The 72,089-nt window shown below is 41.9% G+C and overlaps 5 protein-coding genes across 5 annotated transcripts; all 5 read left to right on the forward strand.

Moving 5' to 3' along the window:
* Window positions 1-11,818: 11,818 nt before the first annotated feature.
* On the forward strand, window positions 11,819-21,238 carry LOC308166875 (sodium-dependent neutral amino acid transporter B(0)AT1-like; the record flags this gene model as incomplete). The annotated part of the gene is made up of 12 exons (XM_080541199.1): window positions 11,819-12,017; window positions 15,758-15,898; window positions 16,215-16,352; window positions 16,514-16,695; window positions 18,414-18,528; window positions 18,646-18,754; window positions 18,874-19,002; window positions 19,119-19,275; window positions 20,054-20,258; window positions 20,361-20,520; window positions 20,642-20,804; window positions 21,026-21,238. The coding sequence occupies 12 exons, from the start codon at window positions 11,819-11,821 to the stop codon at window positions 21,236-21,238; spliced, it is 1,911 nt and encodes a 636-aa protein (XP_080397325.1).
* Window positions 21,239-22,315: 1,077 nt separating this feature from the next.
* Window positions 22,316-32,435, forward strand: LOC308166876 (sodium-dependent neutral amino acid transporter B(0)AT1-like; the record flags this gene model as incomplete). The annotated part of the gene is made up of 12 exons (XM_080541200.1): window positions 22,316-22,514; window positions 27,538-27,678; window positions 27,796-27,933; window positions 28,098-28,279; window positions 30,201-30,315; window positions 30,402-30,510; window positions 30,630-30,758; window positions 30,875-31,031; window positions 31,257-31,461; window positions 31,563-31,722; window positions 31,844-32,006; window positions 32,223-32,435. 12 exons carry the CDS (start codon window positions 22,316-22,318, stop codon window positions 32,433-32,435), a joined length of 1,911 nt encoding a protein of 636 aa, XP_080397326.1.
* Window positions 32,436-36,399: 3,964 nt separating this feature from the next.
* Window positions 36,400-45,723, forward strand: LOC308166877 (sodium-dependent neutral amino acid transporter B(0)AT1-like; the record flags this gene model as incomplete). Its single annotated transcript, XM_080541201.1, has 12 exons — window positions 36,400-36,598; window positions 38,433-38,573; window positions 38,691-38,828; window positions 38,990-39,171; window positions 41,817-41,927; window positions 42,021-42,133; window positions 42,253-42,381; window positions 42,498-42,654; window positions 42,887-43,091; window positions 43,194-43,353; window positions 43,475-43,637; window positions 45,508-45,723. The coding sequence occupies 12 exons, from the start codon at window positions 36,400-36,402 to the stop codon at window positions 45,721-45,723; spliced, it is 1,914 nt and encodes a 637-aa protein (XP_080397327.1).
* A 10,303-nt stretch (window positions 45,724-56,026) lies between these two features.
* On the forward strand, window positions 56,027-60,813 carry LOC308166879 (sodium-dependent neutral amino acid transporter B(0)AT1-like; the record flags this gene model as incomplete). Its single annotated transcript, XM_080541203.1, has 12 exons — window positions 56,027-56,225; window positions 56,519-56,659; window positions 56,778-56,915; window positions 57,037-57,218; window positions 57,878-57,988; window positions 58,118-58,230; window positions 58,451-58,579; window positions 58,959-59,115; window positions 59,548-59,752; window positions 60,049-60,208; window positions 60,310-60,472; window positions 60,619-60,813. The coding sequence occupies 12 exons, from the start codon at window positions 56,027-56,029 to the stop codon at window positions 60,811-60,813; spliced, it is 1,893 nt and encodes a 630-aa protein (XP_080397329.1).
* Window positions 60,814-61,469: 656 nt separating this feature from the next.
* On the forward strand, window positions 61,470-71,157 carry LOC308166880 (sodium-dependent neutral amino acid transporter B(0)AT3-like; the record flags this gene model as incomplete). The annotated part of the gene is made up of 12 exons (XM_080541204.1): window positions 61,470-61,638; window positions 63,193-63,333; window positions 67,767-67,904; window positions 68,536-68,717; window positions 68,840-68,950; window positions 69,069-69,181; window positions 69,315-69,443; window positions 69,558-69,714; window positions 69,810-70,014; window positions 70,165-70,324; window positions 70,496-70,658; window positions 70,963-71,157. The coding sequence occupies 12 exons, from the start codon at window positions 61,470-61,472 to the stop codon at window positions 71,155-71,157; spliced, it is 1,863 nt and encodes a 620-aa protein (XP_080397330.1).
* Window positions 71,158-72,089: the final 932 nt, after the last annotated feature.

A 72,089-nucleotide genomic window follows, 5' to 3' on the forward strand; every position in this document is an offset into this window, starting at 1 on the left:
TCTCTCCCCAATGGAAGCAATCTTATTTGCTAGCTTTTGGATAGTAGCCTATCCTATATTCAAATTGAGAAATCTATAATTAGTGTCATTCTGAAGTTCGTATTGCGATGTGCTGGTCTTAAAACTTCAAACCTAAAATATACGATCGCATCGAACTACATGAAAATAAGCGGCATTGAGAAGAAGCGAATACGCGCTCACGTGACAGGAGACCCACAACACTATGGCTGCGTTCGTAAATTCGCTCTGGAATCACTCATGGAATGCCTTTTGTCCAATCACGTCTTTATGACGTTGAACGCAGTGTGCGCTCTGGCGCTCTGAGCGAATTTACGAACTATGACGATAACGAACTACGAAGAGACTGAAACAGCGAGAATGAGGCGCGGCATCGCTTTGCTTGCTATTTTTTTTTACTATTCAGATCAAAAGGAGGAATTCATGTTTGCAGATATTAATACATATTGATTTTTTGTTGTTGTTTTGACTTGTCCATCGGACAACTGCAGGAGGAAGTCCACTTGTCCGAACATAAAATGTACTTGTCCCGGACAAGCGGACAAGCCTTAATGTCGAGCCCTGTTGTCCGCTTGTCCGGGACAAGTACATTTTATGTTCGGACAATTGGACTTCCTCCTGCAGTTGTCCGATGGACAAGTCAAAACAAAAAAAAAGGCATTCCATGAGTGCTGATCAGATTAGATACTAAGTAAGCTTCTCGACTTACCTGTTGAACGAGTGTTTCTGGCCGGGCCTGCGGTGCTCTGCGAGCGGACTGAGCCGTGTTCAGCTGCGACGGGCGCTCAGCAATGTTCCTGTTCCTAAGTCTCATCTTCACCTATGATATGTCACCGTGTGGTTTCAGCTGAGAAGAACAGTTGATCCTCGAGGAGAAACACGCGTCTGCTGTCGGCCGTGAGGAGACCCGCTAGCTGTGGTTTAATCTCAACGGCTGATTTAAATGTCGTCAGTCCCCTTTCCTTCTCGATCAGCACGTGTGATAGGTCCTCATAGGATACCCCTTACATTTAGACAAGGGTACACACAGTCAATCCTAACATCACCACTAGACAACCATAGGATACCTCTCACATTTAGACAAGGTCAATCCTAACATCACCACTAGACAACCATAGGATACCCCTTACATTTAGACAAGGGTACACACAGTCAGTCCTAACATCACCACTAGACAACCATAGGAGACCCCTTACATTTAGACAAGGGTACACACAGTCAATCCTAACATCACCACTAGGCAACCATAGGATACCTCTTAGATTTAGACAGGGGTATACAGTCAATCAACCACCTGCTTCAGTGCAACAAGAATTGGGTTAACTAGTTAAGTAAGGACTTGAAACATGAAAACACAAAAGGGCATATCAATTCAGCATATTTATTTATATTAAGGGTCTTGATTTTCCCAAAATTGATTTATCAACTTTTAATACTTTTCAAGACACCGCGGATACCCTGCCAATACAACATTACAATCAGCTTGGATAGCATTAGAGTTAGCATAGACATGATAACTAGGGGTGTAACGATCGATTCATTGACTAACGATCTGATTACATCGATGCAATGTAAAAATATCGATCTATATCGTCATCTTATGCGCGCAGAGAGAGAGAGAGACTTGAAAAAGATACGAATGTTTTTCATTTTTGATGAGACAGTAAGTCTATCCCTTTTAATATATATTTTGGAACATCTCTCTGAACCAGGGAAGTGAACATACTCGCGTTCGCAATGAGTTCGCATTCACCGTGTGTGACTGTCTACTCTACTGGCTCGGCTCCACTTCTCGGCTCCTCCTCCTCTCGCGTTCGGCAATCTCCGGTGATCTTCGGAAATGTTCGGCTTGTGTGAGTGCGTCTAATGAGAGTGCGTCTAACGGGAGTCTAATGGGCGAATACATTGACCGTTTTGGACACCAAAGATATTTTTTAACATCTACTCTTCGAGGCGAATCCAGTCAGACCAATATCAGACCTGCTGGACGTGTGTGTGTGTGCGTGTGTGACTGGATGTCTCTCTGAACCTGTGTGTGTGTGTGTGTGTGTGTGTGTGTGTGTGTGTATGTTAATGAGCTGTATGTTAATTACCACTTATTACAATTGATAATTGTGTTAGATTGGCATATGATATCGCGTCATATCGATCATATCGTCATATCGATCTTGAATCGAATCGAATCGAAATCGTATCGTGACTGACATTGTGATATCGTCAAACATTGTATCGTCATACAAACAAATCGATATAATATCGTATCGTGATGAAGCTGGTGATTTACACCCCTAATGATAACTGGGGCTGTTTTACTGGTCTGAACAATAAACATACTTGACATGGTACTCCATACTAAATGAAAGGCTGTGTATGTGTGCTCTGTGCTCATTGCTGAATCATTGCTGACAAAGTATTTCTTACCTCTTTGGTTCCTCAGCTACATCCAAAGCGTTTATCGGGTGAACTCGCCGGCTCTGTTTTTCAGGAACAAATTTAGATGGTTGAACAATGTGAAGTAAGATAATTGCAGTGATAATTTAGGACCTCTTGATAGAGGCTGTAGCCTTTTCCCATATTGTACAGATGCTTCACTACTCTTCCTATTTTGGCCCCATGCACAAACAAATGGATCACTTTGACTGGAAAAGGTAAGTTAAAGACTTGCTTTAACAGAATAACTTATTTGGAGGACATTACCTCACAATAAGACTGAGGCTAGTTGAGTACAATTATATTGTTTACTCCCTTTCAGTGAAACATAACCATACATTTTAGAATAGGTTTATATAATAATAACTTTATTTGTATAGGGGGTTTTCCTGCAAACGTTGCAGCTCAAAGTGCTTTAATCATTAGGCCTATATAATCGTAATTTAATTATTTTGTATTTCCAGACTAGATACAAAATGGCCGACCAGACTACAGACAAAATGGCCCCATCCTTCCAGCATCTCCCCTCCTCAGTCCTCGGGTTGGATAGTGGTAAAAACAACCTGCTCCATTGGTAAAATGGAAAAGGAACTATTTGGCATTGGCCAATAGAAAAGTTCTGCCAATATTAGTTCAGTAAAAAGAGCATGGTTTTGTCCCGTTTTCAATGTATATGGCCTAAAAACTGTGATCTTAGGTCAGACACCACCCCAGAATACGATATTTTTTCCTTTACTCCTATCATAATGAAACTTAACATAGTGAAAACAAACATTTATAGAACATGTTTACACGTTTTAATTACCATTACATATGCAAATTAGGTAAATACTCATTAAGTATGCGCTAATGTGCATTGGAGAATGTCGGCGATTGGCAATGGCGACTTCTCTGAATACATCAACAAAACCCTATCACCATTTCGACAAATAACTGCATTTTATTAACAATCAATGCCAGAAATATAATCATTGTATTTTAAACTTGCTTAAAGTAGTCTTCATTTTAAAGAATATAGCACTAAAAGATCGCTTATGTGACATGAATGATCTGCAGAGTTTACTAGTCAAGACAGTAGTCTGTGAGAACATCAGATTTTACATTCTGCTGCCCGTCGGGTCTTCCAGTGCGAGTTTGCACACGAATCTATTGATGATACTAACATATTTATTAGATTACATCCTCTTTTCAATGGAAGGTTACCTTTCAAGGATGGAAGATTCTTCCCTGTCATTTGGGAGGCTTGCGAAGATGCGCTTCTTCTTCAAATGATGGAAATGTGTATTTTTTTCGAAAATGTTGATGTCACATCGCAGTCCGCGGTTTCCACTTCAAAATTCCACGGGCTTTTGTTGTATAGGTGGATCACACGTTTTGAACTCGACTCAAATTGGTGCGCAGCCGTGTGCGTGCCTCAGAGCATAGCAGTTGACGAGAGACACTCTGGCACCTGTTGACGGTGTGGAAGCCATGCTTGCTAACTGTCTCTGGTAATCAAGAAATACACACGTCTGCTCGCATCGGTAAATATTCCGGAAAGAGACAGATTCATTTGGCGCTCTCACATTTATAGACTTGAACGTAATTAACATACGTAAACCTGCGTATGACAACACACAGCGTGAGTATGCAAATGAGTATAAACCGTTGATTGGTCAATGGAAATCGTCCATAACCGCCATTTTTAAATACCACAACAGATTTCGCTCTGGGAAAATGTCATTTACTGTTTCTATAATTACTTATTAATAAAGATTTGAAAAATTATGATAACCATCTTATTATCTTAGTTTAATGTCATTTCAATGCATTATAGAACTTTTATTTACAACAAGCATAACAAGAAAATCGCTATTATGGCTGTAATAAATCACGGAGGACTCAACTCAAGGGTTCGTTAACTTTATATACTCCCGGCTCACAGTCACATGGCATACAGACACGTCGTGCATAGATTACGTATTGTAGTCACGTCAATACTATGACATCTCCCCCTTTTCGTTTCTTTCCTTGAAGTAAACAACAGATGAACATTCTGTAAAACAATGTTATTCTATAGCAATCAATCAGTCAGGAATACTTTAACATCCTGTCAAAGGTAAACAGTGCTATTCTCCTATAGCCTCAATAAACGATAATACACAATAATATCAATCAACATTTGGATTAGCAAATAATTATCAAATGAACGGTTCACATTCTGGAACTCTTTTGACATTCAGTATTGTGGTTTTACCACCAGGAACTATTTTCCCTTCACTCCCCCCCCCCCAAAAAAAAGAAAGTCATGAGAGGACTTGTTAACTCACAAGTCCAGTCTGACAACCGGTCTGGAGATCCGTCCAGACCTGGTCTGTGACAGTCCTTCGGCACCAGCAGGTATTCTGATACTGGCGTTACCTGGCTCCTGACTGGTGTCCTCACGAACAGGTGAGGCAGGTGCTGTGTCCCCAGCTGGCTGTGGAGCAGGAACTGCCTGGTTGCGGCGGTGTGACACCCCCTGCTGTGTCGATGAGATAAGAGCGTGGCGTGACACTCTCGCTGGTCACGACTGCAGGAGCTGTCCAGGTTTTCTGGTGGTCCAGTTTGGTGAGGACCTTACCCCCAGGCTGTAGTGGAGGTAGGGGTCTCGCCCCATGTCGTCGGTTGTAGTAGAAGGCTTGCTTCCTCTTTTCAGCCTCGTCCTTCTGCTTGATCTGCTGTTTGTCAGGCCATGAGGGTTGCAGGTTCCCCTCGATGGTCGGTAGAGTCGTCCGGATCTTCCGGCCCATTAGAAGTTCAGCTGGGCTGGCCCCCGTTGTACTGCAGGGCGTCGACCTGTAGCACATGAGTGCGATGAGAGGGTCTTTCTGTTTCAGGATTCGCTTAGCAACCTGGACTGCCCTTTCTGCATGACCGTTCCCCTGTGCGTTGTGTGGGCTCGAAGTAATGTGTTCGAAGTCGAGCTTACGTGCCAGGTTTTGAAACTCAGCGCTCGAGAATTGAGGTCCATTGTCGCTGACAACCACATCTGGGATGCCGTAGCGGGCGCATGTTCCTTTGAGCTTCAAAGCAACTTGAGTACTGGTTGTCGTCGTCATGTGCAGTATCTCAATATACCTTGAGTAGTAGTCTGAGATGACTAGGTAGTTCTGCTTGTTGTGCTCACAGAGGTCTAGAGCTATACGCTGCCATGGTCTGTCGGGGAGCGGAGTAGATATCAACGGCTCCTTCTGCTGTGCTCTTCTCAACTTACAACAGGACTGACACGAATAGACAATGTTCTTGAGCTGTGTGGAAATGCCGGGCCACCAGACCGAGGCGTTCGCCCTGTCCCTACACTTTGAGAGTCCTTGATGTCCATCGTGGATTCTATCGAGGATGTCTGCTCTCATTGTCGCTGGTATCACTATGCGGCTTCCTCTGACGACGAGCCTGTCTTACTCTGAAAGTTCATCTCGTGTAGCGAAGTACTCACGTATGTCACTTGGTACTTTGTATGCGTGCTCAGGCCATCCTGACCTGATGTACCTGATCACCGTTTGCAGCCTCTCGTCGGCCGCAGTAGCTGCTCGTATGCTGTCCATCTTTCGTGGGCTAGCTGGCACACTGTCCATGACAGCTGCGATGTAACACTCCACCTCAGAGTGTGTGTCTCTCCCGTTCTCAGCGTGGCTCAGAGGGCTCCTTGACAGTGTGTCTGCCACTACAAGGGTCTTCCCAGGCGCATAACTAGCTACTGGCTTAAAGCGCATGAGCCGCATGAGAAGTCTCTGGCACCTTAGTGGGACGTTGTCCAAGTCCTTACTGTTCATTAGTGGGACCAGGGGCTTGTGGTCGGTCACTAGATCGAAGGTCTCGAGGCCGTAGAGGTATTTCTCAAACCTCTCACAGGCCCAGACACTCGCCAGACATTCTTTCTCGATCTGAGCGTATCTGGTTTCCGCATCCGTCAGCCTCCTGGAACAGTATGCGACTGGCTTCCAATCCTTTCCATGGAGCTGCAGCAGCACGCCGCCGAGCCCGTAGCTGCTTGCATCAGCTGAGACTGCAGTGGGTCGGTTGGCGTCGTAGAATACCAATACTGGTGATGTCATCAGGAGCTCTTTCACCTTCTCATAGGCTGTGTGTTGTGCTGGGCCCCAGGTCCAGGCTGTCTTGGACTTGAGCAGCTTGTACAGTGGCTGGCCCACTGTGGACAGGTTCGGCACATATTTACCGAGATAGTTTACCATGCCAAGGACACGTTTGAGCTCATGCACGTTCTCTGGTGCTGCGAGCTCCCGGATGGCTTGCACTTTTGCTGGATCAGGCCGCACACCTGTGGCGTCGACCACCTGTCCCAGAAAGCTGAGCTGTGTCTGCCTTAGCTTACACTTCTCCTTGTTGAGCTTGAGCCCAGAAGATTCGACTCTCTCCAGCACCTTCTGGAGACGGAGATCATGTTCTTCCATGTCCTTTCCGTACACGACTATATCGTCCATATAGACTGCGACGCCTTGCAGGCCTTGGAGTGTCTCAGTCATCTTCCTTTGGAATATCTCCGGGGCGCTCGTTATTCCGAACGGCAGGCGCCGGAAACAGTACCTTGCGAATGGAGTGATGAATGTGGTGAGCCGGCTACTCTCGCTGTGCAGAGGTATCTGAAAGAACCCCGAGGCTGCATCCAGGCTGGAGAACACCGTTGCTCCACTCAGCTCGGCTATGATCTCTTCTGGTGTAGGTAGGATGAATCTCTCTCTCTTGACCTGTTCGTTCAGTTTCTTGAGATCAACACATACACGCACCTTTCCATTCTTCTTGAGCACAGGCACCATAGGGGCACACCAGTCAGTTGGCTCGGTCACCTCCTCTATGATACCGTTCTCCTCCATGTGGCGTAGCTCCTCTCTGACCTTGGGCCTCAGCGGTATTGGGACCCTGCGCTCTGTGTGCACCGCATATGGAGTGGCGTTGTCCTTGAGCTGTATCTTCACAGGCTCCGTCTTGAGTGTGCCATGCTCACCGAAGTCACTATGGACCTCCTCAATACGTTTCACAAGGCCCATCTCTGCTGCTGTGGACCTGCTGAGTAAGTTGTTGACAGACTGTCCTCTGATGACGAACACTGGGAACGAGTATGACTTGCTCTTGTATGTAGTGCTAGCTTGGAATTGTCCTTGACAGTCTAATTGACCCCCTGGGCTGGTGAGTGATACACTGGTCTGTTTCAGTTCCCTCTCTGGAATAAGCATGTTAAAAGTCTCTTCACACATAACACTGGCATCAGCTCCTGTATCAATTTTAAACTTCACTGATGTTGCACCAATGAGAAGCTGCACATTCCACTGCTCAACACTCGTTTTTGCATTCACTGATCCCATGTAGTATTCTTCCTGCTCATTTGTCTCATCCGTTACTTCACTCACCGCTTTGGTTTTGCACTGGCTCTGCCAGTGTCCTGTCCTGTTGCATTTATTGCATGTCGTATTTCGAGCTGGGCACCTCTCTCGGTCAATGTGCTCCGTTTTCCCACACCGGCCGCACTTCCCTCCACGCTCCGCGGCTCTTCCTCCTCTCTGGTCATTTCGCCACCATTTTAGATTTTTATTTCGCGCTCCCCGCACTTCTTGTACGGCTGCGGTGGCTACATTAGCCTCCTCCTGTGCATTGACATGCATGTTAACGGTCTCCAACTGCCGAACAGACTGTATGGTTAGCGCCAAAGTGAGACCTGACATGAGCTGCAATTTACGAGACACACGGTGACCGAAGCCTTTGAGTTTTGAGGGTGGGACAGTGAGGGGAACAATGGATGAGGATCGGAGGGTACGGGTAGGGCGGTGGGGGAGAAGGAGGTCAGTCAGGTAAGGGGGGGCCAGGCTATGGACGGCTTTGTATGTGAGGATGAGGATTTTGAATTGGATGCGTTCTTTGATGGGGAGCCAGTGGAGAGAGTGGAGGACAGGAGTGATGTGGTCACGGGAGCGGGTGTTTGAAAGGAGGCGTGCAGCAGAGTTTTGGACCATCTGGAGTCTATGGAGGGAGCGGGAGGTGATGCCGGTGAGTAGGGAGTTGCAGTAGTCAAGGCGGGAGGAGATGAAGGCGTGGATGAGGGATTCAGCAGCGGACGGGGAGAGGCAGAGGATTATCCACTATCCCCACTACGATCCGGTCCCGAATGTTCTCATCCCTTACTTCGCCGAACTCACAGTGTTCTGATAGGTCATAAAGAGCTCTGATAAATGTCTCTGCCTGCTCACCATGCCGCTGCACTCTCTGGTAAAAAACGGCGCGCTCGTGGATAACGTTCCGTCTTGGGAAAAAGTACTCATCAAATGTTTTCATCACAATGTTGTAACTATTCGCATGAACGTTCGGTAAACGGTAAACGTGAACGATTTGAAGATGTTATCCGCTTCACTCCCCATTGCATATATCAAGGAACATACTTGTATTTCTCCCGCCTTCTTGCTGAGCTCGGTAGCTACTCGAAATCTCTCAAAGCGCCTTTTTTTTTCTCCAGTCGGTCCACTCCGTCGGTTTATCAAAAGAAAAACTATCCGGTGGTTTAAATTTCGCCATGATTTACTGACTTTAGCAAAAATGGTCCGCTTCTGACACCATGTAATAAATCACGGAGGACTCTAACTCAAGGGTTCGTTAACTTTATATATTCAATACTCTCGGCTCACAGTCACATGGCATACAGACACAGTAGCATGACTTATATACCCTCTACTGTCGTAACTCACGCATATCTGTTTACGTCGGTGTCGTGCATAGATTACGTATTGTAGTCACGTCAATACTATGACAATGGCAATGTGCTGTGCCTATGCTAGACCGTTCCTCAGTCCAGTGCGCTTCATCATCCCCCTTCTAAAACTGCCATCCCCCCTTTTCATCCCTTATGTCATTTTATCAATGAACATGGTATTACTGTTATTTCAACATTTAAGCCTCTTTCACACATAGTTCCCTGTAATTTCCATGGAATCCCAAGCTGTGCCGACCAGGCATTTTCGCAGTTCACTCATGAGCCAAATGCCGTTAGATTCACGTCTTGCTCCGTTTAACACATGTCGGCGATTCCCTGGTTGCACGATCTACTAGAACTAAAAGCGGCAAGTAACAGGCACGTAACATCCATATGCTGAATAAATAAATATATTTGACTACCAGCAAGACAGTGCAGCACTTTTTTTTTTTTTTTTTTCCCCCCAGATTTTATCCCTTTTTCACCCAATTTGGTATCCAATTGAACCCAACCTAGCATCCAATTATCCCCTGCCTATTGCTAGGATCCGCCGCACGACCCCGTGGCCGGCAGCCCCAGAGGAGGCTGCCAGGCAGACTAGCTGACTGGCTCCTCGAGCCCAGCACCGTTAGCACTCGTATCTTTAACAAACGCGGAGATTGTATGAGCCCCGGCATCACTCCAATGGGAGCGTCAAGCACAACCTTTCCGTAGAAATACATCGCTCCCTGTCTAACGTTATATATCTAACGTTACATGTTTTAAGGCTGATCTGTGCATGATGGTGCTGCATTTTGACATCATTATTTTCCCCCCTGTTGAGCTGTATAGCGGCACTTATTAAAGTGAAGTGCTCTTCTGACACTTAACTCCTCCTACTGTCGCCGCTCGCACCAGGTCTGTTGTGTATAATGAAGAAGCGTATCCTACCCGTACCAAACTTTACAAATGCGTGCTGCCGGTCTGGTCAATGGAAAAAAGCCATAACACTGCCCAACAATATGCTAATGAATGCTCCCAGTTGCTTGGATTTTGGATTTTTTAAATCTTGGATAAAAAAGCATTTACTGACGGAGGGTTTTGTGAAAAAAATCAAATGCACATTTTTCAAAAGCTCTCTGTTAGCCTATGCATTTTTACATTTAAATGCAGTCCTTGTTTTACTTGAAATAAAAAAAAACATGTATTTATTATGTATAATCCCTCCAGTTCAATGTGAAAATGTGCAATAAATATTGTTTAAATATTATTGAATTGTACTTTATTTATTTGATTTGACAGTCACTTGTTGACTACATTGTATGTTGTTGTCTACGTTGACTACTATTGTTGATACAACTAGGCTATATATATATATGGCACTGAATCATAACACAATCAAGACGTTATGATATTCCGCACCTTTGCTTAAGGACATTTTCTCTAACTGGACCTTGTTGAATTCTAATTGAATACCCCTGGCTTAGATCAACTCTCCTACCCCATCAGAACCCACAATATAATCTTGTTTTAAATGTAAATAAACACTGTATAGCTTTAAAACATGGCTAAAACTATTGTTTTGATCTAATTTGAGAGTGATAACATTTCTCCAGTCTCATCCCTCAGATCTTTACCAAAAAAGTGGCAAGGAGATTGTTCAATTGTTGTTATTGTTCAAATCCCAGATTGCCCCTTTAATGTGTCAAGTTTCATGCTTCTATCAATAAGTGCGCAATTTGGATTTTTGGGCTTTTATGCTGGACTATATCTGTCACATACAATGACTTACTCCTACAGTATATCAGATGGACGGAGGAAACCCAGCTGGATAAGGAAAGGTAAGTCTGAATCTTTCCTTGTCTTCTCGTATTGGGGGGTTCCTTCTCCCCTTCTCAAAACACACTGGAAATCCAAGATTCCTTCTCCTCCAGTTAGTTTTTAGATGACATAAGGAGAGAGGACAAGGACTGATGGAAAAACTATTTTGTTTGTTTGTTGAACAGTTTTTATTGATTTTTCAATTGAATATAACACACATTCATCTGCATCATATAGTTGAAATTACATTGTCTAAAAGTATAGATCAGCTGTACTGAGAAGGAGATCTTTATTAGATTGGGCACTGATCCTGAGTGACAGGCTGGATGAGCAAACTTTTAACAATGAATCATGTGGTTGGAGATGATCAGCCTCATAAACCAATTTGACTAGAAAATAAGAAAATTATTGACTTCTCATTGGACACATTTTTGCTTTAAGTTAGCCTTGTTTTTACTGCCAGGGGTAGTTGACTGCTCTGACATTGAATGTTGGACCCTACAGTAGAAAACTTAGGGTTAGGGTTAGTGTCATAAAGATAGTTATCAGATAAAGATCAGCCGTACAGGATGGAAACCTTCAAAGAGACTTGTAAGACATCAATTATTGTCAAGAGTTTTTTGGTTGAGTCACACCTCCGCGGGATTCATTCACGCCTCCCCAGCTGATAGGGCACATTCCCTCACTCCTCTACCTGGTCAATCTGTCACACACATTTCCTCCTAGAGTGGCTTCATTTAGCAACCACTTGATCCTCATACCTCAGTGACCTGACAACTGACAGTATAGACCAGTTCTCTCCAAAAGATCACACCGTAGTGCTGTACCTGTCTGTTCTGTATCTGAGGGACCATGAAACTGCAGCTACCCAACCGGGGCCTGGAGGCCAGGATACTGTCCTATGAGGAGCTGGAGAAACTGGAGACTGAGGAGGCTGGAGACAGGCCCAAATGGGAAAACAAGACACAGTACATGTTGACCTGTGTGGGATTTTGTGTGGGACTGGGGAACGTCTGGCGCTTCCCTTATCTGTGCCAGAGTCATGGGGGAGGTAGGTTTTCTATAGTGCGGCTGGATGGATAGTTTTCTTTGGGGACTTGGGGATTGATCCTTTGATTGATTGGTAAAACTTAACAATGTTCTTATTCTGTGATGATTATTTTAGAAATGAAGTACTTATTCATTGAAAACAAGAATAATAACACTAATAAGAACAGAGTAAGTAAGGTGACCTTTCTACTTCATAACATACAGTATGACTTATAGGCTGATTAAACAACTCTATTACAATCCATTACAGTTTAATCATGGCTCTGTCTTGATAGGTTAACCACAACAGAGGAACAAACAGATAATGATTGTTGACAAATAATCAGTTGGTAAATCATCTCAGGTTGAAGACTGTAGTCGACTAGTCAATGACCGATGGAAAAGGGAGTCTATAGTAAATGCATCTGACAAGCAATCTCTACCTGTAAGTCACTGAAACTGATAGTTTTAAACGTGTTTATCCTGCACCTTGCCCTCCAAATGAACCAATGAGACATGGTGCTTCCACTATTTGCTTTAGGCAAACCTCCCAGAATCAGAAGACTGTTCTCTCAGTTGCATACCGTCACCATACTGTAATTATCAGTGGCGGCTGGTGATAAACATTTTGGGTGGGGCACAGGTTATGGGGGCATGCTCCACGGGGAAGAATATCAACTTTAAAATCTGGATTTACAGTCGATTTTAGCATGAGAATATATATAACTTAATTATTTTTTATATATAACTTATTAAAGGGCAAACTGCAAACACAACAAAAATATAATGCACAACTGACAAATCAACTGGAATAGTCTTTGTTAGCAGAGTAGACCTAATGTTAACAGAATGGACTTATACCCTTTGTCTATCTGTGCTGTGCAGCAGTAAGGTGAATAATTCTAGCAGTACTGTCCAGACAGTTGTCTTGTTTAGCCATTCAACTAGGCATTATTTATTCAATGGAGAAAGACATGGAACACAATGCAATTGTGATAATAAATGTGTTATTTGTTACTTCTTTAATTAAATTAAAGTGTACCTTTCTATTATCATACAATATTTCCTTGAACATGTAAACTCTATAATCATACAGTTGTCTTTCTATTAGTTGTCTCTGTCATACTGAACTGTTTGTTACCATCCTGAACTATCTCTGTTGCTCACCTCACCTCAGTTCTGTCTCTATTGCTCTCCTCTCCTGTTGTCTGTCTCTCTGTTGCTCTCCTCTCCTGTTGTCTGTCTCTCTGTTGCTCTCCTCTCCTTGTTGTCTGTCTCTCTATTGCTCTCCTCTCCTGTTGTCTGTCTCTCTATTGCTCTCCTCTCCTGTTGTCTGTCTCTCTGTTGCTCTCCTCTCCTGTTGTCTGTCTCTCTGTTGCTCTCCTCTCCTGTTGTCTGTCTCTCTGTTGCTCTCCTCTCCTGTTGTCTGTCTCTCTGTTGCTCTCCTCTCCTTGTTGTCTGTCTCTCTGTTGCTCTCCTCTCCTGTTGTCTGTCTCTCTGTTGCTCTCCTCTCCTGTTGTCTGTCTCTCTGTTGCTCTCCTCTCCTTGTTGTCTGTCTCTGTTGTTAAGTCGTGACGTGTTTCCGGGTCCAAAGTTGGCTGAGGCGCTGTCTTCGAAATGCCGCAATAATAATAATAATAAATTATATTTATATAGCGCTTTTCCGAGGCTCAAATACCCTGACAATATGGGGAAAACGGCAAAGTACTGTGTCCCTTGTTGTATGAATAGATCCGAGTCTAAAAACGATTGAACTGTCATTCTACCGCTGTAGTACACTGGTATTCTGGTGCGGAGAATTTCTGGTTTGGAGCCGGAAATTGCAAAACGTCACGTTTGACGTCAGACATAACAACCGGATATTCAGGGCTCTCAAGTCTCGCATTTTTAAATTTGTACTACCCCTAGTGGTAGTGGCCCTAGGCTGCAGCCTAGGTAAGCCTATAATCTGCGTATGCTCAGGGCGCATTTTTCTGCGCCCCGACCGGGGAATAGGAGACAGCCAATTGGAGCGCTGCTACAGCTCACGTGTAAGCCAAAAGTATTTGCAGTGCCATTGACTGCCATTCGGTCGGCGCCCCGACTCCTCCCCTATGTATTTTCACAGTGAATTTTACACACACACAGATAAAATGTTTATTGTATTGGAGGATTTTTAATGAATCCTGATAGGCGCCGACAGAATATCAGCCGCATTTTATGAATAAACAATGTTTATTTTGAAAAATCTTTTACAAGAAGTGGGGCTGCGTTGGAAGGTGGGGGCGGCGCCCTAGCGCCCTCTATTGGCCAGCCGCCACTGGTAATTATTCATGACCTTACTTATTGCTTGCATAGAGAAGAGTTGACAGATTCCTTAAGCCGGGTTCACATATAAGGATTTTCAAAATCTTAACAGATTTTTTATCTGAGACAGACCCCACACATGAAGATAAAAAATCTTGGATTGAACAGCCTTGATCGTATTGTGTGTGGTGTGCGCTGATATTCCCATTTCAGCACCCCGCATACATAAAGATTATCGTTACGACAGTCTAGACTCTAGAGTCTCGTTCCCCAAGCCAGAAATGTCGCATGATCAAACGTGATCTAACATAGTACCCTGCCTGACTGACCTGTACGAGGCAGCCATGTGCGACAGGGCAAATAAAGTGCAAAAGAACGAAAAGAAGAAGTCAGCTCGTTTCTTGATTTGCTACATTCCATCCACGTCACAATCGGACTCGCGAGCAGGGTTGCCAGATGGGATTGACATTTTCCACCCTAACCACAGTCTAAAAGCGCTAATTCCACCCAAAAAAAACGAGCCATTCTGGCAACCCTAGTCGGGAGTTGGGAGTTGCCCCCACACATAAGGATTATTGGTCGTAAGTATTGAGCACGTTTGACATTTACGATTGTCGGCCCCGACCATTTTCCGAGCAGATTGTCGGGAGAAATGGACTCTTAACACACCTCACACCACAGGATAATCTTGTAGGATAATCTTTAGAGCCATCTGATTTGCGGGCGTTTGCTGTCTTTGGTCGGAAGGGGGAAAATCGGCCCGAAATCGGCCAGATTATCTTTATGTGTGTACCTGGCTTAAGTACAAAGCCTCCGGATCACAATGGACACATAATGAGCTTTTTTATATAAACCCATGGGAGCAAAACCTTGGGATTGTTGTGGAAGGATAATGGCCTGTGCAATGCATCATAATCATCCCAGTCCTGTGCCTCATGTAAATCCTTTACATTTCCTATACCTGTGCACCGGTTTAAGTCCATATGAGGACATCCATATCAAATATTCAAGTGATTTTTTATTACTTCTGTATTTCCTTTTTTAGCAGTACATTCAGATACTGTAGATAGCTGTGTGTGTACTGGTATACACATTACCCTCCATCTGTCAGACTGTATTTATACAAATTAGATCAAATAAAATGTTCCTCCAAGGAGGAAATTCCTCATGCTCGTACAGTACATTGCATGAAGAGACCAACATCAAATGTAATCTAAATCTACACATCTTGTTCCTCTTTATCCACCATTATATCCACCCATGCAGATGGTTATATTTATGAGCATCTATGTTATTTTGGATCTTAAAGAATACTGCATACAGTATGAACTCCATCTATATTATACTGTACCCACTCCACTCCACTGCACCTGCTCATCATCACATTACCAGTGCAATAGATGTGAGAAGAGCCTATGGTATTAGTGAAATGTCATTGGATAATCACTAAATTAATCGATTTTATTATTGTTTTAGGTGCTTTTATGATTCCTTTTCTGATCCTGCTGGTTCTTGAAGGAATCCCTCTGCTCCATCTAGAGTTTGCTATTGGCCAACGTTTAAGGAAAGGCAGTTTAGGGGTGTGGTCAACAATCCATCCTTACTTAGCTGGAGTTGGTAAGACATTTTTTCCCAGAGCTTTCTTTACATTTAATATGAATTTGCCATTTAGCAGACACTTTTAATCCAAAGAGATTTATAATTACAAATCACAGGGACATTCCCCCTGAAGTAACTGAGGGCTAAGTGCCTTACTCAAGGGCACACTAGTGGTGGTGAATGTGATTCAGGTGGGAATTGAACTCACAACCTTCCGTCCAACTCACTATCCACTAAACCACTACTAGCCCACAATATAATCTACCAGAAACTGAAATACTGACATATACACACTGACAATGCTAACATACACACTGCATTTTATACTCTGCAGGGATCGCCTCCATGTGTGTGTCTCTTATGATCAGCCTCTACTACAACACCATCATTGCCTGGGTGATGTGGTACTTCTATAACTCATTCCAAGAGCCATTGCCCTGGAGCCAATGTCCAGTCAATGCCAACCTAACAGGTAGTTTCCATATTTTTGGCTATGAATGGGATAAGGAAAACGCATTAATGAAATGTGATGTTGAGATGTTTAGAGTATTTTACACAAGACACAATGACATTGAAATAAGATGACACATATGTGATTTCTTGAATAATATCCTATTATAACATTTTATCCAGGCCTTGTGTCAGAGTGTGAGAGGAGCTCCCCAGTGGATTATTTCTGGTACCGGAAGACCCTCAACTTGTCCCCAGACATTGTTGAGGATGGTGGGCTGCAGTGGTGGATGGTCCTGTGCCTCATGGGTGCTTGGGCTGTGCTCTATGTTTGCATCATCCGTGGCATTGAGACCACAGGGAAGGTACGGCACTCCCTCTGCAAGACGATGCTTTATAGGTTTTTGTGGACAGTTAGGGAAGGGCATTTTCGCATGGATATAGTAAAGCATGTGATAATATTTCATAATGTATATTTACAGTATAATAAATACCGTAACAGTCAACATATCATGTGACAGGGTCTGGTAAAAAAAGTAGGCCAATGTAATTTTTCAGTTTTTTCCAGATTATGAAAGGGCAGATTGTAAACTTTCAAATGATGTGTCATACATTGAAATCTGAAAAGTTGAACAAGATATGCATATTTGGATGTTGGCACACCTCAAGGCAACTAACAGAGTTTCACTCTCAAAGTTTTCACGTTTTTCACAGGCAGGTAATGGGTGGGAACAATAGCTGGTAAACTCCACCCCCAACCAATCCCGCAGGACATTACATTACATTACGTATCATTACACTACGTGTCATTATCTACCTGTTATCTATGAGTGGGTTTGTCGGCTAACCCCAAGAAACAAACTTGCAGAGTTGACATGTTTAAATTGCTAAATACTACTAATAATTCAAGATTCATGATTTTTTATTATGCCATGTGTGCCAACAGTTTATTACATCCAATTATACAAGTAGAAGAGAGTAAAATTGTTATGGCTTCAGTTCCAGTCAACATTGCAGCAGCAAGAGAAAAAAAGCAATACTGTATTTAAAAAAGCTAACGATAAGGCAAGATACAACTGAGCAATACAATAATGTTGTGTATGCATTTATCATTATAGTCCAACAAGCACTGTGCCATCCTCCAGTCCTATAAACTGGGGGATGCTTACTTGCTTCACAGGAGAGCTGTCCCTCACAACCGTAGCAACTGAGGAAATTCTTGTTTGTCTGTTATTTCCTCCACTGGCGTGGTACTGCAACATGCTCCTTGTAGGATTAGAGGAGTTTTTTGCTGATTCTGAACAGCTAGTTCAGCTTGCTAACTCACAAAAATAGCTAGCTAGCTAACAAACTAAAAGGTTTGGCTAGCGAAGTGGGCTAATAAAGAAATCGTTCTAAATAAACGAACACACTGGTTTCAGCTCGCTAACTAAAAAGAGCGCTATCTAGTCTTTTCTCAAAACACCTGTTTGGCTCGCCTAGTAAACAACACATGTTAAATTACCCAAGTACAAAGCAGAAGGTGTGTCGGCAGACGACACACCATACGACATTGCGTATTTTGATCGTTGAAACCAAACCGTCATTTCATAGAAACTTTCTTTGCAGATTGAGTAATTTCAGAATCATTGATAGATGTCAGTATAATTCCAAAAACAAGCATATCTCTGTTGTCTGTTGCTGTGGTGGTTGCACACCACTGGAATAAGCACTCACAAGCAAGCTCAGTTCGCTAACAAATTATAGGTATTTAGTGATCCTAAAACTGTTGTTTGTTATATATGTGTGGGCTCTTCAACACTTCAACTTTCGTAATATGCCCAAAAAAAAAATACATTTAGAAAAATAAAATAAAAGGAGGTTTTTGCTCATTTGCGTGACTTGAGGATTGCCAGCATGCGGCCCTTTTTTACCAGACCGTGTCACATATGATGTGTGGATAGAAAGAAAACCTATTTTTCTTGGTCTATTCCTGCGCCTATAGGCCTAATTTGTTCAGGTGCTAAACCTAATAAGTTGTCTGTGATAGTGAATGCAAAATGACAAATAAACTAAAAACGATACACCTCCCTTCTCTCCTTAGGCTGTGTATGTGACCTCAACGCTACCCTATGTAGTGTTGACCATCTTTCTCATCAGAGGACTGACATTGAAAGGTTCTTTGAGTGGAGTGAAATTCCTCTTCATCCCAGATGCAAGTAATATAGTTTAATGTTTAATGTATAGATTTAAACTGTTACAGTTTTCTTATTTCACACAAAAAGAAAATCAAAAGACTCCTGAATGGTATGTAATATGTGCATTCTTTCAGTTAGCAGAGCTGGCAAACCCATCCACCTGGCTGGATGCAGGTACCCAGGTGTTCTATTCTTTCTCTTTGGCATTTGGTGGTCTCATCTCATTCTCCAGCTACAACTCAGTGCAGTAAGTCACTGTAACTCAGCTAAACTAACCGTTTTTTTGTACGTTACACTTCTAAACTCCAACAAAAGCACTGTAAACTTCCTCATGTGAGACTTACTGTTGTTATGATCTTCCTTCAGTAACAACTGTGAACAGGATGCTGTGATCATCTCAATCATCAATGGCTTCACCTCTGTCTACTCTGCAACCGTCATCTATACCATCATCGGCTTCAGAGCCACAGAGAGATTTGATATCTGTGTTGATGGGTACGGGTCTATTGATCTCTGATGCTGACATGTGCCCACTGTATGAACAGGCAGTCAAATGATAAGACAGACTTTAGAGTAGCAGCATGTTTTTACATCTTTTTTTCTATCTTCAGGAATATCCTTGCACTGCTGAATACATTTGATCTTCCTGATGGCAACATCACTGAAAGCAACTACGAACTGGCTCTCCAGAGTCTCAATGGGACACATCCTGAAGTCATTCAGGGGCTGAACTTGAAGCCCTGTGACTTGAACACTTTCCTCAGTGAGGTATGAAATGTTTAAGCAATATCACACGAGAGGGAGTGTGTTATACTGAATACAGCCGTGCTGATATTCAGTATAACACACGACCTCGAGTGTGATATTGCTTTTATACAACAGTTCTACAGCACAATTTATTAGTTAACAGTAATAAGTGACAACAGATTATTATTTGTTTTTTGTTTATTCAATCATTTATTTTGGCTCCGTCAAGAAAAAATAGTTCCGCAACGGGACTGTTCAACTTGACTGTTGCCTAGTAACCTGAACACAAACTAGCTACTTCGTATCGTGGCTAGCTACTTTGTATCGTGTACATTTATTTGTACATTTCCATGTATTGTGCAACCAGTGAAATATGACTCGGTTGAGAGTCGCTTTGGTGGCATGTGTGAATGTAGTCTAATTAACGGTAATTTAACACCTGTGCGGCGGAGTGATACATATGGTTAAAAGTCCCAGTGCTGTTATACTATATCGTAACTCATGGAATGCCTCTTGTCCAATCAAATTACTTGGTCGGAACTAACTGTTGTATAATCAGCTTTATCACACAACTTAAGTCTCACAACACATACAGGACATACTTTTAATTCCTTTATAAAGATATTGACAATGTAAGAGAACCATAGAGATAGAATGTGACGGCTATTGAGAAACAGTCAAATGTGACAATAAAGTCACAGGGCAGTATGCTGCATTGTGATGAGATGTGTTGTCCTGTAGGCTGACAGCAGCTGTAGCAGGCACTAATTACAGTCCATCTTTATGTGTTTTGGTGTAGGGCGTTGAGGGAACTGGTCTCGCCTTCATCGTGTTCACAGAAGCCATCACTAAGATGCCCTTCTCTCCAGTGTGGTCCATCCTGTTCTTCATCATGCTCTTCTGTCTCGGCCTCTCGTCCATGTTTGGCAACATTGAAGGAGTTCTGGTACCACTGAAGGAACTGAAAGTCATCCCCAAGAGCTGGCCCAAAGAGGCAGTCACTGGTAAGACCAGGGCACATCAGACCTACTGTACCCCCTCTCCTGTTAAGAGACTGAGATACCACTATCAGTGTCATCATTTCCATGCTCTTCGTTCTATTACAGGGGTGACATGTCTCTTCTGCTGCCTAGTCGGTCTCATATTCTGCCAAGGCTCAGGAAACTATTGGCTGACCCTCTTTGACAGCTATTCTGGGTCCATCCCTCTTCTAATTATTGCATTCTGTGAGCTGGTGTCAGTTGTGTACATCTATGGGATTGACAGGTGAGTAAAGGATGCTCCAGATACCAATGCCATAATCACATGAGCACAGATAATGCACATCCATTTGTGTTGTGGTGATTAAACAGAAGTGTAATATTTGCTGCATCTTTCTCTCTGTTAGGTTCAATGATGACATCGAGTTCATGATCGGCCACAAGCCCAACATCTTCTGGCAGGTGACATGGAGGGTGGTCAGCCCCCTCATCTTGTTTGTCATTTTTGTTTTCTACTTTGTCACTACAGTCACTGAAGAGCTCCTCTACAAGACCTGGGATCCTGAATCGGTAATATGTCACTCTGTCAAGCAGCCATAATAATAGAGTTTGAGATCAAATCAAATAGAAATTCCTAGTTTAAAGACATTATGTTTCATTTGCACAAGTTCATTACCGAGGATTTCACTACTATCAATGGATATTTACACTGTATTCTCATTTTCTTAATACCGTAGTACATTCTCTTACAAGACACATTAACACTATAATGTATCGCTCTTTCTTTGCAGGAGCACTTCCCCACATTGGAGGAGAAGTCATATCCACCCTGGATTTCCGTTATAATCTTCATCCTAGCAGGAGTCCCCAGTCTTGCTATACCTCTAACTGCAGTTTACAAATGTTTGCGCAGGAGGAAAGATAATAAGGGAAAACTAGAAGACCTCAGCACTATATCCCACCAAGTACAGAAGAACGACAAGCCTCTCAAATCCTTTGCCTGATGACCTAACAATATTTTAATTGAATAATAATACATTCTTTTCTATACTGCTGTATATCTCTAATCTAGGATTTAATATTTGGTGTGATTTGTCATTATTATCTACTCAACAGTGTGGCTGCATCAAAAAGTCAGGGAATATTATTTGTATTTCATTCTCCAGCACTAGAGGGCAGAGTTGACTATTAGTTTAAATCATGTCTCAGACGTGTTATTGGATCTTCAGATTTAGCGATGACAGTTCACATTCATTTCGAATGTTTAAACATTTTTATGAATCCCATGCTTTGACAATTTATTTAAAAAAATCTGATTTACTGTATGAGCAGATATGATATGTAAAAGCATGCAAATACTGTACACAAACCCATTCATAGTAGAAGTCAAATCACTGCAGTGTTTGATGTTAGAAACAATAAAGAACTAACATTACAGAAGTAAAAGGTATTTTTGTGTCATTTGAAATGTATTGCCCAGCGGGTACGATAGTGATCATAAACAGTCCCATTTATTGTAATGTCTTGATGAAATTAGCCAGAACTCGCCTATGTGGATTACAGGAATTCAGATAACCTAAACAGTATGAATCCATTAAACACAATTCAACAGATTCAGATTAATTTCCTGATCCTGCTGGTTTTTGAGGGGATCCCACTGCTCTATGTACAGTTTGCAATTGGCCAACGTCAAAGGAAAGACAGTGTGGGTGTGTGGTCTACCATCCATCCTTACCTGACCGGCATTGGTCAGCAATATTTTTCAAAAGAGTTGTGACACAGGCATTAACAACATCTTATTCATGTTTTTATGACACTTTATTGGCACATCAGATAAGAATAACAAGTAATAAAGATCATTATCAGAGGTAAGTAACCACAAGTTGTCTCTGTAGAACTGCCATGAGCATCATATACATTCCTACTTGATAAGATGATCAGGAGGATCTTGCCCAATACATATTCTTTGAACTGTGGGCAGGTCTTTTGCCTTGGCCTTTTACTGTAGACAGTATACTATACTGTACTGCATTGTCTCCCATGTCACTGTATTGTGTCTGCTTGTCTGTATCTGAGGGACCATGAAACTGCAGCTGCCCAACCCAGGCCTGGAGGCCAGGATACTGTCCTATGAGGAGCTGGAGAAACTGGAGACTGAGGAGGCTGGAGACAGGCCCAAATGGGACAACAAGACACAGTACATGCTGACCTGTGTGGGATTTTGTGTGGGACTGGGGAACGTCTGGCGCTTCCCTTATCTGTGCCAGAGTCATGGGGGAGGTAGGTTTTCTATAGTGCGGCTGGATGGATAGTTTTCTTTGGGGACTTGGGGATTGAAGGATTGCATGTAAATATGTGTCCAAGACAGTATGGGTGAGATATGGTCTAATCGTGTTATAAACATACAATGCCAAATTTAAATTCTTCATTAGATTGTTAATGTGGTTTTGATAGGTGAGATGTGGTTCAAGGAGTACTTCAAGATATTTGTAGTTTTCTGTGATGTTTTAGTGTTTGATTTGCAAACTGGATGTGATCAGACATAGATATATTCTCTAGGGGAATGGAAGTACATACATTCTGTTTTCTTGACATTGATAGTTAGGTGATTAGATTCCAACCAGTCATGTAAATAGTAAAAGTTGGAAGAGAGTTTTGACTTTAAAGGCCAATGCACACAGCGTGCGATTTCTGTTGCGCGTCAACATTCCATTATTTCCATTGTTGTCATGAATGGAATCGAATTTTCGCCGTGCGATTAAAATCGGGGCCGTGTGCATTGCGATGCGATGTTCTCATAGACTTCCATTCAAACTTCAAAATGGAATGTTGACGCGCAACAGAAATCGCACGCTGTGTGCATTGGCCTTATGACATCAGGGTTTGAATCAGAAAGAAAAATTACAGTGTCATCAGCATACAGTAGACAGTATTTGCACACATTTGGAATGTCATTGATATACAGAAGGAAGAGAAGGGGAACCAAGATGCTGCCTTGTGCAACTCCCATATGAAAACTTATGGGGGAGAAGATACATGGCCAGATTTTTTGCATTTTGATAGATATGAGGAGAGCATCGTTATCACAGAGGAGAACAGTTTAAATGGCTTCAGTTTGTGAGAATCTAATGGTTCCCTCGTCAAAGGCTTTACGAAAATCTATTATATTATATTTGTTCAGCAAATAGTAATAGTGCAGATGTGGTTGATCAGTTTGAGTGAAAGCCATACTGGAAGTCACTGAGGAGATAATTGTTTTCAATAACTGGGAGAATAGACATTGGCCTACAGTTTGAAATAAGATTCAGATTAAAACATGGGACAAGTGATTCAGCCTGATACAGAGATAGATCAGATGGTGGAGAAGAGGCATAAAGCTGTCGTTATGAGTCTTAAAATAAATGCATATTTAATCCATAAGTATCACAGGCATGGTCATTTTTTAACGGGTTCAATGTATTAAACAGATCATTTTGTGTAATCTCAGAAAGAGAACTGGTGGGATGTAAAAGAGAGCGCAGTGGGTGAGTAAGGGGGAGGAGTAATATTAAAGTTAGATGCTAGTTCATAGACAGACGTAACAAAATAATAATTAAAAGCGCATTGAATTTTATCGGCTTCAGTGATGAGAGTGCCTTGTAGAGGAATTTGAATGTTGTCAGTTATTCTCTTCTCAGTTTCACCTGTGATGGCTTTTAGTGTCTGCCATAGAGTTTTCGGTTCAGAAGCAGTTTGAATCATTCGGTTTTGGAAATAAGCAGCCTTAGACTTGTTTAGCTCAATATTAAATTTGTTTCTACTGTCTATTAAATGTACCTTATCCAAGGTAGTTCAGTCTGCCGAGGTTGTATCTTGTAGATAGTGGTATATTTGTTGTGTCTTGAATCCACTTTGTCTTAGAACTGAGCCAGGATTTGTTCTGGGCTTTCAAGTTCATCGTTCCAGTCGGTATCTCTCATTTCAGCATTAAACTGAGGTCGTTTAACATGTTACATTTCTGAGACAACATGGTGATTGTGGCTTCTCTGAGTTTTGACATAATTAATTACTCATTGAATACAAGAATAATACCACTCTAATAAGAATACTGTAACAGGTGACCTTTCGATTTCATAACATACAGTATGACTTATAGGCTGATTAAACAACTTTATTACAATCCATTACAGTTTAATCATGGCTCTGTCTTGATAGGTTAACCACAACAGAGGAACAAACAGATAATGATTGTTGACAAATAATCAGTTGGTAAATCATCTCAGGTTGAAGACTGTAGTCGACTAGTCAATGACCGATGGAAAAGGGAGTCTATAGTAAATGCATCTGACAAGCGATCTCTACTTGTACGTCACTGAAACGGAACATTTTATGATCATTGGCTTTTTCCTGCACCTTGCCCTCAAAATGAACCAATGAGACATGGTGCTTCCACTATTTGCTTTAGGCAAACCTCCCAGAATCAGAAGACTGTTCTCTCCGTTGCATACCGTCACCATACTGTCATTATTCATGGCCTTACTTATTGCTTGCATAGAGAAGAGTTGACAGATTCCTCCTGTAAGGTACGAAAGCCTCCGAATCACAATGGTCACATAAGGAGCTTCTTTTCTTTTCTGAGTGGGGCAGTCCCACTCATATTTTCCATTGTATTGGACAGATTCAGTGAAGACAGACAGGAAAGTAGGAGAAGAAGGGAGAAGGGCATGTCAGCAGGGCATGGGCCGGATTAGAACCCATGCCGCCATGGGCATATGTGTGCACTGTAGACCGCGGTGCTAGACCACTGGACCACCCCAGGCCACCATAAGGAGCTTTTTTATGTAAACTCATGAGAGCAAAACCTTGGGATTGTTGTGGAAGGATAATGGCCTGTGAAATGCATCATAATCATCCCAGTCCTGTGCCTCATGTAAATCCTTTACATTTCCTATACCTGTGCACATAGTATGGTTTAAGTCCATATGAGGACATCCATATGATATACGGTACTCAAGTGATTTTTTTATTACTTCTGTATTTCCTTTTTTGGCAGTACATTCAGATACTGTAGATAGCTGTGTGTGTACTGGTATACACATTACCCTCCATCTGTCAGACTGTATTTATACAGATTAGATCAAATAAAATGTTCCTCCAAAGACGAAATTAATTTCCTCATGGGATGTACTGTACGAGCAAGAGACCAACATCAAATGTACGCTAAATCTACACCTTTTGTTCCTTTTTATCCACCATTACATGCTCCCATGCAGATGGTTACATTTATAGGCATCTATATGTTATTTTGGATTTTGAAGAATACTGCATACAGTATGAACTCCATCTGACAGGGCACAATACACTGATGTATCATATGTGACACGGTCTGGTGAAAAGGTCCGCATGTCGGCAATTATCAAAAATATGTTTTCCTTTTTTTTGCATATTACGAAGATTTAAGTGTTGAGGAGCCCACTCAATATAACAAACAACAGTTTTAGGATCACTAAATACTTATAATTTGTGAATTGGATTCACTGTCTCGTCTGCCCTAGTCTACTGGGAAAGTCATACATGTCATACATGTCTACAAAGTTACGTTCAAAAGCAAGGACAGTGTGATCACCTAATTATGTGTAGTTATGTGTTTTCAACATGTTGATGTTCTATCAGCATTTTGTGATGTGTTAAACATGCAGTTAAATGTTCGTAGCGATGTTCCTTTTTAGCACTAGCCTACTAGCAGCTGTTGTTGTTGTGGATTTCAATATATGACATTTGAAAGCTTACAATCTGCACTTTCATAATCTGGAAAAAAAAATCTAAATGACCATGCCCTACTTTAGGACTTTTTAATCAGTCCCTGTCACATATACTGTAAACACTCCACTGCACCTGCTCATCATCAGGCTACCAGTTACAATATAGTATAGTCTCTCACTTCTTATCCACTCCCCCATATTTGGGGGAAAAGTCGGATCTATGTTTAATATAACAGATATAAAGAGCTTACCTTTATCAATAATGTTCATCGATGTCGCAAACGATTCATTAGATTCCATTCTAAACGAAACGCCCGGTAAACACAGTGCGAGTCACAAGCCCTTGTTTACAGCCACGTCACATAGGAAAACCAAGCATGCTTGGTTTCAACCCCTGAATTTCCATATCATTGGTCCTCGAAAGTAAATTTTTTCGCCTCTGCTCGATTCTATTAGCTCTGACGCTTCAAATGAGCTTAATAAACAAATACAGTAGCCTACAGACTCTAAAAGAAAAATTGGCCCCATCAACAGGACTCCTTGGTCAGCAGCAGAAAGACCCGTGGTCATCATCTTATATACAGTGCATTGCTCATAGATGGTTATCATGTTATACAGTACATACCAGGGTTTTTCCTGGGTCAGAATGAGGGCTTGGTGGGTGATTTTGTGCACGCACAGCGCGCCCAAAATGTTTTTTAGGGACCCCCAATTGTTGTATTTGTATTGTAAATTGTAATTATTAATAATAATAATTATTATTATTAATGTACCTGGTTATGTTAAAGTAGAGAAACAAAAAACTGTTACCAAAACTGAGTATTTACTAGCTAAGATTGGCAAAAGATTGGCGTGGTGGAACCGAAATTAGTAAACAACTAGTTTGAAACTAGCTAGTAACAACTAGGGGTTTAGTAACTACTAAATGCCTGCATTGGTGCAACCCAGTCCAGTAGGCTACCAGATACGATGTTGTAATGTATGCACATATTTTGCTACCACGGTTGCCAGACGGAATTGACAATGTCCAGCCCAACCGGTCTAAAAGCTGCTGAATCCACCCGTCCAGTGTGACCAAAAGTAGCCCAATCTGGCAACACTGTTTGCTACGTTCTTGCAGCTCGTGTGAACACAGGTTCTTCCATCAGCGCTCGCCTGCCGCTTCGATTGCAGACTCAAGTTAATGCGCGTGCAGAAAGATGCCACGAAACTCATGTCCGGTAGCTTTCTTTCAAGGAATTTCTAAAATAAAAGTCCCGTAAAACAAATAGTTATTTCTCGCCGTGAGAAATAGAGATGCGGCGTGAGAGCGTGAGAACTGGTTGAAATGCGTGAGTCTCACGGCGATTGCGTGAGACTTGGCAGCTCTGATCATTATGAAGGCCCTTGTGATTGTGGAGATATTCTATATTCGCTGTGGGCATGTCATTTCGAGCAGAAAACCTGAAAAATAGGACCGATAAGAACGTAACAGACTCAGGGCACTCTGCACAATACTGTGGATGTGAGAAGAGCCTATGGTATTAGTGAAATTAACAGATAATGGCTTTGTTTGTTTTTAGGTGCTTTTATGATTCCTTTTCTGATCCTGCTGGTTCTTGAAGGGATCCCTCTGCTCCATCTAGAGTTTGCTATTGGCCAACGTCTAAGGAAAGGCAGTGTGGGGGTGTGGTCAACCATCCATCCTTACTTAACTGGAATTGGTAAGAAAAACATTTTCCAGAGCTTTCTTTAAATTCAATATAATCTACCAGAAACTGAAATACTGACATATACACACTGACAATGCTAACATACACACTGCATTTTATACTCTGCAGGGGTCGCCTCAATGTTTGTGTCTTTTATGATCAGCCTCTACTACCACACCATCATTGCTTGGGTGACGTGGTACTTATATAACTCATTCCAAGAGCCATTGCCCTGGAGCCAATGTCCAGTCAATGCCAACCTAACAGGTAGTTTCCATATTTTTGGCTATGAATGAGATAAGGAAAACGTATGAATGAAATGAGATGTTGAGATGTTTAGAGTATTTTACACAAGACACAATGACATTGAAATAAGATGACACATGTGATTTCTTGAATAATATCCTATGTTGTTATAACATTGTATCCAGGCTTTGTGTCAGAGTGTGAGAGGAGCTCCCCAGTGGATTATTTCTGGTACCGGAAGACTCTCAATATGACCCCAGACATTGTTGAGGATGGTGGGCTGCAGTGGTGGATGGTCCTGTGCCACATGGGTGCTTGGGCTGTGCTCTATGTTTGCATCATCCGTGGCATTGAGACCACAGGGAAGGTACGGCACTCCCTCTGCAAGACGATGCTTTATAGGTTTTTGTGGACAGTTAGGGAAGGGCATTTTCGCAATGATGTAGTAAAGCATGTGATAATATTTCATAATGTATATTTACAGTATAATAAATACCGTAACAGTCAACATATCATGTGACAGGGGCTGGTAGAAAAGGCCTCAAGTAGGCCAATGTCATTTTTCTGTTTTTTCCATATTATCAACGGGCAGATTGTAAGCTTTCAAATGATGTGTCATACATTGAAATCTGAGAAGTTGAACAAGATGAATGTTGGCACACCTCAAGGCAACTAACAGAGTTTCACCCTCAACGTTTTCACGCTTTTCACAGGCAGGTAATGGGTGGGAACAATAGCTTGTAAACTCCACCCCCAACCAATCCCCCATTACACTACGTGTCATTATCTACCTGTTATCTATGAGTGGGTTTGTCAGCTAACCCCAAGAAACAATGGGCCCAGATAGAGCTACAGTCATCAAAGGATCCCAATTGAAATAAGCCAGTGGCTTTCTTGGGTTTTTATCCTGTTAGTTGACCTTGTATGTAATATGTACTTTCATGTACCTACTTCTGCAAATCTTCTAATAAAGTTTTCAATCAATCAATCAATCAATCAATCAATCAATCTCCCTTCAGTCTCTGCTCACGGCACAACTTCCTCTCAAAATTCACAATATCTCCCAAAACCCAGTTGTCACCAATTCGATTAAGATCTGGCTACAATTTCGTAAACATTTTGGACTGGATAAACCTTCCACCCTGGCCCCAATCTATGAAAATCATTTATTCCCACCCTCTTCTTCTGACCCGATATATATATATATATATATATATATATATATATATATATCAATTACATGTTATCAGGCTGATCTGTGCATGATAGTGCTGCATTTGGACATATTTCATGTCGCATCTCCCCCCGTTGATGGTATATGACGCTAAAGTCTGTCTCAATGGTCCAAAATTCAAGTGCTTCGTAACACATTTGATGAATTTTATGAATGAAAGTGAAAGTTCTGTCACAAAACGCTGTTACGTATCCTCACACATTTTTAAGTGAGTATATGGAAATCCTTGGCCTTTCCTAGTGGGCATACGGCGTAGTCCTGCGTATCATGTAGACTACACCACTGGTCCAAAGCCCACTCAGAGACGCTCTATCTCCATAATTTATGACTCCATACCAGCGACACTTGTAACAGATGCAAACAATCACCTGCTAACCATACCCACATGTTCTGGTCTTGTCCGAAATTGACAGACTTCTGGCGCCAGGTCTTTGATACACTCAGTAGCATGTCACACCTGTTGGGACAGTTTAGGTGTTCACTGGAAGTGAAAGTTATGGGTATAATGCTTTGTAAAACCGTATATTTTTTACGTAAAACTCCAATGCAGTGGTCTATGTGAATACGGTGCGATGCCAAGCATCTGGCGCTACTCTGCCAAAATGGCGGCGTTAAGGACCATTACTCGGTTGCGTGACGTCAACTACCGGAGCTCTATACGCCCCTCACACCACTGGATTAAGCACTCGCAAAGAAGCTCAGTTTGCTAAAAAATTATAGGTATTTAGTGATCCTAAAACTGTTGTTTGTTATATTGTGTGGGCTCTTCAACACTTAAACTTTCATAATATGCAAAAAAAAATACATAAAAAAAAGAAGGTTTTTGCTCATTTGCCTGACTTGAGGATTGCCAGCATGCGGCCCATTTTACCAGACCGTGTCACATATGATGTGTGGATAGAAAGAAAACCTATTTTTCTTGGTCTATTCCTGCGCCTAGTAAAATTACTGAGCATAGTAATTTGCTCATGTGCTAAACCCAATAAGTTGTCTGTGATAATGAATGCAAAATGACAAATAAACTAAAAACGATACACCTCCCTTCTCTCCTTAGGCTGTGTATGTGACCTCAACGCTACCCTATGTAGTGTTGACCATCTTTCTCATCAGAGGACTGACATTGAAAGGTTCTTTGAGTGGATTGAAATTTCTCTTCATCCCAGATGCAAGTAATATAGTTTAATGTTGTTACAGTTTTCTTATTTCACACAAAAGACTCCTGAAAGGTTTGTAATATGTGCATTCTTTCAGTTAGCAGAGCTGGCAAACCCATCCACCTGGCTGGATGCAGGTACCCAGGTGTTCTATTCTTTCTCTTTGGCATTTGGTGGTCTCATCTCATTCTCCAGCTACAACTCAGTGCAGTAAGTCACTGTAACTCAGCTAAACTAACCGTTTTTTTGTACGTTACACTTCTAAACTCCAACAAAAGCACTGTAAACTTCCTCATGTGAGACTTACTGTTGTTATGATCTTCCTTCAGTAACAACTGTGAACAGGATGCTGTGATCATCTCAATCATCAATGGCTTCACCTCTGTCTACGCTGCAACCGTCATCTATACCATCATCGGCTTCAGAGCCACAGAGAGATTTGATATCTGTGTTGATGGGTACGGGTCTATTGATCTCTGATGCTGACATGTGCCCACTGTATGAACAGGCAGTCAAATGATAAGACAGACTTTAGAGTAGCAGCATGTTTTTACATCTTTTTTTCGATCTTCAGGAATATCCTTGCACTGCTGAATACATTTGATCTTCCTGATGGCAACATCACTGAAAGCAACTACGAACTGGCTCTCCAGAGTCTCAATGGGACACATCCTGAAGTCATTCAGGGGCTGAACTTGAAGCCCTGTGACTTGAACACTTTCCTCAGTGAGGTATGAAATGTTCAGCATTATCACACAGCTTAAGTCTCACAACACATACAGGGCATACTTTGAATTCCTTTATAAAGATATTGACAATGTAAGAGAACCATAGAGATAGAATGTGATGGCTATTGAGAAACAGTAAAATGTGACAATATCAAGTCACAAGGCAGTATGCTGACAGCAGCTGTAGCAGGCACTAATTACAGTCCGTCTTTATGTGTTTTGGTGTAGGGCGTTGAGGGAACTGGTCTCGCCTTCATCGTGTTCACAGAAGCCATCACTAAGATGCCCTTCTCTCCAGTGTGGTCCATCCTGTTCTTCATCATGCTCTTCTGTCTCGGCCTCTCGTCCATGTTTGGCCACATTGAAGGAGTTCTGGTACCACTGAAGGAACTGAAAGTCATCCCCAAGAGCTGGCCCAAAGAGGCAGTCACTGGTAAGACCAGGGCACATCAGACCTACTGTACCCCTCTCCTGTTAAGACACTGAGATACCACTATCAGTGTCATCATTTCCATGCTTTTCGTTCTATTACAGGGGTGACATGTCTCTTCTGCTGCCTAGTCGGTCTCATATTTGTCCAAGGCTCAGGAAACTATTGGCTGGCCCTCTTTGACAGCTATTCTGGGTCCATCCCTCTTCTAATTATTGCATTCTGTGAGATGGTGTCAGTTGTGTACATCTATGGGATTGACAGGTGAGTAAAGGATGCTCCAGATACCAATGCCATAATCACATGAGCACAGATAATGCACATCCATTTGTGTTGTGGTGATTAAACAGAAGTGTAATATTTGCTGCATCTTTCTCTCTGTTAGGTTCAATGATGACATCGAGTTCATGATCGGCCACAAGCCCAACATCTTCTGGCAGGTGACATGGAGGGTGGTCAGCCCCCTCATCTTGTTTGTCATTTTTGTTTTCTACTTTGTCACTACAGTCACTGAAGAGCTCCTCTACAAGACCTGGGATCCTGAATCGGTAATATGTCACTCTGTCAAGCAGCCATAATAATAGAGTTTCAATTCAAATAGAAATTCCTAGTTTAAAGACATTATGTTTCATTTGCACAAGTTCATTACTGAGGATTTCACTACTATCAATGGATATTTCCACTGTATTCTCATTTTCTTAATACCGTAGTACATTCTCTTACAAGACACATTAACACTATAATGTATCGCTCTTTCTTTGCAGGAGCACTTCCCCACATTGGAGGAGAAGTCATATCCACCCTGGATTTCCGTTATAATCTTCATCCTAGCAGGAATCGCCAGTCTTTCTATACCTCTAACTGCAGTTTACAAATGTTTGCGCAGGAGGAAAGATAATAAGGGAAAACTAGAAGACCTCAGCACTATCTCCCACCAAGTACAGATGAACGACAAGCCTCTCAAATCCTTTGCCTGATGACCTAACAATATTTTAATTGAATAATAATACATTCTTTTCTATACTGCTGTATATCTCTAATCTAGGATTTAAGATTTGGTGTGATTTGTCATTATTATCTACTCAACAGTGTGGCTGCATCAAAAAGTCAGGGAATATTATTTGCATTTCATTCTCCAGCACTAGAGGGCAGAGTTGACTATTAGTTTAAATCATGTCTCAGATGTGTTATTGGATCTTCAGATTTAGTGATGACAGTTCACATTCAGTCCTTTGAATGTTTCAATTGTATGAATCCCCTGCTTTCATAAGTTATACTATATACAGTTTTTTACGGTCGCTAAGTCACGATGTTCAATACTGAAACCACAATTTCACAACTCTTCATACAGTCAGCAGAGCAGAAACCCATGTGAACAAAACTGTGACTCTTTCTCTGTGATTTGTGCATTGCTTTCATACAGAATGCATTCAATGACTACATTCTCCAAATGCCATAACACTTCTCTCATTCAAACTCCCCCATTTGCAAAATACTATGTATTTGCAACACATTTTTTCATTGTTAAACCACTGTGTTCAAAACTGTGAAGAACACGTTCAAAACTGAATTATTTGGTGCAATTTTGCAGTAATCATATTCCTATCATATATGACAGAAAGCTCGCAATAAACAGTTTTTTTTCACAGTGTTTGAGTGTGCAGATGCTGTTATTTTGCACTCTATAGATACTCTTCAGTTCCAGAACCTCAGCAAAGTCTGATAACGGATGAGCGGTGGTATTTTCACTATTTGCAGTAATCATATTGAAATGTCTAGAAAATATTACTGTAGCAGAATATATACAATGAAATGAAATAGACTAGATGCATTGCCAGGGAAGACATTAGATCATGTGACCAGATGCAGACCAGAGGGTGGACCAAAACCCTCAGGAGTGAGACATTTTTGGTGTGATTGCTATTGTATTGTAGCCCTGGAATTTCTGTTTTTCTTTTTTATTTGAACTTTGCATCTTCCACTTTATTTGTCACTTTTCATTTTACACAAGTAAATGTAGTGCACTTTGAAGTAAATGTACCGTAACTTACTTTCTGCAAAGATACTGAAAAAAATGATAAAACATAGAATAAAGGATAGAAGCAAAAGATAGAATAAAGGATAGAAGCAAATTGCGGCATTTCTGATTCATTCTTGTTGCCTAATACTTTACAGTTGTACAGTCAACTATTCTGTCTATGATTACTATAAATCAAACAATTGTTATAATTAAATATTCATTCTTGTGAAAATCATTCAAACCATGTAATGCTCCCTGTTGTTAGTGTTTTGTAAGTCAGAATGTTATGAATGACAGTGTATGCTTCTGAGTGAACATTGTTGACAGTGTGTGGTTGAACGAGCTTCTTTTGAGACATGAATGAAGTCATTGGCCAGCATGAGTGTTACTAATGCAGACTGTATGAAGAGTTGTGAAACTGTGGCTTCAGTATTGAACACTGTGACTTAGCGACCATAAAAACTGTAATAATAATAATAATAATAATAATAATAATAATAATAATAATAATAATAACTTTATTTGTATAGTGCTTTTCCTGCAAACGTTGCAGCTCAAAGTGCTTTAATCATTATATAATCTTAATTTAATTATTTTGTAATTTAAATGCAATATTAAAAGGATGGGGTTTTATAATCTTAATTTAATTATTTAGTCATTTAAAGGCAATATTAAAAATATGGGTTTTTAGTCTTGACTTGAACATTATTTGCTGAGGTTGCATCCCTAATGTAAACTGGCAGTGCATTCCACAATCTGGGTGCACAAAATGAGAATGCACAATGCAGCCTCACCAAATCTCTTCTTTTGTACATGTGGTACACAGAGAAAACCAGCGTCAGAAGACCTGAGAGCTCTATTGGGCTGATATGCTAGCAAAGGTCTTTCAAATATTCTGGTGCTATGCCAGTGAGAGCTTTATAAACGAGCAGAAGGATCTTGAAATCTATTCTGAACTTAACAGGAAGCCAGTGTAGAGTTTCTAAAATAGGAGTTATATGAGCTCGTCTGCTTGTTTTGGTTCAAACTCTCGCTGCTGCATTTTGGACTAATTGCATTGTATTGTTACAATACTCCAAACGTGTAATAACAAAAGCATGCATTAACACTTCTGCATCAGCTTGCCGGAGAACATTTTTAACTTTTGCAATATTCCGTAGATGATAAAAAAGCATTTCTAGTGATAGATTTGATGTGAGGCTCAGGGAGACAGTCAGAATCTATAATCACACCTAGATTCTTAGCTTCATGTTTGCAGTTTGAAAGCAAGGTTCCCATCGTATTCGACAATTTGTCTTTTTGGTCCAATGACAAGAATCTCAGTTTTGTCCTGATTTAGTTGTAGAAAATGTTTGGACATCCAAAGTTTTATATCTCTGAGACAATTCTCCAGGGAGCTGAGTGCATGTGAATTATCCGGCAATACTGATATGTACAGCTGAGTAATATCAGCATTACAATTTACACCATGTTTTCTGATGATTCCACCTAATGGGATCATGTACAGGGAGAAGAGCAAGGGACCAAGAATAGACCCCTGAGGGACCCCACATGTGATGTCAACATTATCAGAAACAGAGTCTCCCAGGACAACAGAGACATGCCTACCAGCTAGATAAGATTTAAACCACTCTAATACCTGTCCTAAGTCTTGAGAGACCGACACAGTTTTCTAAATGATGTATTAGAATAGTGTGATCTACTGTATCAAAAGCAGCGCTCAAATCTAACAAGACAAGAACTGATACACCACCAGCATTTATGATAAGTCTGAGATCGTTTACAACCTTTACTAACGCAGTCTCAGTACTGTGGTTAGAACGAAAACCTGATTGAAACTTCTCAAATAAAATATTTTTGCTAAGAAAATCAGTAACTCTGAAAATCACTTTCTCAAGGATTTTACTTAAGGTTAGAAAAAGGTTAGATATTGGTCTGAAATCTCAGAGAACAGAATTATCTTGCTTTCCTTTCTTAAGTAGTGGTTTTATAATGGCAGATTTTAGGGGAGTGGGAAAGATGCCAGTTGATAGAGAGCAGTTCACAATTTCTAATACATTGTCAGTTAAACAGTCAAAAACACTTTTGAAGAACCATGTTGGGATTGGATCAAGTGAGCATGTTGAGGATTTCGTTTGTGAAACAACTGTTTTTAAAGTATGGGGGTTGACAAGCTCAAATGAATCCATGACAGCAATAGGCATACTTAATTCATCTGGGAGTACCAAATTAGATTTTGAATTCTCTAATGATATTTCTGATCTTATAATGGACATCTTTTCTTGAAAGAATGTAGCAAATTCATTACAGCTAAGTGTTGAATATGACTCATTTTCAACAGGCGCAACCACTGAAGGGTTAATCAGACGATTAATGAACTCGCCTGTGTGGATTACAGGAATTCAGAGAAACTACTGTATACAGAATTAATCCATTAAACACAATTCAACAGATTCAGATTAATTTCCTGATCCTGCTGGTTTTTGAGGGGATCCCACTACTCTATCTACAGTTTGCAATTGGCCAACGTCAAAGGAAAGACAGTGTGGGTGTGTGGTCTACCATCCATCCTTACCTGACCGGCATTGGAGAGCAATACTTTTCAAAAGAGTTGTGACACAGGCATTAACAAAATCGTATTCATGTTTTTATGACACTTCATTGGCACATCAGATAAGAATAACAAGTAATAAAGATCATTATCAGAGGTAAGTAACCACAAGTTGTCTCTGTAGAACTGCCATGAGCATCATATACATTCCTACTTGATAAGATGATCAGGAAGATCTTGCCCAATACATATTCTTTGAACTGTGGGCAGGTCTTTTGCCTTGGCCTTTTACTGTAGACAGTATACTATATTATACTACATTGTCTCCCATGTCATTGTATTGTGTCTGCTTGTCTGTATCTGAGGGACCATGAAACTGCTGCTACCCAACCCAGGCCTGGAGGCCAGGATACTGTCCTATGAGGAGCTGGAGAAACTGGAGACTGAGGAGGCTGGAGACAGGCCCAAATGGGACAACAAGACACAGTACATGTTGACCTGTGTGGGATTTTGTGTGGGACTGGGGAACGTCTGGCGCTTCCCTTATCTGTGCCAGAGTCATGGGGGAGGTAGGTTTTCTAAAGTGCGGCTGGATGGATAGTTTTCTTTGGGGACTTGGGGATTGATCATTGATTGATTGGAAAAACGTTACTATGTTCTTAGTCTGTGATTCTGATTCTGATTATTATGGTTATTATTATTATTATTATTATTATTATTATTATAATTTATTTATAGATGCTTTTTTTCATTTATTTTTGTATTTATTATTATACAGGAACATATTAAAAGTAGCATTACAGATGTTAAAATGTGTTACAGTTCGCTTGGCTTGACTGACAGACAGTATGTCTTTGTTTAGAGAGATACGTATTTGTTCAGTAAATAGTAGTGCAGACGTGGTTGATCAGTTTGAGCGGAAGCCATACTGGAAGTCACTGAGGAGATTATTGCTTTCAATCATTTTGATAGTACTGGTAGAATGGATATTGGCCTGTAGTTTGAAATAAGATTCTGATGAAGAAAAATTAGGGTGATTTGAGCTGTTTTCCAGCCGGAGGGAAAGATAGAAAGCCTGGTACAGAGATTGATCAAATGGTGGAGAAGCTGAATAAAGCTGTCAGCATGAGTCTTAAAATAAATGCATATTTAATCCATAAGTATCACGGCATGGGATTTTTTAAACGGGTTCAAGGTATTACAGATTTTTGTGTAATCTCAGAAAGAGAACTGTAGGGATGGAAAAGCGAGAGCAGTGGGTGAGTAAGGGGGAGGAGTAATATTAAAGTTAGATGCTAGTTCATAGACAGACGTAACAAAATAATAATTGAAAGCGCTGAACAGTAATAGAGTGCCTTGTAAGCGGTTTATAAGTGGCAATTAAAGACTTATCTGTTTAGGCAGGCCGGTAGTCACCTTTAGCCTTCTTATTGTTCCTGTTTATGTTGTCCCCTTTTTGTTTGTAATCATTGATGTTTTGATTGCACTTTTCTTATTTTTTGATGTAAAGCACCCTGTGCATACGTGCTGTGAAGGGCGCTATAGAAATGCAGTTTTACTTACTTGCTTACTTGTAAAGAAATGTTGTAATTTATGTTCTTCTCAGTTTCATCAGTGATGTCTTTACATGTCTGCCATAAAGTTTTAGGTTCAGAAGCAGTTTGAATAACTTGGTTTTGAAATAAACAGCCTTAGACTTGTGTAGCTCAAAATTATATTTGTTTCTACTAGTCTCTATTAAATGTGACCAGCGGCACAATTTCAGACTTTAGCCAAGGTAATTTTAGTCTGCCGAGGTTGTATCTTGTAGATAGTGGTATATTTGTTGTGTCTTGAATCCACTTTGCCATAGAACTGAGCCAGGATTTGTTCTGGGCTTTCAAGTTCATCGTTCCAATCGGTATCTCTCATTTCAGCATTAAACTGAGGTAGTTTAAAATGTTACATGTTTGAGACAACATGGTGATTGTGGTTTCTCTGAGTTTTGACATAATTACTTATTCATTGAATACAACAATAATAACATAATAACAGTGTAAGAAGAACACTGAAACGACTTTTAAACTAATTTATTAAAATGTACTACACTTTGTGCTGCACCTTGCTCTCCAAATGAATCAATGAGACATGGTGCTTCCACTGTTTGCTTTAGGCAAACCTCCCAGAATCAGAAGACTGTTCTCTCAGTTTCATACCATCATCATACTGTACTTATTCATGACCTTACTTACTGTTTGCACCTGCACCTGCTCATCATCACACCAGTTAACATATAGTACAGTCTCTCTTAACAGACTCAGGGTACTCCGCACAATACTGTGGATGTGAGAAGAGCCTATGGTATTAGTGAAATGTCATTGGATAATCACTAAATTAATAGATAATGGCTGTTTTTGTTTTTAGGTGCTTTTATGATTCCTTTTCTGATCCTGCTGGTTCTTGAAGGAATCCCTCTGCTCCATCTAGAGTTTGCTATTGGCCAACGTCTAAGGAAAGGCAGTATAGGGGTGTGGTCAGCCATCCATCCTTACTTAGTTGGAGTTGGTAAGAAACTTTTTTTCCAGAGCTTTCTTTAAATTCAATATAATCTATCAGAACCTGAAATACTGACATATACACACTGACAATGCTAACATACACACTGCATTTTATACTCTGCAGGGATCGCGTCCATGTGTGTGTCTTTTATGGTCAGCCTCTACTACAACACCATCATTGCTTGGGTGATGTGGTACTTCTATAACTCATTCCAAGAGCCATTGCCCTGGAGCCAATGTCCAGTCAATGCCAACCTAACAGGTAGTTTCCATATTTTTGGCTATGAATGAGATATGGAAAACGTATGAATGAAATGAGATGTTGAGATGTTTAGAGTATTTTACACAAGACACAATGACATTGAAATAAGATGACACGTATGTGATTTCTTGAATAATATCCTATTATAACATTTTATCCAGGCCTTGTGTCAGAGTGTGAGAGGAGCTCCCCAGTGGATTATTTCTGGTACCGGGAGACCCTCAACTTGTCCCCAGACATTGTTGAGGATGGTGGGCTGCAGTGGTGGATGGTCCTGAGTCTCATGGGTGCTTGGGCTGTGCTCTATGTTTGCATCATCCGTGGCATTGAGACCACAGGGAAGGTACGGCACTCCCTCTGCAAGACGATGCTACATCTCACAGAGAGGTATCATACTGTACACAGTATCTATCATTATGATCACAATCAATAACACTGGGTTGTAAATGTAGGATGTGCCACTAAATGGTAAATGGACTGACTTATAGAGCGCCTTTATCCAAAGCGCTTTACAACGGCCTCTCATTCACCCATTCACACACCAATGGCGGCAAGCTACTATGCAAGGTGCCGGCCCGTTCACTGGGAGCAATTTGGGGTTCAGTGTCTTGCCCAAGGACACTTCGACATGTGGCCAGCCGGGGCTCGAACCGCTGATCTGCGACCCTTGCGATCATTAGACGGTGGCTCTACCTCCTGTACCACAGCCGCCACTATTTATTGTAGTTTTATAGGTTTTTGTGGACAGTTAGGCAAAGGGCATTTTCGCATGGAAGTAGTAAGGTATGTGATAATATTGTGATAATGTATACAGTGGGGAAAATAAGATTGCTGATATTGTGAGTTTACCCCCTTAAAAGAAATGAACAGTCTATAATTTTGGTAGGTTCATTTTAACATTGAGAGAAAGAATATAACAAATCCCAGAAAATCACATTATATGAATTTTGAAAAGATATTTGGGAGAAAGTGCTGTGGTCAGATGAGACCAAAATCAAGCTCTTTGGCATCAACTCAACTTGCTGTGTTTGGAGGAGGAAAATACTGACTTTGATCCCAAGAACACCATCCCCACCGTCAAGCATGGCGGCGGAAACCTTATGCTTTGGGCCTGTTTCTCTGCTAAGGGGACAGGACGAATTCACTGCATCGAGGGGAGGATGAACGGGGCCATGTACCATGAAATCTTGGGTGAGAACCTCCTTCCCTCAACCAGGACACTGAAATGGGTTGTGGATGGGTGTTCCAGCATGACAATGACCCAAAACATACGGCACAAGAAGCAAGAAGCACATTAAGGTCATGGAGTGGCCTAGTCAGTCTCCGGACCTTAATCCCATAAAAAAATCTGTGGAGGGAGCTGAAGCTTCGAGTTGCCAAGCGACAACCTCCAAACCGTAAGGATTTGGAGAGGATCTGCAAAGAGGAGTGGACCAAAATCCCTCCTGGGATCTGCGCAAACGTCTGACCGTGTTTGCCAACAAGGGTTTCTCCACCAAGTACTGAGTCATGTTTTGCTAGGGGGTGAAATCAGGGCCGGCTCTAGGCATTTAGGTGCCCTAGGCGAGAGTATGATTTGATGCCCCCCACCCCCAGACCCGCCAGACAATTGTTAGCGGAGGGGCACAGGATTTTCATGGGTGGGCTCTGACTGGGCACTCACCTTTTTACGTAGCCTGCCGGTATGCTAGTTATAGATATGAGAATGCTCTAGCTAGGCAAAGCATCTGTAACCCTGCCCTGCTCCATGTGCGACTTGGTTAAGTTACAAACTATAGTTCGCTCACAGCCTCATACTCCCATCACACACACTCAGACAGACGTGTTGAAGTCCTGGCTGAGGGCGTTCCTCACTTCCTGTTTGCGCCAACTCAAGATCCCCAAAATCTGGCGAAGAGCCCTAGTTGTTGCGATCCCTAAACCGAATAAGCCTGAAGGGGACCCTAAGAGTTACCATCCCATCTCTCTGTTCCCTGCATCCCCTTCAAGATCCTTGAGCGTCTCATCTACGCTCGCATCGAATCAATTGTGGACCCGCTGCTCCCACGTGAGCAGGCCGGGTTCCGACGCGGGAGGTCGACTGTAGATCAAGTCACCCTTATAACTCAAGACATCGAGGATTGCTTTTCGACAAAAATGAAGGCCGGGGCCGTCTTTATAGACCTGACTGCTGCCTACGATACCGTATGGCATCGCGGCCTCACCTACAAGCTGCTCCGCCTGCTGCCGGACAGGCACATGGTCAGAATGATCATGGAGCTCATCCGTAACCGCAGCTTTACCCTCACCACCGGTTTGCGGACAGCTAAGCAGGCTTCGACGCCTTAAGAACGGCGTCCCTCAGGGATCGGTCCTGGCCCCCCTCCTCTGTAATATCTACACCTATGACCTGCCCAACACACTCTCGCGGAAGTACGCCTACGCAGACGACCTCGCAGTGGTGTACTCTGCTGGAAATTGGCAGTCTGTGGAGGGGATTCTGAGCCAGGACATGCAGACACTAGTGGCATACTTCCGGAAATGGAGATTGAAGCTTAGCGAGGCAAAGCCGGTGTCGGCTGCCTTCCACCTTAACCACAGGGAGGCTGAACGTGAGCTTAGAGTACACCTAGATGGAACTCCCCTGCCATGTTCCGCTGAGCCAGACTATCTCGGCGTGACATAGCACAGGTCGCTCACGTTTCGCCGGCACCTCGAGTCACTGCGCAAGAAGCTAACAGCTAACAGTTCAAGTTTGACTGCTAGCTAGCTTCCACATGAAATGAATGAAACAGGTGTGCGGCCCGCGATTGATGACGATGACATAATTTTCCAGTCAGGCGATTTGATTTTGCACTAAGAGGAGGGGGGGCATTAGGGGGAATGCCTACTCATGGTCAGTTTTTTAAATTGGTATAATTAGTTTATTATAATCTGGCACAAAAGCCCATTTAGGGGGTGCAAAATGACAAATAAACTAAAAACGATATACCTCCCTTCTCTCCTTAGGCTGTGTATGTGACCGCAACGCTACCCTATGTAGTGTTGACCATCTTTCTCATCAGAGGACTGACATTGAAAGGTTCTTTGAGTGGAGTGAAATTCCTCTTCACACCAGACGTAAGTAGTTTAATTTTGTTACAGTTTTCTTATTTCACACAAAAAGAAAATCAAAAGACTCCTGAAAGGTTTGTAATATTTGCGTTCTTTCAGTTAGCAGAGCTGGCAAACCCATCCACCTGGCTGGATGCAGGTACCCAGGTGTTCTATTCTTTCTCTTTGGCATTTGGTGGTCTCATCTCATTCTCCAGCTACAACTCAGTGCAGTAAGTCACTGTAACTCGACTAAACTAAACCTTTTTTTGTACGTTACACTTCTAAACTCCAACAAAAGCACTGTAAACTTCCTCATGTGAGACTTACTGTTGTTATGATCTTCCTTCAGTAACAACTGTGAACAGGATGCTGTGATCATCTCAATCATCAATGGCTTCACCTCTGTCTACGCTGCAACCGTCATCTATACCATCATCGGCTTCAGAGCCACAGAGAGATTTGATAACTGTGTTGATGGGTACGGGTCTATTGATCTCTGATGCTGACATGTGCCCACTGTATGAACAGGCAGTCAAATGATAAGACAGACTTTAGAGTAGCAGCATGTTTTTACATCTTTTTTTCGATCTTCAGGAATATCCTTGCACTGCTGAATACATTTGATCTTCCTGATGGCAACATCACTGAAAGCAACTACGATCTGGCTCTCCAGAGTCTCAATGGGACACATCCTGAAGTCATTCAGGGGCTGAACTTGAAGCCCTGTGACTTGAACACTTTCCTCAGTGAGGTATGAAATGTTCAGCGTTATCACACAGCTTAAGTCTCACAACACATACAGGGCATACTTTGAATTCCTTTATAAAGATATTGACAATGTAAGAACCATAGAATGTGACGACTGTGAATGTGACGACTATTGAGAAACAGTCAAATGTGACAATATCAAGTCACAGGGCAGTATGCTGACAGCAGCTGTAGCAGGCACTAATTACAGTCCATCTTTATGTGTTTTGGTGTAGGGCGTTGAGGGAACTGGTCTCGCCTTCATCGTGTTCACAGAAGCCATCACTAAGATGCCCTTATCTCCAGTATGGTCCATCCTGTTCTTCATCATGCTCTTCTGTCTCGGCCTCTCGTCCATGTTTGGCGACATTGAAGGAGTTCTGGTACCACTGAAGGAACTGAAAGTCATCCCCAAGAGCTGGCCCAAAGAGGCAGTCACTGGTAAGACCAGGGCACATCAGACCTACTGTACCCCCTCTCCTGTTAAGAGACTGAGATACCACTATCAGTGTCATCATTTCCATGCTCTTCGTTCTATTACAGGGGTGACATGTCTCATCTGCTGCCTAGTCGGTCTCATATTCTGCCAAGGCTCAGGAAACTATTGGCTGACCCTCTTTGACAGCTATTCTGGGTCCATCCCTCTTCTAATTATTGCATTCTGTGAGATGGTGTCAGTTGTGTACATCTATGGGATTGACAGGTGAGTAAAGGATGCTCCAGATACCAATGCCATAATCACATGAGCACAGATAATGCACATCCATTTGTGTTGTGGTGATGAAACAGAAGTGTAATATTTGCTGCATCTTTCTCTCTGTTAGGTTCAATGATGACATCGAGTTCATGATCGGCCACAAGCCCAACATCTTCTGGCAGGTGACATGGAGGGTGGTCAGCCCCCTCATCTTGTTTGTCATTTTTGTTTTCTACTTTGTCACTACAGTCACTGAAGAGCTCCTCTACAAGACCTGGGATCCTGAATCGGTAATATGTCACTCTGTCAATTAGCCATGTGTGATAATAGAGTTTGAGATCAAATCAAATAGAAATTCCTAGTTAATTACTGAAAATGGGAGAAGTCAACATCTCTCCAGCTTAGGTCAGGAGTGACATTGTCTCATACTTTTGTTGAATCATACTTACTCAACCTGAGTAAGTGAATTGTATCTAGTTTAATCTTGGGTTACTGGTAGTGTGATAGCTGTCTTGTTTTTAAGCTATTTCAGTAAGATGGAACACCTGGACCCCCACCAGTCCGGCTTCAAGGCTGGGCACTCCACTGAGACTGCTCTCCTTGCTGTCACAGAGGCCCTCCATTCTGCTCAAGCTTCCTCCCTCTCATTCTCCTGGACCTGTCTGTTGCCTTCGACACAGTCAACCACCAAATCCTTCTCTCCATCTTCTCAGAACTGGGCATCTCTGGCACTGCACACTTCTGGTTTGCTTCCTACCTGGCGGGTTGCTCTTACCAGGTGACTTGGAGAGGATCGTTGTCTTCTCCACAAACCCTCACCACTGGGGTACCTCAGGGCTCTGGCCTATGGCCCTTACTGTTCTCCCTCTATACCAAGTCTCTTGCCTCTGTAATGTCCTCACACGGGTTCTCCTACCACAGCTACGCAGATAACACTCAACTGTTCCTGTGTTTCCCCCCCTCTTACCTATATATGGCAACACGTGTCTCGCTGACATCTCTACATGGATGTCAGTCCACCATCTCAAGCTGGAGAAGTCTTGGAGAGGGCAGACTTTCCCAGAAATGAAGAGTAGCTTAGTCTTGGACAAGACTAAGCTACTCTTCATTCCTGGGAAAGTCTGTCCTCTCCAAGACTTCTCCATCACAGTGGAGAACTCTACTGTAATCCTCTCTCAGATAGCCAAGAACCTTGGAGTAATCCTGGACAACTGCCTATCCTGTGCGACAGCACGCTCCTGCAGATTCTTCCTTTAAAACACCAGAAGGATACGTCCATTCCTCACCAGAGAAGCAGCGCAACTCTTGACCCAGTCACTGGTCATCTCCCGTCTTGACTACTGCAACGCACTCCTGGCCGGGCTCCCCGACTCCGCCATCAGACCTCTGCAGCTCATCTAGAATCCTGCTGCCTGTCTGGTGTTCAACCTCCCCAAATTCTCTCATACTTACCCCCCTCTTTCGCACCCTTCACTGGCTCCTGATAGCAGCTTGCATCATATTCAAGACCCTGGTGCTTGCCTGCCGGGCAGTAAAAGGGACAGCCCCTGCCTACCTGCAAGCAGTGGTCACCCCCAAATATTCAGCCTGTTCACTCCACTCCTCCACCTCTGCTGGCCAACTGGCCCCACCACCTCTACGCCTAAGCAACAATTACACCGCCTGGTAATGTCTCTTCACTATACTGGCTCTCTGGTGGAATGACCTTCCCATGGCTGTCAGAAATGCAGAGTCACTCCCCATCTTCTGTCGGAGACTGACAGGCTACACCTGAACTACACCCCCCCCCCCCGAGACACCTGCTTGCCTCTATACTGTGTCTCTATACTCCTCCCCCTTGTACTGTTTCTCCAGTGTCTATAAAACATTTTAAAATACATGTTTCGTTCTTTTTCTATCACTGAGACTGCCAATGGCCCCGGGCCTGAGCTAGATTACTCTTCCTGCTGCGACTGGTGGATTGGTGATTCACTTGCTTAGTCAAATGTATTGATTGTAAATCGCTTTGGAATAAGGTGTCTGCTAAATGCCCAAAATGGAAATGTAAATTACTGAGGATTTCACTACTATCAATGGATATTCACACTGTATTCAAATTGTCTTAATAGTAAATTATCTTACAAGACACATTAACACTCATGTATCGCATTTTCTTTGCAGGAGCACTTCCCCACATTGGAGGAGAAGTCATATCCACCCTGGATTTCTGTGATAATCTTCATCCTAGCAGGAGTCCCCAGTCTTGCTATACCTCTAACTGCAGTTTACAAATGTTTGCGCAGGAGGAAAGATAATAAGGGAAAACTAGAAGACCTCAGCACTATCTCCCACCAAGTACAGATGAACGACAAGCCTCTCAAATCCTTTGCCCGATGACCTAACAATATTTTAATTGAATAATAATACATTCTTGAGAAAAGTATTTGTAACAGTGTTGCTGTATCAAAAAGTCAGGGAACATTATTTTATTTCATTCTCTAGCACTAGAGAGCAGAGTTGACTATTAGTTTAAATCATGTCTCAGACTTATTATTGGATCTTCAGATTTAGCACATTCACATTGACAGTTCAAAATGTTTAAAATGTTTTATGAATCCCATGCTTTGACAATTTATTTTAAACAATCTGATTTACTGTATGAGCAGATATGATATGTAAAAGCATGCAAATACTGTACACAAACCCATTCATAGTAGAAATCAAATCACTACAGTGTTTGATGTTAGAAATAATAAAGAACTAACATTACAGAAGTAAAATTTATTTTTGTGTCATTTTGAAATGTATTGCCCAGCGGGTACGATAGTGATTTTAAACAGTCCTATTTATTGTAATGTCTTGATGAAATTAGCTAGAACTCTCCTGTGTGGATTACAGGAATTCAGAGAACCTACTGTATACATTATGAATCCATTAAACACAATTCAACAGATTCACATTTGCTGATCCTGCTGGTTTTGGAGGGGATCCCACTGCTCTATCTAGAGTTTGCGATTGGCCAAGGCAGTGTGGGTTTCTGATCTACCATCCATCCTTTTAAAAGGAGTAGAAGCCGCATACTCTAGTTCCAGATGGAAAAAGTGGTTTTAATATGACGGTTTCAGCCGTCGCCTTTGTCAAGTCTTACATACCGTATTTTCCAGACTATAAGTTCCTCCGGAGTATAAATCGCAACAGTCAAAAAATGCGTCATGAAGAGGGAAAAAACATATACAAGTCGCACTGGACTATAAGTCGCATTTATTGTGTAGAATTGTATTTCACAAAATCCAAGACCAAGAACAGACATTTAATCTGGAAAAGCAAGGTATTCAACTACACAATAGCACACAGAACAAAAGGCTGAATAGGTGTCCGGTATGTTAACGTAACACATTAACAGTTATTCAGCTACACAATAGCATAAAGAACATACCTGGGACTCTGGGAGGCTGAATAGGCTAAATTAACATAACAAGCCAGCGAGTCCAACAAGCAAGTTACCAGTAAGCAAGTTCACCAAGCTCCCGTTAATGTTTCAGTTAATTTCTTCAGTGGTACAGGAGCAGCATATAGTTGTCACACGCCCAGAGCGGCCTCTCGCGGCTGTAGACGGTAATGTTTACTCCTTTATGTTCATGTCAGTCAGTATGAAATATATATTTTGATATATAAGTCACACCTGCCTATAAGTCGCAGGACCAGCCAAACTATGAAAAAAAGTGTGACTTATAGTCCGGAAAATACGGTATATACAAAACAGTACACGACAGCGGGGGGACCTGGGTGGGAAACACAAATTGGCTGAAAAAGAATATACACAGTGCAGCTGGATCATCAGTCATTAACTGGTGTAACAATAACAAGTAATCCTATTGACATCGATGTCTCTATCGACCGATACAGTTAAAGGAAACAATTCAAATTCAACGTTCAAACCCTGAGGAGACAAAGTATTCAGACAATGGATATAGAAGTTCTCCCTCCTAGATAGCAGGTTGTCATGGTCTCCACCACGTCTGGGGAGGGAGACCTTTTCAATACCTTTATCTAAGAGAGGCTATAGTGTGTGATTTTGTTCTGAAAAATGCGTGCTACATAATACAAAGATATCATCTATATATCTTTTCCAGAGAAATATGTTAGATGTAAAGATATTGTTGGTGTAAATGAACAACTCTTCAAAAAGGGCCATATAAAGATTAGCAAAGGAGGGAGCGGATGGACTTCCCATGGCCACACCCCTTTGTTGAAGAAACCAACTGTTACGCTTGCCTGGCTCAGGACAAGGTGACAAAAAGGGAGACGACACATGGAGAACAATAATAGGAGATTTATTAAAGAATAATATGTTAAATGGAAATAATGATAAAGTAAATAGTAACAACAAACAAACAAGCTGCTGGTCGACAAGGGAGAGACCGAGTCCATCAATTTGACCCCCTCTTAAAGTTCCTAGGACAATCAGGATGATCACCCCCACCTGTGCCCATCTGGAACCAAAAGAGAAGGTCAACAAGACAACAGATGATTGGCGCCCACTGGTGGTACCAGTGTGGATCGTCACATCCCCCCCCTTAAAACAGAGGCCTACTAAAAAGGTCTCTGCAAATTTGTTTCCCAGATTACAAATAATACAAATAATAACAATAGTTTATGACAAAGAAAACGGTGATCTCTGCCACACAGCCTAAACGTCAAATCCCAACCTCCCCTACAACCTACCCACCCTCCAGCAATTCCTGGTACCGGGAAAAGCTCTATTTAAGGAGGGAGGAGCAAGAGAAAGAGAGATTAAAGACAAGACACTCAGACCGGCAGCATGGATTCACCCAGACCCTCCGGAGCACGTGACAACGCATCGGCGATAACATTATCCACGCCTCGTATGTGCCTAATAGTGATGTTATATGGCTGTAGAAACAACGTCCACCTCATAAGGCGCTGGCTCGGACTCTGCAAAGAATGCAAAAAGGTCAGGGGGTTATGATCTGAATAAACGACCACTGGATGGGACCCCCCTCCCACATAAACATCAAAATGCTGCAGAGCCCAAACCAGTGCCAATGCCTCTTTCTCTATCGTAGAATAATTCAGTTGGTGCGAATTAAACTTTCTAGAAAAGAAACTGACCGGTCGATCTACCCCCTGATCGTCAGTCTGCAAAAGAACCCCTCCAGCCCCAACATGACTAGCATCCACTTGCAACTGGAACGGGTGATCCAAACGAGGTGCTGCCAGGACAGGAGCCGTACTTAACAGCATTTTTACCTGTTCAAAAGCCTTCTGGCAACCTGGAGACCATTCAAACTTGGCCTTCAACCTTAATAAGTTCGTCAAAGGGACGACCACAGTTGAGAAATTTAAACAGAAGTTGCGGTAATAACCCACCATCCCTAAAAAACGTCTAAGCTCCGTCTTCGAGGTGGGGGGTGGAAACTGATCAATAGCACGGACCTTAGCCCTCACTGGCCGGACCTGCCCTTGCCCTACTACCTTACCCAAATATGTGACAGTAGCTCTTGCAAACTCACATTTTGCCAAGTTGATAGTAAGGTTAGCAGCCCTGAGTCGTACAAACAGTGAGTGGATACGTTCTATATGTTGCTCCCACGTGTTGCTATACACCACAACGTCATCAAGGTAAACCGCACAGCCATCCAGCCCTGCAACCACCTGATTCATCAGGCGTTGAAAAGTCGCCGGCGCATTACGGAGACCAAAACTCATGACGTTGTACGAATACAACCCAGACGGTGTAATGAAGGCAGATATTTCTCGGGCACGAGGGGTCAGTGGGACCTGCCAATACCCCTTAAGCAAATCAAATTTGCTAACGAATTTGGCAGACCCCACCTCATCCACACAGTCCTCCATCCTGGGCAAAGGAAATGAGTCAGGTTTAGTCACATTATTAACCTTTCGGTAGTCTGTACAGAACCTATCTGTCGTGTCTGGCTTTCCTACCAACAAACACGGTGATGCCCAACTGGAGTTTGAAGGAACAGCCAGCCCGTTATTTATTAAATACTGAACCTCAGTATCCATGCGGCGGCGTTTCTCCAGAGGGACTCGATAGAACCGTTGACGAATCGGCTTCGCCTCTCCAACGTCTATGTCGTGCTGCACTAAGTGGGTACAAGGGGTATCTGAAAACAATGAGGGAAAAGCAACAAGCAACCCCTCTAACTCTCTACTGTTTTCCTCAGTCAAATGACCAAACAGAACTGATAATTCAGCCAACGTCTCAGAATTTTTGAGCCGAGGACGCAAAACACCATCTCCAGGCCCACTCACCATCCTCCTCCCACCCTGCTGCCACCACAGGAGTGGATGGAGATGGAGACACCCCATTCACTGTGGACAACACAACCGGCTTCACCTCCAAGACCGCATCTTCTCCGGCCCTAGGTGAACGAGAATAATAACCTTTTAATACATTTATGTGACAAAGTTGTGTAGACTTTCTACGGTTAGGAGTATCGATCAAATAATTCTGTTCGGACACCTGTCTTACAACAGAGTAGGGACCAGTAAATTTCGCCTGGAATGGTGAACCAGGTATAGGCAATAACGCCAACACTTGGTCTCCAGGACAGAACACTCGTGGTTCAGTACGGCGATCAAACAGTCTTTTCATTTTACTTTGTGCCACAGTCAAATACTCACTCGCCATTTTTCCCGCCAGATGTAACCTCAGGTGAAAACCATGCACATAATCTATCAGGTTGGTAGGTGGATCAGCGGTCTTAAGACCATCTTGTAGCACTGCCAGCGGGCCCCTCACCTTGTGCCCAAACACCAAATCACTTGGACTAAACCCTGTACTCTCCTGCACCACCTCCCGTGCTGCCAACATGAGCCAAGGCAGTCCCTCCTCCCAATCCCTCTTAAGCTCCATGCAATAAGAGCGCAACAATGACTTCAGTGTTTGATGAAACCTCTCTAGGGCCCCCTGACTCTGAGCATGATACGCGCTGGCGGTGTTGTGCTTAACGCGTAAGTGACGCAAAACTTCAGCAAACATTTTCGATGTAAAGTTTGTCCCTTGGTCACTCTGTATGACCCGAGGAATACCGAAAATGGATATGAACTGAGTCAGTGCCTTTACTATTGATCTTGTCGTAATCGTACGAAGAGGGTACGCAGACGGATAGCGAGTGGTTTGACACATTACCGTTAATAGATAAATACACCCAGACTTAGAAGGAGGAAGTGGTCCAACACAATCGATGATGAGGTGCTCAAATGGTTCACTCACAGCTGGAATAGGATAAAGAGGCACAGGTTTAATAGTCTGATTAGGTTTTCCCATCAGTTGACAGGTATGACAGGTCTTAATAAACTTAGAAACATCCCTCTTCAACCGAGGCCAAAAGAAATACCGTAGTACTCTATCACAAGTCTTCTTAACCCCCATATGCCCAGCCACGTCATCATGTGCTGTCTCCAACACCACATTCCTAAACTTAGTAGGTACCACAACTTGAAAAACTGGGTCACTCACAGAACAATCATTATGAGGAAGCCATTTACGAACCAACACATCCTCCAAGAGAAAATAACCACTTGCAGAGCTCTCCAGCTCATCCTTAGGCTGAATCCCACTGAGCAGCAGCTTCAGCTCAGGATCCTCCTGTTGGGCTAAAATCAACTCACTCCGAGACAAAGACGGCGGCAGATCTGGTAACTGAAAAACAGAATTGTCAGGAGTGAACTTATCAGACTCTTTACCATCATCAATTTTAGGGTCCATGCAACTCATAGCACGAGTCATGGCGCAGGCAGTAAAAACCTCAGGAAACTCCTTCACACTAAGGTCGGGTCCTGTTGGTCGTGTAAACCCAGAACTAACTACCAGAGGTGGAGGCACATCACTCCACACTCTTCCTCCAGCCAGGTTATTTCCCAAGATGACGGCCACACCCACCACAGGCAGAGAGGGTCGAACACCAATAGTTACTACCCCCTGGACCAGATCAGAGTAAAGCTCAATTTCATGCAAGGGGACAGACAAAGTCTGCATCCCCATCCCTCTAATCAAAACGCTGGTCCCCACACTTGACTCCTGAGAGAATGTTAAAACCGATTCCAATATAAAAGATTCTGAAGCCCCCGTATCACGAAGTATCTGGACAGGCACTTTCTGTGGGCTACCCACCAGAGAAACGAAACCTGTAGTAATAAACGGACCAAAATCAGGATCCTCTTCGCTAATCTGTATGGAGGCAGAGCCCTGTAGTGCCCCCGCCAACTCAGTAGCCGCAGGTGGGCTGGATACTGAGGATGCCATCACCCCTGGTTTAAAGGGAGACCCCTCGGCAACCCCAGACACTCTTCCTCCTACTCCACCAGCATGCGCTGCAAGAACCGACGGTCTAACAGAGCCCCCCTTCCCACTGTAGTTTTTTTTTCCTTTTAGCACAGGACACTCCTGTTTCCAGTGACCCTTCCCAAGGCAATAATTGCATGTCGAGGTAGGATCTACTCTACTCTGACCGCCATGCTCCGACCTTGAAAAAGGGACAGAATAGCCAGGACCTCCGTTTGGGAATTTAGCACGATTTACCAATAGGTTAGTCACGGTCGGATTTTGTCTACGGCTCCCCTCGCTACGAAAATGATGTTCACCAAACTGACTCTTATTAGTCAGTACAAATTCATCTGCCAACACCGCGGCTTGATCTGCTGTTTTTACCTTGTGTTCATTTACATAAGTGGCAATGCGATCAGGGACAATGGTTTTAAACTGTTCCAAAATAATCAAATTTGACAGATCCTCCAGAGTACCTCTACCGCCACGCACCAACGATTGAAATGGCTGGTTAGTTCTCTTACAACCTCAACATGAGTTTGTTTGTCATGTTTCTTCCATTGTCTAAACCGCTGTCTGTAAGCTTCAGGAACAAGTTCATAAGCCCTAAGGATAGCGGCCTTAACTGTATCATAATCTTTCCTCTCTCTACCATTAAGAGCAATATAAGCTTCCTGAGCTCGGCCAATAAGCACACTCTGTAGTAATGCGGTGCGGTCTGAAGTAGACCAGTCCCTATCGTCGGCAACACTCTCAAACAGTGAAAAGAATACATCAGGATCTTTTTCATTAAACTTTGGCAACAGTCTAACCATGACAGACATATTATCCCTCTTAGAATTACTCGAATCGCCACCTCCACCGTCAGATAACTTTCCCTCAGTAATCAACCTAAGGCGCTCCCGTTCATGAGCCAATTTATCCAACTCCAATTCCCTGTCCCTCGCACGCTCTTGTGCCTGAAACTCACGCTCTCGCGTCTGCTCTCGCGTCTGAAATTCACGCTCTTGCATCTGAAATTCACGCTCTCGCGTCTGTGATTCCATCTGTAATGCTAACAATTCCTTCTGTTGATCAAATGTTAACTCAGTGGACCCAGATGCAACCCCAACGGATATTTTAGGGACAGACAATTTACCCTTTAGTATGCCCCTATTAATTAACGTAGTCTGTAAAGCCTCCACTACGTCCTGTTTCTTTGCTCGGCCTTTCACCACCTCAAGCTTAACCTCATAATGTTCCACAACCTTCCACAGTTGTTCCTTCGTTAACTGTAACAATCCATCGACCGACGGAGCTGCCACAAACTCCTCAAAAACATCCATAACTCAATATAATCAAATAACCAATATTAACCAACCCTAACAAACGGGAATCTCCCCTCCTATTACAAACTCCTCCTATAAACTACTCCCATATCAGCCATAATCTTCAGCCCATTTAAAGCGAGTAACTGTGCACACATACAAAACAGAAAAGTAACTAACATACTTCGTAAGAGCTGCCCCGCATCTAACTCAGTAATGACTGACTAACCACTCAGCTAGTCTTCAGTGCGTTCACATGCAACTCTTCCACCAAGCAAATGCCTGGTGGCGCCCCCGCGTTCAACACACCAAAAATAACAAACGAAAACAATAAACAAGCGTTAAGCGCTTCTACTCCTAGCACGGGGGTTCACGTATAGCTCTGATGGTATCTAAACCACCCGCCCTACCTATCCTTCTCTGCTTTGCATAGAACACAGCACTCACCAAACTCCAGCCGAAGATCACAGCCAATACCAAGAGTTACGTCCTTGTCAGCACAGTCGGACGGCCAGCTCCCCCTCGTCACCAGCACCCAAACCAACGTACCAAATATACTAAACAATACATTACATCCAATCCAACCAAAACCCAATAACTATAAACAATAACCATGCGGGTCTCCCAATATAGAGTTGGACAAATCCAACAATCCAATCCCGAATATCAACTATGAAAAAGGGAGAGAATATTGCTCTCACCAAATTCAATCCCGGACGAGCCCCCAATTTGTTACGCTTGCCTGGCTCAGGACAAGGTGACAAAAAGGGAGACGACACATGGAGAACAATAATAGGAGATTTATTAAAGAATAATATGTTAAATGGAAATAATGATAAAGTAAATAGTAACAACAAACAAACAAGCTGCTGGTCGACAAGGGAGAGACCGAGTCCATCAATTTGACCCCCTCTTAAAGTTCCTAGGACAATCAGGATGATCACCCCCACCTGTGCCCATCTGGAACCAAAAGAGAAGGTCAACAAGACAACAGATGATTGGCGCCCACTGGTGGTACCAGTGTGGATCGTCACACCAACATATATAATAAAATAATTACAAGTGAGAATAAGTTTAACAAATTCCAAAAGACAGTTCAAAGAGGGGGTAGAGTGACAGTCTCGCTTAGAGAGGTGATGTTCCAGTGCCTCCACCCTCCTTCATGGGGTATAGAGGTGTACAGCGCAGTGACATCAAAAGACACAATAATCAGTTCATCATTTGGAAGAGGGTTTGTAGACTCAATAATGGATAGCATGTGACCTGTATCCTTGATGAAAAATGGGACGTCCTCGGCTAGGGGTCGAATGAAAAGTCGATATAGGATGAGATGAATGATAGATAGATAGATAGACTTTATTTGTCATTGCTACAGTACAGGTACCAAACAACGAAATTTAGGAGGGGAGGCTCCCCTGGTGTTTAGGAAAGGAAAAAGAAACACATTTTTAGAAAAAGCATAGATGCATAAAATCACAAGAAGGTAAGGAGCTGGTTTACATCAATAGGGGCTATGTACACAATCCACTGTACTATACTGCACGGATAGTCAACTAGGGTTGTCATATTTCACAACAAAGTATTTTTTTCACATTATTTTAAAGTGTCACAGTTTGCAGGCTTGAAAATGTACATGTTTGTGCCTCAGCACTAGCTGCCATACAATCCGTCCGGACTGTCCTGGGGCCAGAACTTAGGCCTTTTCTGTGTTCAGGGCCTTGACGGCCCTGTGGTAGAAGCTGTCCTTCAGTCTGTTTGTCTTAGCGGCCGGGGTCCTGTACCTCCTGTTCGAGGGCAGCTTGACAAAGTGTTCGTGCCCAGGGTGGGTCGGGTCCTTGGAGATCTTGGAGGCCCTCCTGAGACAGCGTGTTTTGTACAGCTCCTCCAGAGAGGGGAGGGGGGCGCCGGTGATCCTCTGTGCTGTTCTCACGACTCTCTGTAGGTCGCTTCTCTCCGCTGCCGTGCAGCTGTGGAACCAGTTGGAGATGCCGAAGGTGAGGATGCTCTCCACTGCGCCGTGGTAGAAGGCCACCAGCATCTCCTTCTTGCTGTGTTGTTTCTTGAGGCATCTCAGGGTGTATAGCCGCTGTTGTGCCCTCTTGATGGTGCCTTTAGTGTTGTCCTTCCAGGCCAGGTCATCAAGCATGTTGTGTCCCAGGAATCGGAGGTTTGAGACTATCTCCACGCTCTCTCCGTCGATGAGCAGGGGCAGGATCTCTGACTTTTTCCTCCTGAAGTCTACGATGAATTCCTGGGTCTTTGACTTGTGTGATGTTAGTGATCCAATACCTGCTATAGTAGGGCGGCCAGGGCGGCCAGGGGTTTGTTCCAGGCTCTTTGTGAATTTTAGGGAGAGTATTACCAGAAATTACTGGGTGTTCAATTTTTAGAAACTATTATCAAATAGTGATAGTATCATGAATAGTCCTCTTAAACAGTTGGTTCGGGTCACCAGGAAGCTTCTTATAGAACGCCTCATCAGCAAGTTGCCTTAAACATTCCTTGAAATAATCAGTCTCATTCATAACCACAGAAGCTCCTCCCTTGTCAGCTGGTTTATTTATGATGGAGTTATCAGTTTGCAAATCCTTTAAGGCAGCCTTCTCTTCCACTGTAAGGTTACTATAGGAATCCATCCTTACCTGACTGGCATGGGTGAGCAATATTTTCCAAAAGAGTTGTGACACAGGCATTAACGAAATCTTATTCATGTTTTTATGACACTTTATTGGCTGTGTTCTAATGTACAGCACATCAGAGTACAGCACATCAGATAAGAATAACAATATGTCTTGATCATTGAATATTGACCCTCAATGGAAACATTACGAGACTACTCAAGTAATAAATATCATTAACAGAGATAAGTAACCATTGTTTCTGTATAACTACCATAAGCATTATATACCATCCTACTTGATAAGATGCAGATTATAATCATGAATATGTTGCCAAATACATATTATTTGAACTGTGGGCAGGTCTTTTGCCTAGGCCTTTTACTGGACAGTATACTATACTATACTGCATTGTCTCCCATGTCACTGTATTGTGTCTGATTGTCTGTATCTGAGGGACCATGAAACTGCAGCTGCCCAACCCAGGCCTGGAGGCCAGGATACTGTCCTATGAGGAGCTGGAGAAACTGGAGACTGAGGAGGCTGGAGACAGGCCCAAATGGGACAACAAGACACAGTACATGCTTACTATCGTAGGATTCTGTGTGGGACTGGGGAACATCTGGCGCTTCCCTTATCTGTGCCAGAGTCATGGGGGAGGTAGGTGATGCTGATACTGTAGGGTCCGGAGGTTTTCACATGCTCAGGAAACACACCTGTGCCGTAGGGAGGCAGTTGTGTTTACTGTTTTTTACACTCAAATCCTGAGAATTGCCTGCATAACATTCTGTGAAGAAGAGGAGACATTACTTGAATTCATTGACGGATATGTGAGACTATAAAGGAACATTTAGTTATAAAAGTTAATTTAGTTAATACATGTTAGACAACTGTCATGTTGATATATATTCTATATGAATACAGTATGTATTTATATATTATATTGTCTTTAGGTGCATTTATGATTCCTTTCCTGATCCTGCTGGTTTTCGAGGGGATCCCACTGCTCTATCTAGAGTTTGCGATTGGCCAACGTCTAAGGAAAGGCAGTGTGGGTGTCTGGTCTACCATCCATCCTTACCTGACCGGCATTGGTGAGCAATATTTTCCAAAAGAGTTGTGACACAGGCGTTCACGAAATCTCATTCATGTTTTTGTGACACAGGCCTTAACGAAATGTCGTGGTTGCTCTCCCTCTGTTGTGTTCCACAGGGGTGGCATCGATGTGTGTGTCTCTTACGATCTGCCTCTACTACAACACCATCATTGCCTGGGTGATGTGGTACTTCTTTAACTCATTCCAAGAGCCGCTGCCCTGGAGCCAATGTCCGCTCAATGACAATCGGACAGGTACATTAGGTGTTCATCGACACCTGTGAGTTAGAAAACAACTGTACATTGAGAGAGCAGCTATCATCGTGCCTGGATTGGCAACCTTACAAAGACACGCCTATCTCCAACTCTTTGACAGGTTTCGTGTCCGAATGTGAGAGGAGTTCCCCAGTGGATTACTATTGGTATCGACAGACCCTCAACACAACAACACGCATAGAGGACGCAGGTGGACTTCAGTGGTGGATAGTGCTCTGTCATGTGTTCTCCTGGACCTTGCTGTTTGTCTGTATCAGCCGTGGCATTGAGACCACTGGGAAGGTAGGAGAGACAACACACACACACACACACACACACACACACACACACACACACAAAGAAACAACAAAACAACAAATCACTTTTGAATCTCATGTCAAAGGTATATCTGAAAGATGATGATCAATGTCCAAGGATGTTGGATTGTAAAGCTCTGCATCACTGTTTTTATAATGTGCTCTATGGCCTTATCTGACTCATGACTTATGTGACCAGCTAAATAGAGGGTGGTTTTATATTGATGCAATAAAGGTGCTTTTATTACCACTGTGTTGTCGGGACTATTAATGTATAAATGGCTATACCATTTGGAATAATGAGGAATGCTATGTATTGCATGTGCAATATTTGCATACTGTACATATTGCCCATAAGAAGGCACTGTTGCCCACAGAAAGCCTGTGGCTGTTTGAACTTTGTCTTTGTTTTGTGGTGGCCTTGGACGATCCCGCTGAGATAAAAGTGAAGCCTTGAACGAAGAGTAACGCTTTCCTGTGTACATGTTTAGTAATAAGACTACACATAACCACCTTTACTGACATCTGCTTGACAGTTTCCATGTTTGACACTCATATTCAGCGTGTGTACTACTAATACTGTGATTGTAGGTACAAAACAGTGCAGCTCCATGTTGTGAAGTCCTCCCTCCCTCCTGTCCTTAGGCTGTGTATGTGACCGCAACGCTACCCTATGTAGTGTTGACCATCTTTCTCATCAGAGGACTGACCCTCAAAGGTGCTCTGGATGGAGTCAAGTTCCTCTTCACTCCAGATGTGAGTAGTTTCTATTAGTGTATTGACCTTGAAATTAAAATATTTCCTCAAAATGTATGATAAATATGTACCAGCCTAAGCCATTTATTGTGATCCAGTCTCCTCCTGTGCTTTTGTTTGTTTCTCCAGTTGGCAGAGCTGGCAAACCCATCCACTTGGCTTGATGCGGGGGCCCAGGTTTTCTACTCGTTCTCTCTGGCATTTGGGGGCCTTGTCTCTTTTTCCAGCTACAACTCAGTGCAGTGAGAATTTATGGCTTATCACCTGGTGTTGATGGGAATAGGGATACTGGCTACATTACATTACAAATAACATTTGAGCAGTTTAGAACTTTCAAAAACAACTGTACAGCTATCATAAAGCTATCAGCTATCAGCTATGACCAACTAATAAATGCACCATTCTTGACTTCTTAGCATGCATCGCATTAATTATGCATAATGTTATTGTTATCTTTCTCAGCAACAACTGTGAACAGGATGCAGTGATAGTCTCTATCATCAATGGTCTGACGGCTATCTATGCTTCAACTGTCATCTACACCATCATTGGTTTCAGAGCAACAGAGAGATTTGATGCCTGTGTGGAAGGGTGTGTACATACACTGTAAATCTTTCAGTCACTGTATAATGTAAATGAATGATCTTTAGATTAGATTCAACGTCATTGTCATTGCCCCTGGAGCAATTAGGGGTTAAGGGTCTTGCTCAAGGTCACAACAGCAGTGGTAGGAACTTCAGATACGATGCCAGCAACCCTCCAGTCAGCCTGAGGTGGGGATCGAACCAGAAACCTTCCGATTGCTAGCGGACTTCTCTAATCTCTAGGCTACCTGCCACATTAATAGCCTATCAATGAGACAATTGAGTTCATTTGTAGGACTTACAGAGTAACATGCTGGCCTGCAACGGCGCATGAAACAATACAGTATTGCTAACGAACAAAATCAACTCCTTTTCATTCTCTGTAGAAATATCCTTGCACTGCTGAATACATTTGATCTTCCTGATGGCAACATCACTGAAGGCAACTACGACCTGGCTCTCCAGAGTCTCAATGGGACACATCCTGAAGTTATTCAGGGGCTGAACTTGAAGCCCTGTGACTTGAACACTTTCCTCAGTGAGGTATATATCACACAGTTTACTCAAATGACCAAATCACATCAAATCAAATCAAGTTTTATTTGTATAGCGCATTTCTCCTTACCTTGAAATAAGTCTATAAACTGATAATTCTGAACTGTTCTGATCATTAGGCAACCCAACTCAACCACTAACCCCAGGCATTTTCTAACCACAACCAATAGATGTCAATCTCCCACAATTTAGCAGGGGTAGTGGTGCTCAATACTTGGTTGAACTTACTTGATTTATTTAGATGATTTGTGCATGGAATACAAAATATGCTAAATCGTGAGATGTTAACTTGGGCTAGATTAACAGAACAAAATGTTGTGTGATGATTTGGTGAGATGAACACACAACTGGAAAAAGGAGTGTGTCCGATCAAACATAGCTCTTGTTTGGCAATGCCTGTTTTTGTCTGTTCTGGTGTAGGGGGTTGAGGGAACTGGTTTGGCCTTCATCGTGTTCACAGAAGCCATCACCAAGATGCCCTTCTCCCCACTGTGGTCCCTGCTGTTCTTCATCATGCTCTTGTCTCTCGGCCTGTCCTCCATGTTTGGCAACATTGAAGGAGTTCTGGTTCCACTACAGGACCTCAACGTATTCCCGAAGAGCTGGCCCAAAGAGGCCAAGAGTGGTGAGACAAGACAAGGCCTTCCTTTTCCTTTTCTCATTTAAAAATATGTAGATCTCTTTGCTACGGTCAACTAGAACAGCCGTGCCTTTTTACCTACTAAAAGAGCCGCCTCTTCTTCGCCTTCTTTACAATGCTCAAGCTGCTATTTACACACAACGACCACTAGTTGGCCTCTTGTAAATATATAACCCTTATATATTTAGCAAAGATATAACCCTTTCTTTTACTCACAGGGGTCAAATGACCCCTCATGGCTGATTAAGTGTTAAGTCCATGCTATTTCTTTTCTGATACAGGGGTGACATGCCTCTTCTGCTGCCTCGTCGGGCTATTATTTGTCCAAGGCTCAGGAAACTATTGGCTGTCCCTCTTTGACGCCTATGGTGGCTCGATCCCTCTGCTGCTTATTGCATTCTGTGAGATGCTGGGGATCACGTTAGTCTATGGTATTGATAGGTGAGTATAGACACACAATAACTACCATTGTATAGTCATGTGTTCATCATGCAGTTTCTCTCTGGTTGCAAAGTGATTGTGACTGTGTTTCTCTCTGCCAGATTCAATGATGACATCGAGTTCATGATCGGCCACAAGCCCAACATCTTCTGGCAGGTGACATGGAGGGTGGTCAGCCCCCTCATCATGTTTGCTATCCTTGTCTTCTACGTTGTCACTAAAGTCAGTGAAGAGCTCCTCTACAAAACCTGGGATACTGAATCGGTAACATTTCATTAAAAAAAAAAAATGTGTGCCACTAGATTTTCACATTCTTGTTTCTGTCTTTGGGTCACAAAGTCCTCTCAATAGACAGTGACATAATTAGTTTTCATTAAAAAACATTTTATTCTGCCTTACTGTACTTGCAGAAGGACTTCCCCACATTGGAGGATAAGCCATATCCAACCTGGATTTATGCAGTAATCTTTGTACTGGCAGGAATCCCTGGTCTTGTCATACCCTTTATTGCAGTTTACAAATGTTTGCAAAACCGCTGCTGCAAGAAACACGATGACCAAATCCCTCTCTCGATGTCTCACCTGAAGGATGAACCAGTCAAATGATTAGATTGTCCATGTGAGACTCTCAAACTAATGATTCACAATACTTAATTCTTAATTACTATACTTTGCCACATGCTGATGATATACTGTCACTTATGACATTAAATGAAATGTATATTGTACAGAACAAAATATATTGTATTGCAAGTATATTGAGGTGGTTTTACCTTCCATTATAGATATTGCATTTCTTTAGGTTCTTTGTATTACCTTGTACATATTTTTGCTACTGTTATCAGTGCTCTTGATTAAACAAACAATGAGACGGAGTGTTCCCTGAATTTATTTGAAGCAAAAAATATAGCATAACTACTTTTTCTTACGATGACTGATGAATAGAGGATTCACTTACTTAGACAAATGTATTTGTTGTTAGTCGCTTTGGACAAAGGTGTCTGCTAAATGCCCAAAATAATGTATGGTACCTTACATTATTTTGGCCATTTAGCAGACGCCTTTATCCAAAGCGACTCTTCGTCTCTGTGTTCCCACTGATATGGCACACTCAGGCACCAGGGCTCCTCCTCCCCTCCTCAGAATAAGTGGAGACGGATCAAGAGTCAAGAGTCAGACATACAAGGTTTAGAAAAGAACCTCATGTATTTAAAATTAGGTGGACAGAGTAGAGTAGTTGCACAGTTCACAAAACCCAGATGATGGATACCAAGGAAAGCAATGATGAGTCTCAGGCTCCGGAAAACAAGGCAAGCAGCGAACGACCAAAGTGGGACAACAAGGTCCAATACCTACTAACTTGCATAGGTTTTGCTGTGGGACTGGGTAATGTCTGGAGATTCCCTTACTTGTGTCAGACCTATGGAGGAGGTAAGAATAATGACAGTGTAAAAGCTTTTATTTTAAGCCAAGAATTCACAATTAGTCTTACACGTTGACATTTCTAAAGGCATCTGTACAAAACTCAAATTAATTGTGTCTAAATCCCTCTCACCCCAGAATTGTTGTTTCAGATTACTCATGTTTTTGGGGGTGAAATCCATGAAATTGTGTTTGCAACACACAAGTGCTACCGTTGTAGTTCAAGGTCTACTGTGCAGTATACTATAGTGAGGCTGCTTCTGCCAGTGATCTCAGAGAGGCCAGTGATCAAAGAAAACAACCCACTGTGGTTATTTAATAGCATAGTTTTTGCCACATTACTCTACCGTTAATGTCTACTCTACCATAATTCTGAGTGTCACACCACTGAGATAAGGTGTCTAGTAAATCTGACAATATTCTCACTGTTGTAATGTAGATACGGTTAAGTTGACACAGAATCCATGCTCAGTTAATATAAGTACAAATCGTACAAAACTACAAAAAATAGTATACAAAAGGCAAATTGTGTATTTCATATTCATGGAGCTTACACTTAGGAGAGTTACTGTATGTTGTGAGTCTAAAATGGGTTTATTGAGGAGGGATTGCAGCAATAGTTGTACAGGTACTACACAAGTTCAGAATCATAAAAAGGACATAGGAAGGACAAGTAAAACTGCCCACATGTTTGAAGAGTGGCCAGCACTTAGTCAGTCAAGCTTGTTTTTCTGTTTGTTCAACTCCAACTCCAACCTCTCTGAAGTACATATTTTGATATGAGTGAGTGTGTTAAAAGGCGAGGCTAGGCAAGGCAAATTTATTTGTATAGCACATACAAATGTAAACTCATTGTGCTTTACATAAAACATGAGATAAAATAGTGATAAAAAAAAAAAGAAATCATCATATAAAATGTAATAATATAAAAATAATATATAAATAATAAAAAGTCCTTGTTCACACGAAAACATGAGCAATGAACAGAAACGAAAAATGCTTTTATATACAAACATATATACACAAAATACCCAGGAATCATTTACAGTTTTCTTATGCTGATAATTACACTATATTAATTCCATGTTTAAACAACATAAGGAAAATAGGAGAGGATTAATAATAAATAAAAAACACATAAAAAATCATTCATTCCCAACATTTTAGCATTTTAGCTTTTTAAATCATAATACTGTTTTTCTTACTATTATTTTTAAATGACTAGACTTTTTAAATAGGCACTACATTTTATAAACACTGTTATATCTGTCTGTTTTTATTGTATGTATGTGACCTATGTGTGTTTTTAATGTGGATAACGTATTCATGAACTGCACAAAGCCTGTCAAAGGAGAATTCCTGTCACTCTGTGACAGACAATAAAGCAATCTTGAATCTTGAGCACTTATTGCTGAAGTGTGTAATAATGCATGTGAACTATAGAAGTAGTATTGTAAATGTAAACACTAAACACGTTGTACGTTGCATCTTTTTATCATTGTAATAGACTGGTTATAAAGTACTATGTTATCATGACCAAATGTGAAATGTGTTTTACTCCAGGGGCGTTCCTGATACCTTATGGCATCGCCTTGGTGTTTGAGGGGCTTCCTCTGCTGTTCATGGAGCTGGCCATTGGACAAAGGCTTCGCATGGGAAGCATTGGAGTTTGGAACTCAATCACACCCTATCTGGGAGGTTTAGGTGGGCAAGTTTGGCATCATGTATATCTTGATTTTGTATCATATACAGCATACTCGGTAATCTACCTAACATCGATGTCATGCTATGGTTTGTAAAAGCACTCATACTCAGAATATCAGCTCTCCTTTTTCTCCCATTCAAATGTTGCGACGCTCTTAACACCTTACCCCTGTGAGTAAAAATTCGACCTTTGCACTCGATCAAATTTCAGGACCCACCTTTCATGACTTTTCCTAGATATGTGCGTTCTACCACCCAGTATGCTTACATTTCCGAAATGTAGCTAGTATAAAGCGATTTTACAGTATTTCTGTGTGTTTCTGTGTATTTGCGCTAGTATTTGGCTGCCATCTTCTTTTTCTTAACCCTTGTGTGATGTTCACTTTTTGGTTCCTTTGGTACTGTTCGGGTCAAATTGACCCGGGACATCATTGGTGTTTTAAAAGCACTTGTCCTGACACGGTGCTCCTAGTCCCAAGGGTGACCCGTACAAGGGAGTATACTCAGGGCGCAAGAAAGCCCCAAAGTAGCCCATAATATTAAAGGGCGCCTCCTGTGGGCACAAACAGGTACTGTACCCAATAATGCACAATAGGTACTGTGTACACATTCAAAAGTGCATATCTTTTGTTCTAGTGGATCTAGGGGGCTGCCCTTTGGAGAGGCTGGAGCAGAGGATGCTTAGTAACAACCCACAAAGTGTCAGACCCCTGGGAATAGGTGGGGCCGAATGACACCATGATGAGTACAAGCGTTTTTACGCACATGATGCCCCTAACTTTGAAAAGGCAAAATTAACTATAATAAAGACCGGTGTCATAATTCATACTTATCTAGGAAAAAATGTAATGAAACAATGTTTTCATTGCTGTTTATTATTTTGAATTTATATTCTCAATTGACTTTCAAATGTATCTAATTATAATCAAAGCTGTAAAGAAAATACAGGTGATGAACAAGAATAGAAATGAAAGAACCAAACTAAGATTGTTTTTGCCAATAGCTATGAAATACATCTCTCAAAAATGTCTGCAAATGCTGAATTACAAAACACGAACGGAATGTACATTGTTTTCACTGTCTCTGTCGAAATACAGTATTATGTCTGAAAAATCCCAAATAATTCTGAAATAACACTGGCTACAATTGTGTGTGCCTGGGTATGCCTGTCTACACATGAAGCACAGAATGTGACAGTGTGTGTACCTCAAATGTACTTTTTGCAGTTGCTGCATACGTTCTGTACAGTGCAAGAAAATGTAAAAATGTTTACAATGTTGCACTTCAAAGGGTAAAAAGTGTGAGAGCAGGCGGCTTCTTGGCGGGGGAAAGCCAGAGCAGAGGTGTGTGAGTGAGTGAGTGTCAGTTTGAGTGTGTGTAAATAAGCCAAGGCCATGGAGTTTCAGATTGATAAAATGTATTCTTGTACCATTTCTCGGGTCCGGTTGACCCGAACACCACACAAGGGTTAAGGCTGCAATTCTCCTCCATATGAGCAGAGGTCGCAGGGACACACACACTGTGCTGCATGTGCTTCAGTGCTGAATTAGATTCAGTGAATAAGATTGATATTTGTAACATAATGTGTTTATATATAGGCTATATTATTAGCAATAGTGATACATAAGATATGTATATGTACAGACAGTTATGACAATTATAAACTGTGCAGTGTGTCTCCCAATCCCTTCAGATTTCATATGTCTGAAGCAGGCTTTCCACAGTGCGTTTACATACATAATAGTGATAAGATATTATATGTGTACAGTTATGAATGATAAACTAGGGTTAGGGTTGTATGTCAGTATGTCTCCCAGTTGTGTGTTGCATGCTATAGCTACCGCAGCAAAGTAATTGCAGTAGCCTACATTTGATTATGTATGTAATCATCAACGAATATTATTTAACAAATGGATATTTATAATACAGTATATAATGTATTGATGATTTATTTGCGGTTTCCGCTGCCGCAGCAAGTCGATCAAAGTTGCTTGAAATGCGTTGTGCATTGAATGACACTATTTACAGTTGTCAGTTTTCAAATAATGCAATAGGCTATATACATGAAACACAGAAATGACTACTAATTGCTACTAGTGGAGCAACCAGCCCCCCTCTGCCCGAACCCCGGAGTCACCGGCGGGACACTAAAACAGATTACTGAGTCCATCCTTTTACTCTCCATAAGAGACGCCCTAAATTCTGCATTAGACACCAGGAGGTGAATTTAAGTTGGACTATATCTCTTTCTTTAATTGAAACTCGTTTTTCTAATTAAATACGCACAGTGGGCTGAATTGCAACTTTCTCTCGTCTCCTGCCTGGGTGGTGGTCACCACAACACACACACTCACAAACAAGCCCCCTGCCTCTCATTGTCTCTGGGACTCCACCATGTAAATAGCACACTTTTGAATACGCTCCCGTGCAGGTACGCGCTCCTGTGCGATAATTCAAGTTTCAAGTTTATTTGTCATTACACCAAATAAAATGATATAATGTAATCAAAAAATTGGCTGGGAAATCCAGTGCACATAAGCAGAAGCTTGGCAATTGGCAAATATCACATTAGATTAGATTCAACTTTATTGACCTCCCCGCACTCAAAAACTGTCTTGCATATTGTGTATTATTATCAGAGGTGGGAGTAAGTCATACATGTGCAAGTCTCAAGTCTTAACCTTCAAGTCTCAAGCAAGTCCCAAGTTACTGTGGTGAGAATCAAGCAAGTCAAGTGAAGTCGTATGAATGATTGATATGATTCTGATGATCTACCCCAGTTTCTACATTTAAATCAGTTAATAGACAGTGGTCATGAAAAGTTGAGTTTTATTTTAAACATGAACAAAAAATGTTGACATTTTGTGGCAATCAATAACACGCCTCCTAAATGAACAACAAGAATAGTGTATAAACTAAAAACAAGTATATACAAATAAATACATAAAAATGTAAACCTTACTGACATTACTAAAGATTACATGAAACTATTCTAGTATAATGGTTTTAGTATGCCACTAAATACCAACATTACTAAACATTAGGGTACATCAAACCATGAAAAGTTATTAAAATTATTCAAGTATAATGAGTTTTGGCAAGCATGAACTGTAACTTTTATGGGACATGCTATTTGTTTTATTTTGTCCATATCCACACTAGCTAGCGGCTGGTAGCGATCTTGCTGCCTAGACGTAAGGTGAATAGCCACTTACAATGCTCTGCAGTTGCAAAAACATTTATTTGATAGTATTTTGTCACTCAATTGTGAGCGAGAGGGTCGCATTATCACCACGTTCAACTGGTGCACTTGATGCAGGTACTGCTATAACTATGGCCACCTTGAACACAGACATAACAGCTTAAACGTGACCAGCCAATAAGTTAGCTAAAAAGACACCTTCAACTTAGCTACCTTTCTTTATGGGTTTTCTAGTGACAGATAAAGTTGGATGTTGTGGTGGTGGTCGTGTCACAGATTTCTGAGCTGTAGACTTGTCATTACGCTGCTCACTTGTTATTACCGTTGTTGACAAAATAATCCCTGTCCCGCTGCCATGAAAGCTGTCCATTGGCCTCTACTGGTGTGCTGCGCCCAGTAGGTTGCCAGGTAACAGGTTACGCTCATTGCGCTAGAAGTCACCCAATCGCGTTTCAAAACAAAACATTCTAACTTCTCAATATCTAGAATTGCTAAATATAATTGCTAAAATTAAATTTCGAGTCCTTTCGAGTCATGTATCTCAAGTCTAAGTCAAGTCTCAAGTCATGAATACCAAGTCAAAGTCAAGTCGAGTCTTTTATCAATATTAGTTAAGCAAGTCTCGAGTCCTCAAATTTGCGATTCGAGTCCGACTTGAGTCAAGTCATGTGACTCGAGTCCCCCACCTCTGATTATTATCATTGCTGCTGCGAGATCAACATGAAAATTGTAGCCTTATAGCCTGACTCTGTTGTGGGTGCGATGTATTGTGCAAGAATAACACTATTTACAGCGCTGTCAATTTTCGAATATTGCAATATTTAGTGTTATTTTATAACTTGTGAACATTTTTCAGATAACAGACATATGTGCCGATATTGACTTTCTTTTTGAATGAAAAACTTTCTATCATGTGACAAACACACTTGAAACGTGTTTACATTACATATAATTTGTTTTCACCGGACTCATGCTTATTCATATCAGATTGCGCTAATAATTTCCCTGCTTCTCTGCGCATAGGAACATTTCTCATTTGTCATTTTTCTCTTCTTGTGTGACATCGCCATCCAGCGATCTTTGTGCGTCAGTACACACTCCCGCATTGGGTCATTTGAAACCTAGGGCGCGCTAAAAGTAGGTGAAACAGCGTCACGCTTGAAGTGTTAAGTGGGCTTGACTGCAGATAGAGGTTCTGCTAAGGACTAAATCATAATCTATGTATGTACAGGTGTGGCCTCCATGACAGTGTCCTTCCTGGTGGGTCTGTTCTACAACACTATCCTGGCCTGGGTGCTCTGGTACTTCTTCCACTCATTTCAAGACCCTCTACCCTGGAGGGACTGTCCAGTGAACCACAACCTCACAGGTAAATCCTTAACATGTCCACATCAGAATTCTAGACACTGTCGAAAGCATTCGATTTGGATCTTTTGTACTCTGTAATCCTATCCCTAATGTGACACGGTCTGGTAAAAAGGTTTGCATGTCGGCAATTCTCAAGTCGCGTCTCAAGTTGAAGTGTTGAAGAGCCCACTCGATACAACAAACAACAGTTTTAGGATCACTAAATACTTATAATGTTTGAATTGGATTCACTGTATCGTCTGCCGTAGGCCACTGGGTAATGGTACATGGCTTGTAAACAAACGTACATTTTAGGACGCTCAAAAGCAAGGACTGTGTGATCATCTAATTATGTGTAGTTATGTGATTTAAGCATATTGATGTTTTATCAGCATGCTGTGATGTGCTAAACATGCAATTAGATGTTCATAGCGATGTTCCTTTTTAGTGCTAGCCTACTAGCAGGATGTTTTGTGTGTTTTGATGTGTTTCTATTTTCCGATTTCAATGTATGACACATCATTTGAAAGCATACAATCATTCAAAAATAACACTGCCCTGCTTGAGGACTTTTTAACCAGACCCAGTCACGTATGATTTTAAATGATGTCACGGTAATTTATGTTGTAACATCTGTTGTTATGTGATGGCAGGTTACGTAAGTGAATGTGAGGAGAGCTCACCAGTGAACTACTTTTGGTATCGCAAAACGCTGAATATAACACCCAACATTGAGACTAGTGGGTCCTTACAGTGGTGGCTGGTGATGTGCCTGGCAACAGCGTGGTGTATCGTCTACATCTGCTTCATACGTGGCATCGAGACTATTGGCAAAGTAAATGAACATTCCAAAACATTGCAATAGCAGGTACAATCCTGATTATTCAGTGTACCAATAGTGTAAAAAAATAAACTAAGAATAAATCAGCTTTTTTGGTTTGTTTTTGTTTTTTTCAGGCAGTGTATGTGACAGCCACATTCCCATACCTTGTGCTCACCATCTTCATGATCCGAGCCTTGACACTGCCTGGGGCAACAGATGGCCTGGTGCATCTCTTCACTCCCAATGTGAGAGAAACTGTGCACAGAATCCTCTTCTACCCATCATTTAGTTTTTTCAACAACACGACGCCAGTATACTGCATATTAATTGTATGTAACTAATGTGAATCTCTTTTTCTGGCAGTGGAATACTCTAAAGAATCCTCAAGTATGGCTGGATGCTGCCACTCAAATCTTCTTCTCCTTATCATTGGCCTTTGGGGGGCTCATTGCATTCTCCAGTTACAATCCGCAGAAGTAAGAACGTGTAACACATCATCATCATCCAGCATTAAAGGGACATTTCACCAAAATCATCAAGATTTCATCAAGATCATCAATAATTCTCTGTGCGAAATTTTGTTTTGTTTTGATTGATTTGCTTTTCCAGGAATGATTGTGAACGAGATGCTGTTATAGTTGGATGTGTCAACAGTGCTACATCTATCTACGCATCAATTCCTATTTTTGCCATTCTTGGGTTCAAGGCAAATGCTGATTATGATGATTGTCGTAATGGGTAGGTCTCACTGTTTTCTAATCAATTCTGACATTCCATGTACTGTACATCAGTATTCCTAAATATTACATTTGCCAAGTGAATGATAATGGTTTTATATCTACAATTCTACAGAAATATCATGGCATTGATGAATGCGTTCAACATTGGAGATCAGAACATAACTTTTGCAAACCTCAATGACTGGATAGCCCACCTGAATGGCACAGATCCCTCTGAAGTCGCAAGCCTCAACCTGAAGACATGCGACCTTCAAACCTTCCTTGACGAGGTGCAGTAATAATAATGTCTTCAGAATAATTTAAGCTGTCACGAAGCAATTACTTTCCTTATGTGTGTTTATGTTCATGATTGTATTCTACCTAGAGTGCCTCTGGGACAGGCCTAGCCTTTATAGTGTTCACGGAGGCGGTGTTAAGGATGCCAGGTTCCCAGGTCTGGGCAGTCCTCTTCTTTGTTATGCTCTTCAGTCTGGGGCTGTCGTCCATGTTTGGGAACCTAGAAGGGGTCCTCACCCCTCTGCTGGACCTAAACATGTTACCCAAGTGGATGCCGAAAGAAATGTTCACAGGTAAAGTGAAATATCTGTGGTAACACTATGAAGGGGTTCTTATTCCTGTGTTCCGTATGTTGTAATTAATAACAACATGTTGTCCCATTGTAATACAGCTTATTCTTCACTATTATGAAGACGTGTATGTTACTTACCATATCCTCTCAGGGTTGATATGCCTCACCTCCTTCATTGCGGCCTTGATCTTCACACTGGGCTCTGGGAACTACTGGCTGGAGATCTTCAACAGCTACGTGGGATCTCTGCCTCTGCTCATCATTGCCTTCTTTGAGATCATCGCTGTGGTGTACATCTACGGTATAAACAGGTGCCCCATCTTCCTTACAACTACGGTATAAACAGGTGCCCCATCTTCCTCTTTCTACATTCTTTTGCTTTTGAAAAGCAGTTTCTATATATAGTTATGACAAATCCCCCCCCCAACAAATCTGCAATTACATTTACAGCAATGCTTGACAACGAATGTCCATGTGCTCAGGTTCAGTGATGACATTGAGTGGATGACAGGTCGTAGGCCCAACATCTTCTGGCAGGCTACGTGGAGGGTCATCAGCCCCCTGATGCTCCTGGTGGTCTTCCTGGCGTATGTTGTGGTCCAGGCTGAGACACTACCCATATATGATGCATGGAACCCAGACTATGTAAGTGAGGTTTAACATTGGCCCCAAAGATTCTACGATTTAGGCAGGACAAAATATATCATTTATTAAATGTTGATATGAATTCAGTGTTGATTAGCTTAGCATACTTATTAATTGTTGATGACAGTGATGATCAGTATTTTCAAGATGAACAGGGACTGTTCTCTTTCCCCAGTGTCATAAAAACTATTGAAAAACAACGTCATTCTTCTAGCACGAAGCACAAAGTCACTTTGAATAAAAGTAATTGCTAAATGCCAAACATGTAAATATAATTGTGTTTCATATCTTCTGATTTCCACAGGTGGACTTCCCACTGGCGGACGTGCAGCCCTATCCCCATTGGGTATTTGCTATGTGTGTACTCCTGTCTGTCATCCCCTGTATCTCCATCCCTCTTGTGGCTCTCTACAGATGTATTCGCTTCCTCTGGAAATATATGGCTGACAAACGGAATCCTAATCCATATGAGGATGAGTGTCATTTCTCAGATTTGTAGAACAGCGCCTCCCTTGGCACTGTAAGGCGATCAACTTCTCCAGAATTTATTTAATTGAGTCGTCACTTACAAGCGAGTTCGTTTAATCTCAACGAGACGTCCTTGATATAACTTCTTAAGATAAAATGATCCAATCAAATATTAGGCACCACTACTGAACTGTTCATTAAGAGAATATTTATTCAAGCACATCAGCAAGCAATAATAGTTCATTTCCATGGAAAAGTGGTCCCATCTAGTTTCGCCTCCGCAGGCCAGTATCAGCTAGCCGTCAATAGGTTAACTGCAGAAGTGAAAGTATAAAATCAGTACAGAAAAATAGAATATCATAACAGCAGGTGTAAAATGGTTGTTAGCACATAGGTAAAAATAAGTAATTTACAGGCGGTTTGAATCATAAAACTTTCTTTTAGTCAGGAGCTTGTCTTCTTCTTGTCGCTCAAAAACAGAACCTCTCTTTTGGCTAATTGCGAGACCTTCCTATTGTTCTCAACTGACCTCAGTCACATATTATTTAAATGAGCACATAGTACATGATTTATCACTTCTAGTTATTTTAATACAAATTCCCAACACACTTCTACAACCTTAGCATGTCTATCATTGAGACCGGAGGCCCGTCTATTCATACAACATGTTCACTCATTTGGCATGTGCCGGCCATTACTGTACGTAAGACCATGAATGTAATCATGTCAATATTTGTTTAACACACTGTAATAACATCATGTCATTGTATCACAACTTCTTATTTTGTTCTTAGATAGGGCAAATCTAATGAGAAATATCAAGTGAATATTTAATCATTTCTGTACCATGATTCAATATTGCTTTGTGTCATTTACAGTGAGCACTGTAACTTATTTTTAATCCTTCATGTCAATAATATGTATCATCCTACAACTTTGCTGTGGCAGATGTGAGTTGTTATT

Source organism: Nansenia antarctica (genome assembly GCF_963989245.1).
Source record: "Nansenia antarctica genome assembly, chromosome: 10".
Lineage (NCBI taxonomy): Eukaryota > Metazoa > Chordata > Actinopteri > Argentiniformes > Microstomatidae > Nansenia > Nansenia antarctica.